The sequence below is a fragment of the Garra rufa genome, chromosome 15 (genome assembly GCF_049309525.1).
Source record: "Garra rufa chromosome 15, GarRuf1.0, whole genome shotgun sequence".
NCBI lineage: Eukaryota > Metazoa > Chordata > Actinopteri > Cypriniformes > Cyprinidae > Garra > Garra rufa.
The window spans coordinates 35767784-35839872 of NC_133375.1; the positions used below are offsets into that span (position 1 = coordinate 35767784).

Here is a 72089-nt window from a genome sequence, read left to right on the forward strand (position 1 = left end):
ATAACAATAAATACGCTTAATATCAGCGCTGATAATTGACCAGGCGGATAATCAGTTGACCTACAAACTAATCAAAGCATTTTTGGTTGTGTTGTGCTGTTTTTATAAATCTTTGATATTCTCCAACTGGATAGAAAAAAAAATCTAATTAATTTAGATGAATACTGATAATTATATAAAATAATTAGTGAAATGAATAAAAAGAAATTATTTTATAGACATATTATGAGGAATTTCATTAAACACATTGTTATAGAAGATCTGAATACATATTTAAATTTTTTGTAAAACAGTTTCTGTTTTTTGAAACTCTTTTCATTGACTGCAAACTAGGGGTCAACCAATATGTATTTCTCAGTACCAATGACGATACTGATTATTACAAATCAAGTACACCGTTAACCGATACTTTGAACTAATATACTGTATGTCTGACATTACAAAAATTAAAATTATTGTCAAAATTAAGAATCACAACAGCTCTGACAAAAACTTTCTTAAAATGCTTTTAAATTATTTTATCAGCAAATCAGTTTTGAGAATATTCGATACCGATAATTATAAAAATGTTTAATATCAGCACCAATAATCATCCAGGCCGAGAATCGACTAGGCCAATAATCGGTCGACCTACAAACTACTCAAAGCATTTTTTGATTGTGTTGTACTCTTCTTATAAATCTTTGATATCCTTTGATATTCCTACTGGATGGAATCATAGTCTGAAGCTAAAAAATCTAAAAAAAATAAAATAAAATTTAAATGAATACATATAAAAAAAAATTGTAAAACAGTTATTTCTGTTTTTCGAAACTCTTTTCATTGACTATAAACAAGGGGTCGACCAATATGTATTTTTCGGGGCAGATACCGATACCAGTTATTACAATATCGGTATCAGTGCAACCCTAGTTTTTAATGGTGCCGATAATCGACCAGGCTGATAATCAGTCGACCTACAAACTAATTGAAGCATTTTTTGGTTGTGTTGTGCTATTCTTATAAATCTTCGATATCTTCCAAAAACTTTCTTTAAATGCTTTTAAATTATTTAATCGGCAAATCAGTTTTGAAAATGACTGATACCGATAACCATAAAAATGCTAAATATCGACCAGGATGATAAAACTTATTTCAGACCTACAAACTAATTGAAGTATTTTGCTGTTTTTATAAATCTTTGATATCCTCCAACTGGATGGAATCATAGTCTGAATCTAAAAATATCTGAGTCTGTGACCATCATACACACGATTTTCTATGAACTGTCAACTCAAATCTCCAGACTGGCTCTGACTTTCAACAACTAGTGACAACTAGACAACTTCTCCAGACAGTAAACTGACGGAAAAGTGTGTAGTGTATTCCAGCCATAAGACTCTCATCATATGATTACAATGCAAGAACGATGGTAAACGTTCATGAGGTCAAGGCCACTGGGCACATATCTCAACCATAATCGCATGTGGTGATGGTATCGAAACCACCTCGTTCATTAGTGTCATATTCATCCGTCTTCACCACGCATTACAGTCCAACACGAAATCCAGCCAAAGCTCCGTATCAAAGAACGCTTGCCAGGGAGAGTAATTAGCCTGCAAGAATAGCACCTATTGAATCCACCGATTCTAAAAGTGTGCTCCACAGAGACCTCCTGCCCCCTAATTCATCACCAGAGAGGACAGACGGACAGACGCTCGCACACACATGCGCACGCAGAGGAGCGGCTGGCATCTGAAATGATATCTTACGAGGCTGTCTGCACCTTCTACATCGTTCTGGATCAAAACACATCTCCTCTAAAATAAACCTTCTTGTCCTAACCAACCCTTTAGGCTGGTCACACAATGAAAGAATTTACACTTGGACTGGTTTTAGGATTAAACATGATGTCTGGCATGCACTTTTATGTGTCTTAAGATGATTTAAAAAGTCACCGGTTGATTTAAAGCAATGCTACTTACAGTATATACTTAGTATAAGTGTAACCTCAAGGAATGTTTGGTTACCAACATTCTTCAAAATATCTTCTTTAGGGTCAATCAACAGCATTCATGGCATAATATTGATTAACACAATTTAAAAATACTAAATACTAAAATAAAATACTAAAAATAAAATAAAATGAAATTATGAAACTATGAAACCCTAAATGACCATTAAAATGGTCATGCGTTATTAAATTAAATTAAATTAAAATGAAAAACCTAAATTTAACATCATTTTTTTTAAATCCTCCAAATGCTTGCCCTATTAAACCATAAAAATATCATAAAGATCATTAAAACAAAAAAAAAAGAAAATTAGAATTTAAGCAGCTTTAAACATTTTTGAAAAAAAATAATGAAGGTGCTTTTATAAATTAAATTAATTAAATTAAATTAACGGAAAATCTAAGATTAGCATCTATTCTTTTAAATCCTCTAAATGCTTGTCCTATTAAACCATAAAAATACCATTAAGACCATTTAGAAAAGACCATAAAATTGAGGATTTAAACATTTTTGAAATTAAAAATAATGTAATTGCTTTTAATTTAATTTAATTTAATTTAATTTAATCATTAAAAATTAAAAAAACTAAGCTTAACACATATTATTATCCTTTATTTAATTTAATGTAATTTTCTTTATTTATATATATGTATTTATTTATTTATTTATTTATTTTATTTTATTAATTTATTTATTATTATTTTTTTTTTGTTAGTTAGTTTCAAGAAAAAGGGGGCAAGCAAGCTGAAATTATAATTTTTAAAAAAAACAGTGTTATCTTTGGTAATCAACATTATAATGTCACAAATGCTTTTGAAGGAACTTAATGTATTAAACCAAGAACATTCCTTTAAGTGTCTAAATACAATGAACATGTGCATCTACAAATGAACAGCATTTGTTGATCTTCAAAAGCAGAATACCTTTCTCAACTATGGTGGCTCAATTTACAATACAAATGTTAGTACAAATGCCAAATGAGTCACAAATCACAGTGGCATACAGTCAGAACTCGATATGTAATATGATTATAGTGTTCACGTAAATCTATTCTGTTACAGCAGGTGATAAGAAACCACTCAAATGACAGTACAAATAGGGATTTAAACAGCTTTAAACATTTTTGGTTGCTTTTTATTAAAAAATGAAAAAGCTAAACTTAACATCTATTCTTTTTAGGGCTGCTGTTAACCATTAGTCGACGAGAAGAGGCTTTTTAATTCCACAGGAAGTGGCGAAGTCATGCAGTCCATGATGGACAGATCGTTAATGGCTGGTCTATGTGGTAATATTGTACACTGGACAGGACATCCAAATGCTCACCTATCATTTGTCGACCTCAAATATGGCCTTTCATCTTAAAGATGTACAGTATGTAGTAGCAACTTTACACGGCCGCTCAATCTAATGTTAACCTAGAAAAATGCTATTGAAGTTTCTGTGTGGAGTGTGGAAGCTGAACAGTAGCGTGCTTACTGCATGACAGATGGAGGCGCTGGTGCAGTCACTTGCTCTTAAAATACTCCGTCATTTTTGATCATACAGATAAAACTAATAAATCTATTGACTCTATTGTAAAGGCTCTATGTTAGTGCACTTAGAATAACAACGAAACATTGTGCTTTTGTAAAATAATTAAAGCAAACAGGATGCACTTTCTGCCATCTCGGTCTCTGTGAACTTGAGCGCGAAACTTTGAAACTGTGTATACTTGCCTTACAGACATGAAAAATAAATCTATAGAGAGTGAAATGTACACTGTTAAATGAACCAATTCAAATAGAAAATAAATATTTAAAATAATCTGTATGAAATATGCATACAGGCACATCCACTACTGCAGAGGTGACTTGTCAGTGTCGCCGACTTCATCTCTTAAGCCGAAAACAAAGAAAGCACTAGTTTAACAATAAATTATTACAACGTTAATGCAGTCTTTTTGCTGTTTTTCCCTGACACATTCATAATTGTTATATCTGCCAGTGTGCTGTGGCAAGCTTTTGTTTGCATGCGCTTCAAAGCTTATCAGTCTATGTAGGCAATTAAAGGCTTGTTATGATTTATTTACTTTATTAATAGACGTGTGACTAATGATCGACTAATGCTTAAAATTAACAAGTTGACCAGAAAAATCTTTAGTCGAGGGCGACCCTAATTTTTTAAATCTTCCAAATATTTGGCGTATTAAGTGCTTCACCATTATTTCAATGAATTTTTAAAAAGTATTTTATTTACTTAATTAAAAGTTTTTGGGGGGGCTAGTTAGCTAGTTAGTTAGTTTTATAGTTTTAAAATGGGGCCAAGTTGAAATATATATTTTAATAATTGTTTTTTATTGTTTTTGGTAATCAACATTTTAATGCACAAATGCTTTTGAAGGAACTTAAATGTATTAAACCCAGAACATTCTTTTAGGTGTCTAAACATAATATAGAAATATGTGCTACAAATGAAGAGCATCTGATGATCTTCAGAAGCAGAATACCTTTCTAAACTATGGTGGTTCAATTTACAATACAAATGTGAGTACAAATGCCGAATGAGTCACACTAATCACAGTGGCATACAGTCAGCACTCGATATGTAATATGATTATAGTGTTCACATGAATCTATTCTCTGAGACCAGGTGCTAAGAAACATGTGATCCACTCACGTTTTTACATTTTAACAATATAAACTATTAAACCCCAAATGAAAAATATGGATTTAAACAGATTTAATCATTTTTGCCAGAAAAAAATAATGTAGTTGCTTTTATAAATTAAATTAAATTAAATCTTTTAAAATGAAAAAGCTAAGCTTAACATCTATTGTTTTAAATCCTCCAAATACTTGCCCTTTTATAAGTACCTCATCAGTAATTTATTTTATTGTCTATTTATTTATTGCTTAGCTAGTTGAAATTATTATTTTTTTATTGTTTTTAATTTTTTTAAAATGTTTTAATATTTTTGTAAATCAACATTATAGTCCCACGAATGCTTTTTAAGGAAATTAATATATTAAACCCAGATTTACATTTCTTTAAGTGTCCAAATACAATAAATGAAAATGTGCATCTACAAATGAACAGCATTTGTTGATCTTCAAAAGCAGAATACCTTAACTATGGTGGTTCAATTTACAATACAAATGTTAGTACAAATGCCGAATGAGTCACACTAATCACAGTGGCATACAGTCAGAACTCGATATGAAATATGATTATAGTGTCCACGTGAATCTATTTTGTTACAGCAGGTGGTAAGAAACCCATGATCCACTCACGTTTTTAAATGTTAACAATATAAACTATTAAATCCCAAATGAAAAATAGGGATTTGATCATTTTTGCCAGAAAAAAAGTTGCTTTTATTAAATTAAATTAAATTAAATTAAATTAAATTAAATTAAATTAAATTAAATTAAATTAAATTAAATTAAATCTTTTAAAATGAAAAAGCTAAGCTTAACATCTATTATTTTAAATCCTCCAAAAACCTCCAAAAAATCCTCCAAGGCCCTTTTTTAAGTGCCTCATCAGTAATTTATTTTATTGTCTATTTATTTATTGCTTAGTTAGCTAGTTGAAATTATTAAATATATATATATATATATATATATATATATATATATATATATATATATATATTGTTTTTAATTTTTTTAAAATGTTTTAATATTTTTGATAATTAAACATAGTGCCACAAATGCTTTTTAAGGAAATTATTGTATCAGGTGGTAAGAAACCCATGATCCACTTACATTTTTAAATTTCAACAATATAAACTATTAAACCCCAAATTACCATAAAATAGGGATTTAAACAGCTCTAATCATGTTTTCCAGAAAAAAAATAATGGAGCGGCTTTTAAAAAATAAATCAAATCTTAAAAAATGAAAAAGCTAAGCTCATTTCATCTATTCTTTAAATACTTGCCCTATTCATTACTTAAATTTATTTTGTTCCATTTAGTTTTATTATAATTTTATTTATTTATTTATTTTTTGTTACTTATTTAGCTAGTTAGATTTAAGAAAATGGGGAAGTTGATTTTTTTAAAATAACATTATAATAGCACAAATGCTTTTTAAGAAACTTAACGTATTAAACACAAAACATTCCTTTAAGTGTCCAAATAGAATAAAAGTGTATGTGCACCTACAAATGAACAGCATTTGATGATCTTCAAAAGCAGAATACCTTTGTAAACTATAGCAGTTTAATTTACAATACAAATGTTAGTACAAATGCCGAATGAGTCACATCACAGCGGCGTACAGTCAGAACTCGATATGAAATCTGATTATAGTGTTCAAGCGAATCTATTCTGTGAGAGCAGGTGGTAAGAAACCCATGATCCACTCACGTTATTTACACCGGTGGGAAACAAAATCACTCTAACTCACTCCCATACAGCAGTATGATCACTCTCAAATCCAGTCAGTGATTTTCACCCCAAATGAGCATTCCTGTGGTGATGAACTAAGATTATCTCACGGAAACCATTATAGTAATTTCACACATTGCTTTTGTTTTCCTTCTTAATTTGCTAATAGCATTCTAGGTCACTGAAGACGAGTAGCGTGTTGCGTGTGATGCATATTTTGGATAATATGAAATATGCAGCAGCAGGGTTTGGCTGAGCGTCTGTCTACACTGAACTGTAATTCCATTCCCACTGGCCTCATGGGGAAACACACTGGCGCCCTCAACGCTGTCCCAGTGTCTAAAAGATCTCAACCGCCATCACATAACTCAGTGTCAAAGTAGACGCTAATATGACTGATTAAGTAAGAACCAATGACATTCCCGCAGATGGTCTTGAATTGACGGTGAAATAGGACTGAAAGTCTGGATCTGGGAAATAACCGTTGAAAAAACAGCATATGCTGGTTTGAGCTGGTTTAAGATGGTCCTTAGTTGGTCCTGAGCTGGTTATGAGCTGTTCCTGTGCAGGAGCTAGTTGCTTAAAACCATCTTAGGACCACATGACCAGCTTAAACCAACTCAAACCAGCTGCCATGCTTCAAAACATCCTAACCAGCATATGTTGTTTTTTTCAAAGGGAGAAAAAACAAAAAAAAACAATGATATGCTGAAATGTTTCCAAGAGCATTTTCAAATTAATTGACATTTAAATCTAAATTTTAATTTAAAGTGCATTTTTACAAGACAATACAATTTTAGCAATTTTAACAAAAAGTAATGTTTAATGCATTGTGTTATTTGTTGTTTCTTTGCAATTGTGAAACTTTCTAACAATTTCTGAGTAAAAATAGTTTGTACACTGATTTTTTAGTGTATAGTAAAACAAAGTTAAGGCCTTTTTTTAAATAATTTAAATTAATTTAGTTGAATACTGATAATTGTAGAAAATAATTAGCAAAATTAATAAATTTGAAAATATTTTGTAGACATGAAGAATTAAATAAAAAAAATTTATTTGGGATTTGATAAAAAAAATTTAAAAAAAATGATAAAGTAATGATGAAGGTATGCTAAAATGTTTCTAAGAGCATTTTAAATGAATTAACAAAAAGAAAAAAATATATATTTTAAATAAAAATAAAACCCCTTTAACCTACAGCGTAAAAAAATATTTTTATACGTTATGAAGTTGTACATTTTTTTTGTGTAAAATATAAAAAATCGTTGAATTAAGGGAAATGTTTAGTTGAATACTGATAATTATAGAAAATTATTTATGAAATGAATAAAACTAAAATTATTTTATAGTCATACTATGAAGAATTGCTGTAGATTTGAATACATACTAATTTTTTGGAAAACAGTAATTTCTGTTCATTGAAACAAACTAGGGATAAACTGACATGTTTTTTAGAGCCAATATTGATTATTACAGATCAAGTAGACAATAACCGATATTTTGAACCGATATATACTGTATGTCAAACCGATATTTAATGAAAATGTCAAAATTAAGAATAACAAGGGCTCTGACAAAAACTTACTTAAAATGCTTTTAAATTATTCTTTCGGCAATCTGTTTTGAAAATAACCGATACCGATAACCATAGAAATGCTTAATATCGGCACTGATAATCGGCCATGCCAAACTAACAAACTCATCAAAGCATTTTTTGGTTGTGTTGTGCTGTTCTCATAAATAACACTGTGCCAATTTAATAAAAGCACTTTTGAATGGTGATAAAAATAGAATCTGATGATGCTGTGGGAGCATGTTACCTTCGATCAGAATGATAAACTGTTATTTAAAAAGATAGACACAGTGCATACGTGCATAAAAGCACACGTGCAACCATATTCCTAATACAAAAACATTTTTCAGGATTAATAACTACTCCATATCTAAAAAAAACAAGTTCTGAAATTATGAATCCAGCATTTTGCAGGAACTAGGCCAACTTAGTTTGTCTCTGAATGTACATAAACATATTTGGGGATATATAATATGTAATCTCAGCTTTATGTGTCTGAAATATGTGAGTGAACATGTGTTTACTGTACGTGTGCTGCCCATGCGGGTGGAGTCAACAGCACAGAAGCGTAACTCTTCCCAGAGTGGGTGCTTCATCCATATAAAGTGTTCCAGGAGCTCAAAGCCCTTAGAACAAGAGTCCTCACTCCCGATAACTCTACATCGGCTTTGGCTGCAGCACGGCTGCTATTGCTGCGCGTCTGGGCGCTCCGATCCTTTGCACAGCTGCAGAGAGGTGAGAGAAGGGCAGAGACAAAGAGAGAGACATTAATACACACCTAACAATGGCAGATTTGTCGATAAAGCTAAATCTTGTGCATTATTGTGCATGCATTTGTTTGTGCTAGTCAATTTTATCCATTCAGCAAAATAAAACATTTGCATTGCTTTGTAGGCAGAAACAGTGATTTGTAGAAATGAAGAAATGAAGAAATGTGGGTTTTATTTTAAGAAATGTGGATTTTAATTTGTTTCCCAAATTCACAATGCAATTGAAGACATTGATGATATTAATGAAAACCACATTTTTGTTGGTTGTAAATAGGACTTATTTTAAAATGTTTAAGTACAGTAATTAAAATGGTTTCTGCAAAAAGGTGCACAAACATTTTGTGCGATTAATTTGCTGTAGGTGTGTATTTATGACGTATAAATTATAGGTAATGAACAGAAGCAAAAAAAATGTATAGCATCCCACATGGAATCATGTTTTAAATGCAATATAACTTACAAAAAACTTGCTTGAATTAGAAAGTTGTAAAGGAAGGAAGAGCTCATAGCCGCACATACCACACTAATAATCTCTCATGCCACACATACATTGTGTTCATTTTCCTGACGCAGCTGATCTTGTACACACATTTTGTATGCACACAGAGTATCAGAGTACAGAAAGCGCAGGAGCTTTACAAGAGCAGGAATGTATGTAGTGAGTGTTTGGACGCTGAGGAGGAATGTGTTGATTGTTCTGTGATGAGTGAAGAGGACAAACAGAAACACTACGCTATCACAATGCCCATGTACAATACAATCATTTCAAAAGCTAATAATCAATTTGAAGTCTCTTAAAGATAATCAATAAGATAATAATTAAACATCCTCATTATTTTTTAATCAATTACTTACAAATGCTGTTTTGTAAAAAAAATAAATAAATAACGTTTTGGTACTAGGGTCAATTATATATGTGACTTTTTCACCAAGATGATGAAAGGAAAACTCTTAATGTTTTTTTTGTTTGTTTGTTTTTTTAAAAATATTGCTTTTGTTTTTATGCGATTGTGACTTTTTCTTCAAGATGATTCAAAGGAAAACTCTAAAAAAAAAAAATGTAAACGTAATTTTAAACCTCTTAAATTTTCTGTTTAAATTGTAAGTGCCAATTTATTTTATTTTTTTTAGAAATATTGTTTTTATGTTGGGCCTTTTGAAATTGGTTTACATTTCCAGTTTTATGGGTTTCTGATTTGCTAAACAATATATAGTGGTTTTAAATATGTCACATATGTGACCCTGGACCACAAAACCAGTCTTAAGTCGCTGGGGTATATTTGTAGCAATAGCCAAAAATACTTTGTATGGGTCAAAATTATTGATTTTTCTTTTATGCCAAAAATCATTAGGAAATTACGTAAAGATCATGTTCCATGAAGATTTTTTGTAAAATTCCTACTGTAAATACATCAAAATGTAATTTTTGATTAGTTATATGCATTGTTAAGAACTTAATTTGGAGAACTTTAAAAGATGATTTTCTCAGTATTTTGATTTTTTTTTTTGCAACCTCAGATTCCAGATTTTCAAATAGATGTATCTCGGCCAAATATTGTCCTATCCTAACAAACCATACATAAATAGAAAGCTTATTTATTGAGCTTTCAAATGATGTATACATCTCAGTTTTGTAAAATTTAACCTTATGACTGGTTTTGTAGTCCAGGGTCACATATATGTAATATTTTAATAAACTGTGTATGTAATAATTTGATATAAATATATTTATATAACATCATATATTTAAACTATTAATGACTACATATTTGATATGCAGCACAGATTTTGGAGATGCTTTAAAGTTATACTTATTTTACAATTATAGAACAATTATAAAAACACTATAATTCTTAAACTTAAATAAATACACTACCAGTCAAAAGTTTTTGAACAGTAAGATTTTTAATGTTTTTTAAAGAAGACTCTTCTGCTCACCAAATAAAATTAAAATAACTATTTTCTATTTTAATATATTTTTAAATGAAATTTGTTCCTGTGATCAAAGGTAAATTTTCAGCATTTATCATTTTGCATCATTTGCATCTAGCCTTTAGCGTCACATGATCCTTTAGAAATCATTTTAATATGCTGATTTGATGTTCAAGAAACATTTTTAATATTATTATCAATGTTTAAAACAGCTGAGTACATCTTTGATGAATAGAAAAATCTAAGATCAGCATTTATCTGAAATAAAACACTTTTGTAACATTATACACTATGCCATTCAAAAGCTTAAAAAAACTTTTTTTGGAAAGGAAATTAAATCAATACTTTTATTTAGCAAGGATGCTGTAAATTGATCAAAAGTGATGATAAAGACATTTATAATGCTGTTCCTCTGAACTTTCTATTCATCAAAGAAACCTATAAAAATTCTACTCAGCTGTTTTCAACATAATAATAATAAATGTAAATATTTGAGCAGCAAATCAGCATATTAGAATGATTTCTGAAGGATCATGTGACTGAAGTAAAGATGCTAAAAATTCAGCTTTGAAATCACAGGAATAAATTAAAATTTAAAATATATTCAAATAGAAAAGAGTTATTTTAAACAGTATAAATATTTCAACAATTTTATGTTTTTGCTGTACTTTGGATTAAAAAATGCAGGCTTGGTGAGCAGAAGAGTCTTCTTTAAAAAACATTAAAAATCTGTTCAAAAACTTTTGACTGGTAGTGCATATACACATTGTAACATGACAACATTAATGTAAGTGTCCTTTTTAAAGAAAGTAAGTTATTAATACTTCTACATTCCTAATCATATAAATAAAAGCAGGATGCCATTTTTATTGAAAGGCATTGTGTTGTGAACATTTACATGCTAAAGTGAACATAGTTTGCTGAATTTTTTTCCCCAGGACAGACAGTGCAATGATTGAACTGGGCTCAATGGAGGAGGGCAGCAGTCTGATAGACGAGCTGATGGAGTTGACATCTCAGAGCTTATGTCAGCTCGAGATTAAAGAGCACTTCAACATCATTAAAGAGATCGGTCGTGGCAAGTATGGCCGTGTGCTGCAGGTCACCCACCGCTGCAAGGGTACGTCAACCAGACAGATACACAAGCCCGGATTAACCATACGGGCAACTGGGCAATTGCCCAGGGGCCCACGACATCTAAAGGGCCCAGGACAGCAAGGGCACGAGCAAAATAAATTGCCTTATGTTATTTATCTTATTTACACGAAGGCATGTCATTTCTGTCTCTACATACTCGAAAACACGGACGGGATCGCGCACTCTATTCATAAAAACGGAATTTACTATAGCGCGGAATACTACGGAATTCGTCGATTTTTGGATTAATAAATCAAAATTTGGTCTGTCACTTAATTCAAATCGCGATATGGACTAGTGTCTGTGAAAACTGAAATGAAAAAGACCGTTTTAATATGAATGGTGGAGACGCGTTTTTTTTTTTACTACGCGCGTACTGAAGCACGCGTGACGCTCACGTTAATTTTTTGCATTTGCACCTCACATGAACAGATAAACTCAATCTCCAAAACTGCTGTGAGTGTCACTTTTACCGTTTCATTTAAGAAAACTAGCTTGTTTGCCAAAAATTAAAAGGGTTTATTTTTCATTTGATTAAAAATAAATAAATGTTTATGCTTTCATTTGATTATCAGAAAAATTAAAACACATAAGAATTTCTAAAAAAAAAAAAAAAAAAAAAAAAAGCAAAAGATTGTTCAAAATGTTACAATAGAGAGTTTTGGACTTATTTTTCACTGAAATAAATGTTTTCGTTGCTCAGGGGTGTCGGACAGGGGGTAATAGTGGAACAGAGTAACAGGGGCCCTTGGCGAGGGGGTGCCCATCACGACCCCCCCCCCCCCCAGCCCTCTTATAGCACCACCAAGTCATCAAACTTCACGATTTTTGTGTCCTGAGTTTGGCGAAGATATATCATTCTGTTTAGGAGTTATAGCCATTTTACTAAAAGTGGTGCTGCCCCTTTCGAACGTGTTGGCGTCCCTTTGCAACGGTGCTTTGAAAGTTAGACTTTTTTGATAATTATTGATATTCGCTCTCCAGAGAATCTTTCTGCACTGGTTTGGTTCTGATCGGGTGAAAAACCTAGGACTAGTCCGCAAAAGTAGGTTTTGCAAAAAATCCGAAATACCTGAAAATTTAGCCACGTTCTCGATCAAATCTGAGGCATGCGTGAGCCAAGGTTTTCAACGACATAAGACACTTCAGCTTGCAACGAATGGTTTAGGAGTTATTCGCAATTTCATACTTTTGTTCGCTGTAGTGCCACCATCAGGCCAATTGGGACGAGCCTTGGTGACGTTGTTGGCGGTGCAAGTACTACCATCCCTCCAAGTCTGTACGACTTACGGCAGGGTTCCTCAATAGGCGGCCCGCGGGCCAAATCCGGCCTGCGAGAGAAAAATGTTTGGCCCGCACTAATTTCAAATAGTGTTGTCAAGGTAACGTCAGCGTAAGCACGTCACTAGCGCGAAAAATCAAACGCAACATCATTAAAGCTTAGGCTGACAGCGAAAACATGGCGAGTGGAAAAACAAGAAAAGTGGACACGGAAAATAGGCGATTCAAATGCGAATGGACAGAACAATTTTGTTTTATTTTGCCTGACCACCACAACGCAAAGCCAACGTGTTTGTTATGCACGCAGACTGTGGCAGTCTGTAAAGCTAATAACATGAAACGCCATTTCATTGCATTGCACAGCAATTTTAACTGCAATTATCCAGAACATTCGGAGAGCCGCAAACAGAAGGTAACACAATTGGTGACATCTTACAAGCAATCAGTTGCTGTTATACACAAAACCACATCCAAACAGGAGAATGCATCCGCAGCTTCCTTACGTGTTGCTTGGAACCTGGGAAAAGCCAAAAAGCCATTCGCGGATGCCAAATTAATTAAAAACTGTGCAATTGACATGGTGGAGGAAGTTTTAAATCACGATGACAAAACAAAGAAAATAGTTGTGGAGCTATTACAGAAGGTGCCATTATCCGATTGCACAGCAACAAGAAGAGTAGAGACATTGGCGGGTGAGTGTCTGTCCAATCTTTTATCCGACATGAAGAAAGCTGAAGCCATGTCACTTGCAATAGATTCGTCTTGCGACCGAACTGACATTGAACAGTTGTCAGTGTTCGTCAGATTTTTTGATGGGAAGGTTTTCCGTGAAGAGCTGCTTTGTTTGCTGCCAATACATGGTCACGCAACCGGAGAAATCATTTTTAATGAACTGATGCAGTTCTTTGAAAAGAATGGATTGGATTTGAGCAAAGTTGTGTCAGTTGTCACTGACGGGGCTCCGTCAATGGTTGGACATCACAGAGGTTTGATTAGCAGACTAGCTGCTGTCAACCCAGCTCTCGTAGCATTTCACTGCATAATTCATAAATCGATATTGTGCGCAAAACTCTCTGGAAAAATGAAAGAGACTATGGATACTGTAATGAGGCTGGTAAACTTCATTCGCGTGAGTTCTGGTCTGCAACATCGCCTTTTCCGAGCCTTGCTGGAGGAAATGTCAGCAGAACGGCACGATCTTTTGCTGCACAATGATATCCGATGGCTGAGCAAGGGCCGTGTGCTGGAGAGAGTGTGTGAACTTCAAAATGAACTTTGTTCATTTTTAAGCAGCCTTCAAAGCCAAAAGGCAGAAACATTTCTGAGGTTTTTAAATGACAGCACAGAGATGGCATACGTGCGTTTTTTGTGTGATATCATGTCTCACCTAAATCAGCTTAATTTGCAATTGCAAGGCAAGAACCACACCATTGCAGACATGTATGAAGCAATTGAAGCTTTTCGTTTAAAGTTGACACTTTTTGAACGTGATCTTCAAGGGAGAAAACTACACTTTCCGCATTTGCAACAGCATTGCGTGAAACACCAGATGCGAGAGGACCCGCTAATGCGAGACTTCGTCACAAGACTGGCGAAGAATTTCGAGGAGCGATTTCAGAGCTTTAACCTGTCGAGTGAACTTCTTCTCTTCCTAAGACAGCCGTTTTCAGTCCCAGCAGATGGGCAATGGACTTCTGAGGCCAAACGCCTGGTTTCAACTTTGGATGAAGCATCTTTGCAGTTGGAGATTTTAGAAATGTCAAAGTCCGATTTGCTCAGAGAACAACACAAGGAGGCTAGTGTGAGCGACTTTTGGACAAAAGTGGTCTCTCAAGCTAAATTCAAGAACAGCAGAATCATTGCAATGTACCTACTTTCGATGTTCCCCTCCACTTACATATGCGAGTCATCATTTTCTATAATGAACATCATCAAGAACCAGGATAGAAACAGACTGTCCAGTGTGCATCTGGATCAGTGCCTCAGGATTGCTACAACAGAATATAGCCCCAACTTCAGAGGTATTGCTTCAGCCAGTCGCTGTCACTTCTCTCATTGAATGGTGAGTACATGTCAGTTAACACTGTTACAATTTGATTCCCATAAAATAAAATATATTAATTCTCATAGGTCTAATAATTGATTCTGCAATTAGGTAAGAATGAAGAGAAGGGATCCAGTCTGGAAGTAAGCAAGAACAGTTGACTTGGAGATTTTATTTTTTTTTCATTTGTTTATAGTACTCAACTGGCAACGTTCTGTAGTGTCTGAATACAAAATGTTCATAATTGTTTGAATAAAACAGACTACTAAGGAAAAAAGATTCACAGTATTTATATGTGCCACAACAACAATAATAAATAATAATAGAAGAGTTAACTTTGTGGTCATAAAATTGTGGCCCTTGGCTTTGTATTGTTGGCAGAATTTGGCCCTTGATGAAAACTAATTGAGGAACCCTGACTTACGGTTTGGTCTGTACAATCAGTTCTATGTGGAGATCGCTGATCCGTGACTATTCTAACAATTTTACAATAGTGTTTCAGCGCTACATGCTTGAACCCCTAATAAATAGCAAAATAAACTGGATGATCATATTAGTTCATTTGTGAATGTGTACCAAAAACCATCAAACCATCAAAAAGACACTATTAGTACGGTTCTTTGGCTATAATAATAGTACGATGTATGCTTTAAGAATGTAAATAGACCTACTGTAGCACATGAACGTGGATGAGTCATTCATTGCTGTGGTATGTGTGTCAGTATTGCAAGGAACATTTTGACCAGCTCAGAAATGAGATAATGCTATTTAAATGAAACACTACCTCCTCTTTTACACTCCCACACATCGTAATGCCAAGATATCATCCGAACAGCTGTGAAAATACTTTCCACTACAAACTCAAGACTGTACGTCATGTTATGTGTCTCTAGAGCACCTTTTAGGTAGGCTGAAAGTCCTCTGATCTTGTTTTTTCTCTGCTAATTCTGTCACAGGCACGCCAATGGCTCTCAAAGTGATGCCTAAGGCCTCAACCAAACTGCAGGGCTTCCTGAGAGAATACTGCATCTCCTTGCATCTGTCTTGCCATCCCTGCATTGTGGGATTGTTTGGAATAGCCTTCCAGTCCAATGAGCACTATGGATTCGCCCAGGAGCTTGTCACAGGACGGGACCTATTCGCCATCATCCAGCCACGGGTGGGTACTCCAACATCATGAGATCCTTCCTTCCTTTATTCACATAGAGACACTCACAGATGCAGTCTTACTTCAACTGTATGGGCATTAGGTTGGTTTTTATTAAAGGGATAGTTCACACAAAAATCAAAATTCTGTCATTAATTACTGACTCTTATGTCGTTCGAAACCTGGAAAACCTTTGAAAGAAATTTAATGAAATCCAAGAGCTTTCTGACCCTGCATAGACAGCAACACAACTGACACGTTCAAGGCCCAGAAAAGTAGTAAGGACATCGTTAAAATAGTCCATGTGACATCAGTGGTTCAACCATAATTTTATGAAGCTATGAGCCTACTCAATTTATTCTCTTTCATGTCAGTCATTGTCGTTGGACTATTTAACAATGTTTTTACCTTTCTGGGTCTTGCATGTGTCAGTTGCACTGCTGTCTATGCAGGGTCAGAAAGCTCTCGGATTTCATCAAAAAGATCTTAATTTCTGCTCTGAAGCTGAATGAAGGTCTTACGGGTTTGAAACGACATGAGGGTGAGTATTTAATGAAAGTGTCCAATCTCTTTTTTTTCTATTACTGAGCATCTACATTACTATTTCATACATGGGTCAAAGACAAGACATCGCATTTTAGTGTCTGCAAATTAAGTTTACAAAGGGAATTTTATATACATAGAAAGCACAATAACTGCAAGTGTCTACTTTAATGTTTCAAATAACATTTGTGAAAATAAAATGTGAAAATATGGGTGAAATAATCCATCAGCATTAAACAATATTTTGACCTGTACTTATAGAAATATATAAAAGAAAAAATGATCATACAAACTTTTTATTATATTTTAAATAATTAAAAACTTTTTGCCTGACATTGAAAAAAATATATATATTACAACCTTATTTCTCAGAATTGCGTGATGCAAACTTGGAATTCTGACCTTTTTTTCTCAGAATTGTGAAATATAAGCTTGCAATTATGAGTTATGAAGTCAGAATTGACATATAAACTTTCAGTTCTGAGAAATTAAGTCAGAATTGCGAATTTCTTGGAAATGCACGTTTGTATTTCTCGCAATTGTGATTTTTTAATCCCCCAATTCTGCCTTTTATTCCAAAATTATGAGATATAAACTTGCAATTGTTAGTTATAAAGTCAGAATTCTCGCAATTCTGAGAAATGAATTCAGAATTGTGAGATAAAAACTTGCTTTTCTCGCAAATGCGAGTTTATATCTTGCAATTCTTTTTTGTCACAGTTGCGAGTTTGTATCTCGCAATTCTGACTTTATAACTCGCAATTGCATGTTTATATCTCACAATTTTGAGAAAAAAGTCAGTGCGAGATTAAAAATCACAATCTGTTTATATTGCGAAATATAAATGGCAGTTCTTAGAAAAAAAGTCACAAATGTGATATAAACTTACAATTCTGAGAAAAAAAAGTTACAATTGCGAGATATAAACTTGCAATTCTGAGAAAAAAGTTAGAATTGTTTGATAAAAAGTCACATTTTTATTCACGAATGGAAACAAACTTCCATAGAATGACATATTAGTGGGTGTCTTCAATAAAGCATGGTAAAAAAAAGTCTTTTTTTTTTTTGCTTAGAAAAAATAAACAGGACATATTCTAATGTGGAAAAAGTCAATGCAATAATGCAATGATGTTGTCTTGAGAGAATTTTGTGCCTACACATAAACAGTGCCAGGATCATGCTGTTGGATGATTTTATACAGTTGAGACTTTTCATATACATATCACCATATTTATCTATTTATTTGTTTATTTATATACACAAAGCCAGACATACTTTAAAGCATGTCTTTCACTCTGTGCCTGTCATTGGCAGAGCACTTCTAAATCAGTGTCTGACACTTGAGAAGGTTACAACTTTATCGTCACATTCACTATAGTGACTCTAGATGTGGTACGGTATATTTTATCCTTAGGGACCGGGACGTCTGCATGCTTGCAGAATGATGTTTTGACAGATGCTGATTAAATGCATCGCAGAGAAATGATGAGTGATGTATAGTCTTAAAATAAAAATTTAAAATACATAGAAAAAAATAACAAACACAGCCTCTGAGAGCTTCCATACCTGAAGATACTACCATTGAAATAAGCTAAGGTTTCATTTTATTGCAAAATGTTTAAAATAATCCATAATTTGAGATGCTGAAATGGTAACCTTTGTAGGATCAGATACATGCTTATTTACTTTTGGGTATTATTAGTACAGTATTACTCTTAGGGCATTAAAAAAAACTAGTGAGAAAAATATGTTAAGGTTTATTTTATTATGTCTACAGTGTCAGTAGCTGAAGTAAATATTTGTACAGTGTGTGAGTAAATAAAGCTCCAGATCTTTCAAGTCACTTTGGGCCAGCCTTGCACTGCTATGTACTACAGGCCCGTTCACACGCTAGGCATGTTCACATGCTTTTTGTACTGAATAAGAAGCAGGACGTACGCTTGACATATTTCGGTAATGTTCACATGTCCTCTCAGGAAATCTTGGAGGGTGCACTGTGTGAGTAAAAGAGCAGAGCAGCTGTTTTTCTCTGTCACCACATGAGTCTCTGTTACTTCAGCATAACCAGTGAAACCTTAAGCCAGATGAACTGAAGCCTGGAAAGATTTAAAGCAGCAGTAACGCCGCAGGGGCTACTAAACTCATGCAACCATATATCGTAATTTATCATGCAACGATGCTGTCTTGAGAGAATTTTGTGCCTGTGCATAAGCAAAGTGTCAGTATCAAACAGTTGAGAATATTATTATTAAAATAAATTGCAGGGGCGCTAGTGCGCAGTGATGGAGTAAGACGTTCTTTTTTCGAGCTCCGTGTTGTGACCTCCGTTTAAAGTTAATATTTATTGCACACAAACTTTTTTTTCTGCAACCGCCTGTTGTCTAAGTTCTGTCTTAATCTAATTAACTCAGTTTTATGCCAAGATGCCCTCTAATAAGGAAAAAGAAGCACAAAGCGGGAGAGGCGCATCTTCCACTGCTGCTAGCAATGAAGCGATATTAGCTGCTATCACTAAACAAGGTGCGGAGCTAGCCAAAGTTTCTAAACAAGTGGATGGCCTTAAGAAATCGATGGAAGAGCGTCTTGACTCAATAGAATCGTGCTTGTCTACTCTTCAGAACAAACATCACGAAGTTGAACGTCGTATGGGTGATATTGATGAAGCTCTTTCGACTGCTGACAAACGCATCATGTCATTGGAGGCCACATGCAATGAGCTTCAGGTGGCTAACGGCCGCCTCAGTGCCAAGCTCAATGATTTAGAGGGTCGCTCTCGAAGGCTTAACATACGGATTGTTGGAATCAAAGAGGGAGAAGAGAAGAGTCGTCCTACTGAATTCATCTCCAAGTTGATCCCAGAGTTACTTGGTAAGGATAACTTCAGCAAACCGGTAAAGGTGGACAGAGCGCATCGCAGTTTGAAGCCCAAGCCAAAGGAGAATGAGCGGCCGAGACCCATCATCGCTAAGATCCATAACGACAGAGACGTGCGAGACATTTTGCGGCTAAGCCGTCAGCTTGCTCCGCTTCGCTACAACGGTGACAGAGTGTCGATTTTCCCCGACTATACGGCAGAGGTGGCAGCACAGCGACAGTCCTTCAATACCGTGAGGAACAGGCTCACCGAGGCTGGAGCCAAGTGCTCCCTTCGCTTTCCAGCCAGACTTCATGTGTTCTACGACAACACCGTGAATGTCTTTGAGACACCAGCAGCTGCAGAACGGTTTGCCAAGACTCTTGAAATTAAAGATTAAGTATAATTGCCTTTTATACCGGTTAGCGTTCTCAGGTAAATAAGTTGTTTAAATAATGTAAAACTTGGCACCTAAGTTTTTTTTTTATTTTTTATTTTTTTATGGGCAGCAGGTGCTAACATAAGTATCGGGACTTTTCATTCTACGTGCGACTTGCGGATCCTATCTTCCCGTTCTAAATTTTATTTTATTTTTTTTATTTTATTTTTCTTGCACGTTATGCATTATTCATGATTATGTTCATAATTAAAGCATAGAGTATTATCTGTGCAGTAATAAGTGAGTTTGTATTGGTATATCGGAGGTTCTCGCGGGGCTGTCGGCTTAGGCTAGCCTTTAGTGCACAATGGCTCTGTTACCCAGCAGTCTCCTATAGGAAGAATGACAAGCCGCATTGTTCTCTATGGCGGTTTGGGGTGTGTTCTCAGGGGGGGGGTGTTTGTTCTTTGTTAATCTGCCAAATATTGAGCTTTTGTATGTCAGTCTGCTTTGTCTGTTATGTTTTAACTTAGATGCAGGATAATTACTCAAATAGGTCAGATAGAGGTCCTATTACTTTCATATCTTGGAACTGTAGAGGCCTGGGTGGAGCATTAAAGCGGGGGAAAGTATTTTCACACCTTAAATTCTATCAGCAGATATAATTTTTCTGCAAGAGACCCATATTTGACCAACTGAGCAAGGGCGTTTGCGATCTTTGTGGATATCACACATTTACCAGTCCTCTTTTTCTTCTAAAGCAAGGGGTGTTGCTATTCTTATTCGTAGAACTATTCCATTTATTTTTAAGTCCATGCTAACTGATCCAGCTGGGAGATTTGTCCTTGTCACAGGTACAATTAACTCTGTCCCTTTAGCCCTCTTAAACATATATGCCCCTAACTTCGATAGCCCTGATTTCTTCTGCAAAATTTTTAATCTTGTGGCTAACCATAGCACACACAACATTATTATTGGTGGTGACTTCAACTGTTATCTAGACCCTCTGGTTGACAGGTCTTCTTCTAAACCGGCCCCACCTTCAAAATCTGTGCCTATTCTTAATAATCTGATAAAGTCGCTTGATTTAGTAGACATATGGAGACTCCAACACCCCTCTGACAGACAATATTATTTTTTCTCTCCAGTACATGGTAGTTTCTCTAGAATAGATTATTTTTTAGTTGACGCCAGACTAATATCAAAAGTAGACAATTCCACTTATCATAGTATTTTAGTCTCCGACCATGCTCCCCTCTCAATTAATGTAAACTTGAACTTGAATGCACGTCACTATAACTGGAAATTTAACCCCATTCTACTCTCAGATAAAAGCTTTTGTGAATATATATCCATTAAGATCTCAGAATTTCTGCAAAGCAATGACACAGGGGATGTCTCGGATTCAACATTGTGGGAGACTTTTAAAGTAGTTGTCAGGGGACAAGTCATATCATATCAGTCTTCTCGTAAAAAAGCTAGACTGAGACGTCTTTCCGAGATTGAGTCTGAGCTATCTGCTTTAGAGGATTCTTATAGAAACTCAAAATCTGAGGATACCCTAAATGCTATTTTGAAAATCAAATATGAGTACAATCAGATTCTTGGTGGGCAGGTGAGACATTATATCTGCAGGCTGAGACAAACACATTTTGAACTGGGTGAGAAAGCACATAAACTGCTTTCTAGACAGTTAAAAGGAGTGCAAGCAGATAGGGCAATACATAAAATCTATTCTTCTAATGGTCAGCTAATAACTGATCCTAAAAACATAAACAATAGATTTTTTGATTTTTACAGCCAATTATATACCTCAAAGTCTACAGCCACTGACATAGAGATAGCAAACTTCCTCAATGCACTGGAAATCCCATCCCTTGATGATGGTGCCAGGCAGGTTCTAGATGCGTGTTTCACATTGGAGGAAATTAAAACTGCCATACGCTCCTTCCCTAATGGCAAAGCTTGCGGTACCGATGGATTTGGTATAGAATTTTATAAAGCTCACATTGACACCATTGCACCCCTTTTACTTCGGATGATAAACTGTTCTTTAGAGGATGGAGTATTTCCTCAAACTCTCTATGACGCTCATGTCTGTTTGCTTCGGAAAAAGGACAGAGATGAAGCTGACGTGGCATCTTATCATCCTCTAAGCTTGCTGAATTCTGACCAAAAGATTATAGCCAAAGTTCTAACAAATCGGCTGAACAAATATATTGGCACCTTAATCCACCCTGATCAAACAGGGTTCATTTCTGATAGATTTTCTTTCTCTAACACCCGCCGTCTGTTGAATGTAATGTGCTCTACTAAGTTGCCCCATGCTGCTGCTATCTCTTTAGATGCACAGCAGGCTTTTGATCAAGTTGAATGGAGATACATGTTTGCTGCCCTGGAAAAATTTGGCTTTGGTGACAAATTTATGACTTTGTTAAGGATGCTATATGCATGTCCCAAGTCCTCTGTTCTGACAAACTTTGATAGATCTCCCCAGTTCATGTTAGGTTGTGGCACGAGACAGGGATGCTGTCTTTCCCCCTTGCTTTTTGCCTTGGCTCTTGAGCCCTTGGCGATAGCTATTAGAGCCAGCTCTCAAATTAGTGGGATAAGATGTGGTAGATCTGACTGTACCATTGGCCTGTATGCAGATGATGTGATTTTGACTCTGTCAGATGCAAAGACATCCATATCCCCCCTCCTTGATCTGATAAAGCAATTTGGGCAATTTTCTGGGTTCACTATCAACTGGGATAAAAGTCTGTTCATGCCTTTGTCGAATGACCTAGACCCCACTTTTCTTAATGGTTTGCCATTCAGGCTTGCAACGGATTACTTCAAATACTTAGGGATCAACATCACTAGAAATCCTAAACTTCTTTTTAAACACAATTATATGGATTTTATTGCTAAACTTAAAAGTATGATTGAAAAATGGAAACTTCTTCCTTTATCAATAATAGGGCGTGTTAATATTATTAAAATGATTGTGCTACCCAAATTCATCTACCTTTTTCAAAATGTACCCATCTTTCTTACATCTTCTTTTTTTAAGACAGTAGACTCAATCATCATGCCCTTCATATGGGCCTTCAAGACGCCACGCATAACCAAGGCGCATCTCCAGAAACCCTTAACTGAAGGCAGCCTTGGACTTCCTGTTTTGCGCCACTACTACTGGGCCTGTAACGCCAGAACATGGGTTTACTGGAACCACGCAGCAACTGCTGGTGGTCAAGAATGCAACCTCCACCCTAGCTGGCCTGCAATAGAATCTCATAAGGCAAATTCACTCAGAATACTTAAGCAAATTAAAAGTGTGTTGAAACTCTCTGTTCTGTCCTGTTATGCCCCTATATGGCAAAACCCTTCCTTTAAACCTGGTTTGATGGACTCTACATTTATTAACTGGGCTATGAAGGGTCTGTCTCTGGTGAGGGATTTCTATCTAAACAAATGCTTTGCATCTTTTGCTCAACTTCAGGAGAAATACCAAATTCCTACCGGGCATTTTTTTTTGATATCTACAAATTAGAAATTTTGTAAAACAGTCTCTACCACTTGATCAGATGCCAGATCAGCACAATTTTTACAATCTTTTGTCTACAAGCCCTATATCCAAAGGCCTAATTTCTTCTTTTGTTTCACTTTTCACAGTTAACATTTCTTCTCTTCACATCAGAGATGCCTGGATTAAGGACATAGGTGTAGAAATTTCCGATGGGCTCTGGGAAATGGGATTAGAAAGGGTTAATGCATGTTCCATCAATGCTAGGCTTCAGCTTATCCAGTATAAAATAATACATCGCTTACATTACTCCAAAACTAAACTTAATAAGATCTTCCCCTCTGTCTCTCCTACCTGTGACAGGTGCAAATCAAGTGCTGGGACCCTTGCGCATCTTTTTTGGGACTGTCCCAAACTTAGAGGTTTCTGGGATGACATTTTTCATTTATACAGTGATATATATAACAAGCCACTGCAACCAGATGGTATCTTTGCAATACTACATTGCTCTGACTATTCCATAACTCTTCCAGCGGCACTGCAAGAGGCACTTATGTTCGGTATGGTTATCGCAAAGAGGGTGATTTTGAGGGAATGGAAATCTAGCTCTCCACCATGTTTTAAACAATGGCTGAACGATATGGTGTCCTGTTTATATCTTGAAGAGTTGCGACATACCTTATCAGACAGTTGTACCAATTTTTTTAAGATTTGGGGTCCCTTTATTGATTATATTAATAGGGACAAGGATACAGTATCAAACTAGGCACACCTGGGTATTGTACCTTTTTGTATGTTTGTCTGCTTTCCTGCTACGCCCTTTGTGTGTATTCAAGCATCTGGGACATTACCTCTTGAACCTAGATTACCTCTTTTTTGGATCTCTCTGCTCTTCATTTTATGGACAATTCCTGTCACCTAAAGAACATTTTCACCATTTGATGGACTGACCTGCTGAGATGTAAATTTTGTTTGGACTGGCAGTATTTGTAGTTTGTCTTTGTGATGTCTTGTGTTGGTTTGTGTTCTGTCTGCGAGTTGTCAAATAAAAAAAAAAAAAAAAAAAAAAAAAAAAAAAATTGCAGAGCATATTGGTCTATCTCAGTTAATAATTGTTTGCTAACATTAACTTAAATAAATATAAATAATTGATTAAAAATGGCTATAATTTCAAAGAAATCATATATAACTAATAAAATATATTTTTATACATTATATAAAAAAGTATAGAACTAATATGTGACCCTGGACCACAAAACCAGTCTTAAGTAGCACGGATATATTTGTAGCAATATATATATTTTTTTCTTTTATGCCAAAAATCATTAGGATATTAAGTAAAGATCATGTTCCATGAATATGTTTTGTAAATTTCCTACCATAAATATATCAGAACGTAATTTTCGATTAGTAATATGCATTGCTAAGATTTCATTTGGACAACTTTAAAGGCGATTTTCTCAATATTTAGATTTTTTTTGCACCCTCAGATTCCAATATTATAATATTAATATTATCCTATTTTATTTTATAGAAAATATTTTAGATATTTATAAAGTAAAAAATGTTATATATAAAATGATACAAAGTCTAAACGTTTTAAGTTTATATATATATATATATATATATATATATATATATATATATATATATATATATATATATATAAAACTTATTTTGTTAATAGTTTATATGTTTTTTATCATATATTTGATTTTAATGTAATATTAATTTTTTTAATTTTTAAAATATTAACATGAACACCAACATATAAAAAGATATATATATATATATATTTTTTTTTTTTAATAAAAATTCTAATTAAATTATTAAATGTTATTAGTTTTAAAGTTCTATATTTTTATTATTTAAATATAACCAAAGTTTTATAATATATTATTGAATTTAATTTAATATATATATTTTTTTTATAAAATGGTATCCTTTACACTAGACAATATAGTTTTAAATGTGTTACTTTTTTCATAACGCTCCAAAGAACTTATGTTAACTTATGTACTTATGTTAAAAATCGAATAATAATTAATAATGAAAATAATAATAAAAACAAATACATGATACAAGAAAAAATGATAAAACATTCCACTGGCATTAATATGCAATATTTGTTTAAAACTATACTTACTATACTGCTTTTCTTTTCTTTTTTTTTCAGGTGGGCATCCCTGAATGTGCAGTGAAGCGTTGTGCCGTTCAGATCTCTTGCGCTCTAGAGTTCATCCACCAGCGTGGTCTGGTCCACCGTGACATCAAGCCTGAGAACGTACTGCTGTTGGACACCCAATGCCGGTGGGTCAAACTGGCCGACTTCGGCCTCACCCAGAGACAAGGAACCTTCATCCGCTATATATCAGGCACACTGCCGTACATGGCTCCAGAGCTGTGCGCCATGGTCTTGGAGGAAGGTCAGAAGGAGGTGAAAGTCCCTCCACTCTGTGTGGAGTCCACTCTAGACACCTGGGCCTTTGGTGTGCTTCTTTTCTGTATCCTCACTGGCTTCTTCCCCTGGGAGCGCTGCAATAACACTGACGATTTCTACGAGGAGTTTGCAGACTGGCGCAGATCACCAAAGAAAAACCCTGTGCCATCTCAGTGGAAAAGATTTACGCCCTTGTGCATGCAGATGTTTAGGAGGATGTTAGCACTGGATCCCAGCGAGAGATGCTCCATAGGGGAGGTCAAAGGTTACGTGGGTAAGGACTGGGTGCGAGCCAAAGACGCCAATGGATGGGTGGGAGTAAATGGGGAGGTCAGATCTACACCAAGTCCCTGCAAAAGCAGCTACAGTGATGAACAGTGATGATGGTGTTATATGACAAATGAGCAGAATGTGGTGCCAAATGCAATGCTGAGAGCTGCTTGGTGGAAAGAATTTAGATCATTAGAGGTGTTGATCTCTTATAAAGTAATAAGGAAGACACTCATTTGCAGGTCAATGTTATCAGTTAAATACAATTTATACTTCATCAACAGCAATTCTGGCATGCTGTAATTAACTTTTTTTTATTAAATGTGTTGCACTTACACTTTTAAAATATGTATTTAGTTTCCACTGAATAAAAAAAGGTTATTGCAACTTCAGATTTTTTTCAGAATTGCTAATACAAACCTGCAATTCTGACTTTTTTTCTCAGAATTGTGATATAAACTTGCAAGTGCGTGACATAAACTCGCAATTGTGAGTTTAGAATTCGGTACTATTTTTATAACTCGCAATTGCGAGTTTATATCCCGTAATTCTGACCTTATATCTCGCAGTTCTGACTTTATATCTCTCAATTCTGACTTCTTGTAATTCTGACTTTATATCTCACAATTGTGAGTTTATACCTCACAATTCTGAAAAAAAGTCAGAATTGCGAGATACAAACTTGCAATTGCAAGAAAAAGTCCACTGAATAAAAAAAGTTATTGCAACTTGTTATATCACAATTCAGATTTTTTTCAGAATTGCGTTATACAAACTTGCAATTTTGACTTTTTTCTCAGAATTGAGATTATAAACTCACAATTGGGAGTTATAAATTCAGAGAAATTGCAAGAAAAAGTCTGAATTGCGAGTTTATATCTCACAATTCTGACGTTATTTCTCGAATTTATATCCCGCAATTCTGACTTTATTTCTCGCAATTGTGAGTTTATATCCTGCAATTCTGATTTTATATCTAGTAATTCTGCCTTTATAACTTGCAATTGTGCATTTATATGTCACAATTCTGAGAAAAATGCAGAACTGTGAGATGCTTTTATCGACAATTACATGACATTTATGCAAAGAGTCAGTATTTGCAGTGTTGGCCCTTCTTTTTCAGGACCTCTGCAATTCGACTGGGCATGCTCTCAATCAACTTCTGGGCCAAATCCTGACTGATAGCAACCCATTCTTTCATAATCACTTCTTGGAGTTTGTCAGAATTAGTGGGTTTTTGTTTGTCCACCCGCCTCTTGAGGATTGACCACAAGTTCTCAATGGGATTAAGATCTGGGGAGTTTGCAGGCCATGGACCCAAAATTTCAACGTTTCGGTCCCCGAGCCACTTAGTTATCACTTTTGACTTATGGCACGGTGCTCCATTGTGCTGGAAAATGCATTGTTCTTCACCAAACTGTTGTTGGATTGTTGGAAGAAGTTGCTGTTGGAGGGTGTTTTGGCACCATTCTTTATTCATGGCTGTGTTTTTGGGCAAAATTGTGAGTGAGCCCACTCCCTTGGATGAGAAGCAACCCCACACATGAATGGTCTTAGGATGCTTTACTGTTGGCATGACACAGGACTGATGGTAGCGCTCACCTTTTCTTCTCCGGACAAGCCTTTTTCCAGATGCCCCAAACAATCGGAAAGAGGCTTCATCGGAGAATATGACTTTGCCCCAGTCCTCAGCAGTCCATTCGCCATACTTTTTTGCAGAAGATCAATCTGTCCCTGATGTTTTTTTTGGAGAGAAGTGGCTTCTTTGCTGCCCTTCTTGACACCAGGCCATCTCCCAAAAGTCTTGGCCTCACTGTGCGTGCAGATGCGCTCACACCTGCCTGTTGCCATTCCTGAGCAAGCTCTGCACTGGTGGCACTCCGATCCCGCAGCTGAATCCTCTTTAGGAGACGATCCTGGCGCTTTCTGGACTTTCTTGGATGCCCTGAAGCCTTCTTAACAAGAATTGAACCTCTTTCCTTGAAGTTCTTGATGATCCTATAAATTGTTGATTTAGGTGCAATCTTAGTAGCCACAATATCCTCAATCCACAATAGCCTGTGAAGCCATTTTTATGCAATGCAATGATGACTGCACGCGTTTCTTTGCAGGTCACCATGGTTAACAATGGAAGAACAATGATTTCAAGCATGACCCTCCTTTTAACATGTCAAGTCTGCCATTCTAACCCAATCAGCCTGACATAATGATCTCCAGCCTTGTGCTCGTCAACATTCTCACCTGAGTTAACAAGACGATTACTGAAATGATCTCAGCAGGTCCTTTAATGACAGCAGTGAAATGCAGTGGAAAGATTTTTTTCGGGATTAAGTTCATTTTCATGGCAAAGAAGGACTATGCAATTCATCTGATCACTCTTCATAACATTCTGGAGTATATGCAAATTGCTATTATAAAAACTTAAGCAGCAACTTTTCCAATTTCCAATATTTATGTAAATCTCAAAACTTTTGGCCACGACTGTACATTCAATCAGTTTTTTGTTTATAAAATATATGAATAAAAAATATCTTATTAAATACGGAAATTACAAAAAATATATATAAAAAGCTAATATTAACAAATATTAAATATTTTTATTATTACCACATTAACATGATGATTCAGCTTTAAACTATATCATAATACGTGTAATTAATACTGTATGTTTGCTTGAACATAGAAAGCCTATCTGACGCACACGTGGTTAGCTCTTGTGATTTATGTGAAATTTCAGTAAAATGTTTTTGTATTGTTTTAAGTAGGGGCAGAGGACACAGATATCATATTGACCAAAATCTACAAAACTTTTTGTCAATATTATATATTTAATTAATATCAGGGACAAAATCTGACAAAACATTTCATATAAGTGACAAAATTTGGCAATAATGGTATCATAAATTATGCTTCTTTAGCTCGAAGTGCTTTATTGTTTTAGGCTGGACCATACATAAAAAACAGGCCGTGCCTCTTTAGGCTCTTTTAACTGCAGGACTACAGTTGTTATACTGAGCGGTACAATTTTCTCATTTATTTTTATATGAGTGGACCGTCTCCTTTACTTGTCTCTGATACTGTCAAAGATATCAAATACTGTGTGTACGCGCACAATTCAATCCTCTACCTCCACCCAAAATAACAGACAATTTTAAGATTTGCCTTAAGATCACTTTTGTTTCTAGCAGAAATGAGGGTCCAGTGCATGAAAATACACAGAAGACAGCCAGATATACATTTCCTATAACTGTTATGTAGATGAAGGGTACATTTTAAACTACTGTTGTATTTTGTTAATGTTTATATACAAGTTTACTGAAATATGTTTTGTAGATTTGTATTAAATGTGTATATTTTCCTTATGTCTTGTTTGCTGTGCTTATGACATGACCATTTCACTATTAAAGCTACATTATCTAAGTATAAATCTATTGCTTGAAAATTTAATGTTATTGTCAAAAATGGCTGAGACAAATTTTCAAACCCTTAAATGTGACATATCATGAAAATCTGACATGATTTAAGTGCTAATCGGGTCCCTAGTGCATCTTCCCAAAACCTTGAAAAAGACAACCCAGTAAATTTGTTTTGGTAAGCATGTGAAAAAATGAGCTTGTCTGATTTTGACAGAGTAAGATTATAGTATTACCGCTCTTTAATCTGCAAGTTTTCACCTACGACGCCACCATCAAGCAAAGCATGCTAATTCTGTTATTGGCTGCACAGGTGAGCACAGAATTGGCTGCAGGTGAGCTCAGTTTAGTATTTGCATGCCATGTGACAGCTGCTTTCTGTGCACGTGCTTCGGATGTGTGCGCTCAGAAAATCCTAAATCAGAAGTTTAAACAAATATGGTTCAAAACACATGATTTCAGCGCGATAGACTTGATAAACAAAACCAAAATGATGTATCTGAGGTACAAGCTGAGGTACAGCCCATATGCATTTAAAAAGACATGCACGAAAACAGCGTGTTTCTTTCACTGAAAATAGGCAAATTCAAAATTAAACAATAAATGATCCGTGGGGTATTTTAAGCTGAAACTACACATATTCTTGGTACACCTGAGACTTATATACATATTGGGGCACAAAAGGGGCACAACAGGTCTCCTTTAACCCTTGTGCGTTCAAAAAAAAAGTTACACATAGGTGCAAACACTTCATAATGGACAAAAATGTCCATGTCAAAAAACTGTCATTGAAATGTTATGTAAGGAATAATTGACGACGGGCCGTAGAATTCTTAGAAAATAATGCACACCCGAGGTGGTGATGCGGTCACGATGCGAAGCGGAGTGGCCGTTCCACCTCGGGTGTGCATTATTTTCGCATAATTCTATGGCCCGAAGTCAATTATTCCGCTTATACTACAGTTACCACACCTCAAGACCCTTAACCCTTAAATGCATGAATTATTATTACACATTCAGGTCTTTAGTGACCCGGACCTATATATCCAGCACGGGTGGATCTGTAACTTCTGCAATGGCAAAAAACTCTCTTGATATTTTATGAACAATTACAGAAGAATAAATTTAAGCATATTTTGTTAACTTTTGATCTCAGCCATATTCTCAAAGCTATAGTTTTCAATGACTTCAAAGTCAATATTTTGATTGCTAGAAGCTTATTTACCACATCTACCTTCAAATGAAAGTGACATTCATATTTTATTGCGTACAGTAATTGTCACAGCACAGAGGGAGGCAGAGACGGAGGTGAGTGTATAAGATAAAAGGTAAGTTTATTAACAGGTTTGGTAAGTATATTGAAGCAGGTATTGAGGTGATAGTTCTTATCTGAGATGTCCAGCGTTCAGGTAAGTAAATCCAACTGTGGAACCAGGAAACCATAGTCTCCACGGGAAGAGCATGCAGGGGTGTGATCGGTAGATCAGACAACGAGGAATGATTCAGTCCGGGTATATATAGGGGAGCTGATTGGATCCAGGTGAGTAATCAGTAATCAGGTGACAGTGAACGTGTGTGTGTCTTCAGGGGGCGTGGCTGGTGGATCTTGCTGTGGTAGAACTCTGACATTACCCCCTCCTCCAGGGGCGGCTCCCGACGCCCCTCTTCGACGTCGAGGACGACCTCGACCGCGAGGGGCAGGACGTTCTGGGTGGCTCTGGTGGAAGTCCGTCAGAAGTTGTGGATTGAGGATATCGTCTCTGGCCACCCATGATCTTTCCTCCGGTCCGTACCCCTCCCAGTCGACCAGATATTCCAGGCGGTTGCCCCGACGTCGGGAATCCAGGATCTCATTCACGGTGTAGATGGAAGGTTGATCCAGGATCTCTGGAGGAGGGGTATCAGCTTCAGCTCCAGGATTATCTGTGGCAGAGGGAAAGTAGGGTTTAAGGAGTGACACATGAAAGGTAGGATGGATTCTGTACCTGGGTGGGAGCTGAAGCTGATATGTCACTTCATTGATCTGCCTCAGGACCTCGAATGGACCGATGTAGCGGGGACTCAGCTTCTTGCACGGTAACCTCAGCCTGATGTCTCTCGTAGATAACCACACCTTGTCTCCAGGTTGGTATAATGGGGTGGGTCTTCTACGAACATCGGCGAATTCCTTGTGGCGTCTGATGGCTTGTTGTAGATGTTGATGAGCTGAGTCCCACACTCTCTCGCTCTCTCGGAACCAGTAGTCGACAGCTGGAACATTTGTGGGTTCCTCCGTCCAGGGAAACAGCGGTGGCTGAAAACCGAGTATGCACTGGAAGGGGGTTAGTCCGGTGGTCTCTTGGTGTAGTGAGTTCTGTGCATACTCGGCCCACGGGAGGAACCTGCTCCAACTGTGTTGGTCAGCAGAACAGTATGACCGGAGGTAACGTCCAAGCTCCTGGATCTTCCTCTCAGTCTGGCCGTTAGTCTGTGGTTGGTATCCTGATGAGAGATTAACAGAAACACCAAGTGACTTGAAAAATGATTTCCATACATGAGAAATGAATTGTGGACCCCGGTCCGACACGATCTCCTCGGGGAGACCAAAGTGACGGAATACGTGCTGGAAGAGTAACACTGCGATGTTCATAGCCGTAGGTAGGCCCGCCAAGGGGATGAATTTGCAGGCCTTGGAGAAACTGTCCACTACAACCAGCACGCAGGTGTTACCTTCGGATTCTGGGAGGTCCGTCACAAAGTCAACCCCGAGGTGGGACCAGGGTCTCTGCGGGATGGGTAGTGGCACCAGTTTTCCTGTGGGCAGATGACGAGGTGTGTTAGAGGTGGCACAGACTGAGCAGCTTTGGACGTACCTGATGACATCCCGGGTCATACTGGACCACCAGTACCGAGATTGGATGAGCGAGAGGGTCCGTCTGCTACCTGGGTGTCCAGAGCCCGGAGACTAGTGAACTGTGTCCAGAAGGTGTTGACGCTGGGAGCTGGGTACGTAGATTTTACCTTCTGGATATTCTGGCGGAGCAGGCTCTTGGAGAGTGGCTTCGTGGATCCAGGTGTCAATGTCCCACTGGATGGGGCTAACAATGAGGTCAGTGGGAATGATGTTTTCTGGCTCGATAGCAGCATCGTAGGAGAATTGTCTGGATAAAGCATCAGCAGGAATGTTCTTGGATCCGGGACGGTAGGTGATCTTGAACTGGAAACGTGTGAAGAACAATGCCCATCTTGCTTGACGGGGGTTGAGTCGTTTGGCTTCTCGAAGGTATTGAAGGTTTTTATGGTCCGTGATGATGGTAAACGGATGGTTAGCCCCTTCCAGCCAATGACGCCACTCTTCCAAGGCGAGTTTGATGGCAAGTAACTCACGATTGCCTACATCGTAATTTTGCTCCGCCGGAGACAGTTTCTTGGAGTAATAGGCACAGGGATGGAGGAGAGTGGACTCACCAGCTGCTTGAGACAGCACTGCTCCGATCTACCTCAACTACGAACGGAAGATCGGGGTTGGGATGGTGTAGGAGGGGAGCAGTGCTGAAAATCTTCTTAAGTTGTTGGAAGGCTTCGTGGGCAGAGTTGGTCCAGACCAGATGTTTGGGTCGACCACGTAGGAGGGAGGTCAGAGGTGCAGTGATGATGCTGTAATCCTTTATGAATCAGCGGTAGAAGTTGGAAAACCCCAGGAAGCGTTGAAGTTCCTTAACTGTACTGGGTTTGGGCCATTTCAGGATGAACTGCACCTTCTCCAGGTTCATTTGCACACCCTCGGGACTGATGTTGTAACCCAGGAACTGAATCTTAGTCTGGTGGAACTCACACTTCTCAAGCTTGAGGTATAGCTGATGTTGGCGCAAGACTTGAAGGACCTGACGGACGTGCTGGCGATGTTCGGCCTGGTTCCGGGAATAAATCAAAATGTCGTCAATATAGACGACCACAAACTTATGCAGAAATTCCCGGAACACCTCGTCCATAAACGTTTGGAAGACAGAGGGACTGATGGACAAACCGTAGGGCATAACCAAATATTCATAGTGGCCAGCAGGTGTTATGAATGCTGTTTTCCACTCGTCTCCCTCACGAATACGAACGAGGTTATAAGCACTCCGCAGGTCCAGCTTGGAGAAGATGTGAGCCCCACGGAGTTCCTCGAGGGTGGCAGGAACGAGTGGAAGAGGGTATGGTTGTTGGAGTATGTTGGCATTAAGTTGACGGTAATCAATGTGCAGGGATGGAGACCTCCATCCTTCTTACCCACGAAGAAGAAGCTTGAGGCAGCTGGTGAGGTGGACGGTCTAATGAATCCTTGCTTCAAAGCTTCCTGGATGTACTCCTCCATCGCCTGGCGCTCCGGGTTGGACAAAGGGTAGACGCGTCCTTTGGGTAATTGTGCTCCAGGTAGCAGGTCGATGGAACAGTCCCATGGCTGGTGAGGAGGAAGTTGGGTGGCAGCTTGCTTGCTGAAGACGTCCTCGTAATCCTCATACTCCACTGGGATCTCCACATTGCTGTCAGTCTCAGGACTTTCAATCTTGGTTGATGCGACGGTCAGGGGAGCAGAAACTGGAGAGGGTAACCGGGTAAAACAGTTCTTCAGGCAATGTTTACTCCACCCGATGATATCACATGGTTCTGGATGATGGCGATGGAGCCAAGGACGTCCCAGAATGATGTCAACCGTGGAGTTCTCCAGTACCAGAAACTTGATTTGTTCTTGATGAAATAATCCTACTTGCAGAGTGATGTATGGTGAAGAATACCGGATCCGCCCACGTCCGAGTGGTTTTCCTTGGATGGTCTTGACGGAAAGTGCAGGACTATGGCGGTGACGTGGTAAGCGTAAGAGATCTATGCATTCTTGTGAGATGAAGTTTCCCGATGAGCCTGAGTCAAGGAGAGCAGAAACACAAAGATCTTGTTCAGCAGTACGCAGTGTCACAGGTATAAGAGTCAGGTGAGCAGTTTCAATGTCTGATTGAATAGTACTCACCACCGGACGAGGGGGTCTGACAGGACAGGTTCGTAGGAGACGTGTAGGAATCGATTTGCATTGGTTCTGGTACTGGAGAGCAAGCTGCCACCATAGCGGGCTGAGGAGCGATTTCAGACGGCTGGCAGGCGGCTAGGTGCTGAGATACCCTCTTAGCTCGCTGTAGAAAGGTCTCCAACCCGATGTTGTCGTCGTAGATGGCCATAGCGGCGCGAATGTCCGGGTGGAGACCGTGACGATAGGCACCCAGCAGCGATGTCTCATTCCAACCGCTAGCCGCCGCCAGCGTCCGGAAATGGAGGGTGTACTCGTGGATGGAAGAAGAACCTTGTTGCAGTCGGAAGAGCTGATCAGAAACGGTGAGTACGTCTGTGTTTGAACTGAAAACCTCAGAAAAATGACAGGTGAATTGCTCAATAGACTGAATTATTGGAGTTTTAGCTTGCCATATTGACTTCGCCCATTGTAGAGCTTTTCCGGTGAGTAGAGAAATGAGAAACGCTACCTTAGATTCGTCCGTAGAAAATTGCTGTGGTTGCATCTTGATAAATAGTTGGACTTGCAGTAGGAAACCGCTACACTCAGCCGCTTCTCCCGAATATGTGTTTGGCAAAGCCATGGGACTTCCTGAGGCAGATGGCGGCGCGGGAGATGGTGTTAGCGCCGCTTTGAAGGCTTTGATGAGTTCGGTGAGTTGATCTGGTGCAGGTGTTTCCTCGTTGTCCATTATGTTGTTGGTCTGATCTTCTGTCACAGCACAGAGAGAGGCAGAGACGGAGGTGAGTGTATAAGATAAAAGGTAAGTTTATTAACAGTTTTGGTAAGTATATTGAAGCAGGTATTGAGGTGATAGTTCTTATCTGAGATGTCCAGCATTCAGGTAAGTAAATCCAACTGTGGAACCAGGAAACCATAGAGTCCACGGGAAGAGCATGCAGGGGTGTGATCGGTAGATCAGACAACGAGGAATGATTCAGTCCGGGTATATATAGGGGAGCTGATTGGATCCAGGTGAGTAATCAGTAATCAGGTGACAGTGAACGTGTGTGTGTCTCTCTCTTCAGGGGGCGTGGCTGGTGGATCTTGCTGTGGTAGAACTCTGACAGTAATTGCTCTGCAGTGAAGCCATTCAAACCAGTTAAATTTTTGCTGATGATATTCGTTTGTTTTATGCCTGCGATACAGTGTTGTTTTCATCAACGATGACGATGACGAAATCATTTCGTTGACGCCACTTTTTTCCATGACGATAACGAGACGTTGACGAGATAAAATTGGCTCGTTGATGACTAAAACATGAGACTTGTGTGAGTTTTCGTTGACGAGACGAGAATAGACGAAAATGTTAGTGGGTGGTCCGTCAGACGTTTAAAATGCATGACATTTCTGCTTATTGTGCATGCCAATTAAAACCGAAAAATATCTGCCGCTATGGCAAGCCTTTTTAGCATTAAATACTCTTTGCCATACTACTATGGCAAGCCGTTTTAGCATTCCATCCTTGTTTGTCTTTTATGTTTTAAAACATTCCTTCATTATTGTAATTATTGGTGAAAATAGTCGATCCAGAAGCTCACATTGTGTTGAACTATAGATCTGCTATTTTCAGAACTTACAAGTGACACTACCCAACAGCAAAATACTTACTGACCTACATTAATTTCTTAAAAGACTACTTTTTCCCCTTTTTTTGACTAAAACTAGACTAAAACCTTTTTGACGTTTCGTCGACTAAAACTAGACTAAAACCTTCTTGACTTTTCGTCGACTAAAATTGGACTAAAACTATCACATATAGAAGTGACTAAAATTTGACTAAAACTAATAACCATTTTAGTCCAAAAGACTAAGACTAAATCTAAGATGGTTGTCAAAAACAACACTGCTGCGATAGTTATCAGTGAAACATCACGTCATTATTGTCTATTAAACAGTGCCAGCTCGAAGAATAAAGTTGAATTGCATGTATTCAGCCATCAGATGTTTACATATTTCTGCACACGAAAAATATACTTATACTATTCCACATCTCGTCTGTATAGGTCTCTAGCGACCCTATACACTTTTTACAAAAAATAATTTGAAAACAGACATTCTTTCATATTTTGTTTTATTTTCTTGTTATATTGTTTATACTGAATAGATTAAGGACTACTAAGAAAGTTGATGTCAAACTTGAAAAAATAGAGGGAGAGGGTAGCAAATAACGTCCAGGGTCGCTAAAGACCCGAGGTATGCATTTAAGGGTTAACATACATAGCTACTGTGTCAAAACATGCTTTGAAACTGCTTCCAAGTCACTGATGGCCTTCTCGTAAGCCCAGTAATTTATTACATACAACCACTGAAAGCACTACAACCTTTTCTGTTGAACATCCAGAGATTTCCAGGCATCTGTTGCAGCTGGTGCGGTATTGATGGATTCTGGGCCGGTGTTTGTTTAGGCCCAGCTCTAGAGAAACTGTCCCTGTGGGGTGTCGTCATGCTGGTGATTCGACAGCAGTTCAGAGCCTAGCGGCTCCCTTCGCTTTGCAGCATATTTAGAGTGTTACACTAACCGGGATAATGTTACAGCAGACCCTATGAGCAGCTCCAATCAAAACCCTCATTACTAAATCCTCTAAGGCAGCCAAAAGCCCACCATGGGGTAAAGGGTTTAACAGCTCTCACTGAAGCTTGACTCCTCAGCAATGACTCATAATCTGTTTCGGTTGTTACTTTAAGCCAGATTGTTCTTACAAAGTGTACGACAATAACAGCCCTTTCACTGGACACTTTATGGTTAGGTTGCCAGTCAATGTAATGACCTAAACTTGTGAACTCAAGTTGAACTGCCTTCATACTTTCACTTAAAGTCGAAAAAAATAGGTAAGATTGAAGAAAAGTTAGTCAAGAGTGTATTCGGTTTCATATTTTCAAATAATGCTATCACATTCTGACATTTTAAGCATCTGAATATATTTTTGGGGGCCATCAGAGCAACAACTAAACATGTTGGTACAGTGTCAGTACTTTGACACCTGCTGGAACGGATATAAAGTCATCACGTTGTACCACACGAATATGAGGCTCTAACTGCCTGATATATCCAATAAATGCCACACAGATCATTTCTGCAACATGTAGTGCAGCACAGCTGAACTCGCTTTAGTGCTTTAAACTAACCGTCATGCAACGTATGCTGAAAATGCTCTTTGAGCTTCCGGAGTTCGTTGACAGACTCGACAACTTGACTTTTATGTGTTTTACGACAACACTAAAATACACCGCGGAGGCTACAGTAAAAGCAGTCACAACTATGCTTTACAGCTATATTTTTCTCTCATAAATGCAACAGACAGTATATGATATACTTATTGCTGTAATATTGCTTTAGGGAATTGCCAAAGTTTCTAATTTGTTTACATTTGAAATAGTTTTACAAGAACAATTGTTACTGCATTTCTGAAGTAGATGTTTTTCCATTAATTAAATAAGTTTTATTTGACTAAAAATAAAGACAAAGTAGTAATATTGTGAAATATTATTGTAATAGATATACTTCAAAATAGAATTTATTCCTGTGATGCAAAGCTGAATTTTCAGAATCATTACTCCAGTCTTCAGTGTCACATGATCCTTCAGAAATCATTCTAATATTTTGTTTTATTATCAATGATGGAAACAGTTGTGCTGCTTATTAATATTATTTTTTGGATCTGTGATACTTTTTCAGGATTCTATGATGAATAAAATGTTAAAAATGACAGCATTTATTTGAAATAGAAATCTTTTGTAACAATACTCTTCAAAAACAGCATTCTTCCATCTTAGAAATATTGCTAAGCTACGGAACATGTTACTTGTTTCTGATGCAGAAAAGTTAGTTCATGCATTCATGACGTCTAGACTGGACTATTGTAATGCACTACTAGGTGGTTGTCCCGCTTCTTCAATAAATAAGTTACAGGTAGTCCAAAATGCAGCTGCTAGACTCCTTACCAGATCAAGAAAATATGATCATATTACCCCAATTTTACGGTCTCTACACTGGCTGCCTATTAGGTTCCGTATCACTTACAAAATATTACTTCTTACCTATAAGGCCCTTAATGGTTTAGCTCCTGCATACCTAACTAGTCTCCTACCACGCTACAATCCCTCACGCTCCCTAAGGTCGCGAAACTCTCAACTTTTAGTAGTACCTAGGATAGCAAAGTCCACTAAAGGAGGGAGAGCCTTTTCACATTTGGCTCCCAAACTCTGGAAAATCTTCCTGATAACATTCGGGGTTCAGACACACTCTATGTTTAAATCTAGATTAAAGACTCATCTCTTTAGCCAAGCATTCACATAATTTATCTCATAACATTGTACTTCAGTTACATCTGATCACATACAGATCAACATTCTTCAGCTTTGGCTAAACACATAAATTTTGCTTGGTTGGAACAGCAGCTACGCTAATTATTTCTCTATTTGTTTCTCTGTTTCTAGGAATTACACACGATTCAGCCTGGATTCAGAATACCCAAGAAGAGATGATGACAACCCCTAAGAGGACCGCCGATGATGCCAGCCTTGAAACAACATACATCACTACAAGTTTAATTGCAACACATAATCACTACACCATTATTATTTTTAATATTTATACCATATGTACATCGACTTAACATACAGTAGTCACCACTAACAAGCTACTAAATATATTATAGTAGCCTACATTTTTGTACAGCTGCTTTGCAACGATTTGTATTGTGAAAAGCGCTATACAAATAAACTTGAATTGAACTGAATTGAAAATGTTGGGGTCAGTAATTTATTTATTTTCTTCTTTTTGAAAGAAATTAATACTTTTATTCAGCAAGAATGTGTTAAATAATAGTAATAAAAATAATAGCAAAGACTTATATCATTAAAAAAGATTTATATTTTGACTTTTTAACTTTTTATTCAACAAAGAATCCTAAAAAAGTGTCACAGTTTCCAAAAAAAAAAAGAAATAATAATTAAGCAGCACAACTGTTTCCAACATTAATAATAAGTAATGGCTGATGAAAATTCAGCTTTGCATCACAAAAATAAATTATATTTTAAAGTATATTAAAATAGAAAACTGTTATTTTAAACTGCAATAATATTTTATAATTTTACTTTATTTCCTGTATTTTTGATCAAATAAATGCAACTTTGATGAGCATATAGACACTTCTCTAAAAAATATTCGAAATCATACAAACATCCCAAACTTTTGAACAGCATTTGCCATCTTACAAAATATTTGCTGTAAAATTCAAGAGGTCCAGCAAATCAAAATTTGTCATAAAATGGACAAATCTAAATCGATAATGACTTGTAACCCCTCCACATGAAATCACTCTGTCCAGTATCCCATAAAGCTTTGAGGATCAGATGCCATGAACGGAGGGCTGAGGAACCAATGCTCTCTGAGTTCCTGTCAGCGGCTTATCCAGCAATACTGCTAATAAATCTTTGCTGTTATGGAAAACCACAATCTCACAGCCAGGAACTTCTTATATCACCAATCCACAGGCATGTTTGTGAAGGTTATTTCTGCTCTCAGAGTACAGCACAGTTGTGTGTCTAGACTCATGGAAAGATTGAGCAAAGCATCATATTAGATGACAGCTTGATAAGACTGTGACATTTCACTTGCTCATGATGTTATTCATGAAGGCTGTTTATGATGTTGAGAAAATACTTCTAATATGCAGCAATTAATCAAAGAGCTAAATATAAATCTTTAAAGGATTATAAAGATTATTATTTAAGACTGGCAGAGAGATTCGGTGTTCATGATTACAAATAGCCTATGTGCATTTGCAAATTTAAATATGAAATTACATTAAAGTATATTTTAGCAGGGCTAAGTTAAAAAAAATCGATTTTTTTATTTTAATCGATTCATTCGGAGCCCCTTACGTCACCTGTAGAAGAAAAATAATTAATCCGTGGGGACGGTTTTGCAATTCGTTCCCTCAGTTTATAAACCGTACTCACGAATTCTTAAACTGTTCCCTCGGTTTAACAAACCGTGCCCACGAATTTCCAATCCGTGCGCTCAGATTTTGTAAACCGTACCCTCGGATTTTGAATCCGTACCCACAAATTCATAATCCGTGCGCACGCTTTCGCAATCCGTTCCCACAGTTTGTAAACTGCTCTCATGGATTTGTGGCCCCGCCCCCAAATTCAACCAGGACACCTGTTTAAGTGCTGGATGCATTGTTTTGCATTTATTAAACTTTATTTCTCGTAGTAGGCTATATGAGACTATGCAACACTGACAAAACAGAGTTTTTAGCTTTATTTTATATTAATCACCAATAGATTAGCTGCCAAAACACCATGTGTTTTATCCTATTGGTTATTAATGTAAAATAAACGCTAAAAAGAAGCCTGTTTTGTAAGTGCGGTCATGGTACCAAAACAAAATAATAAGCGAAGAGCGCTGTTCAAACGGCTTTGTTTTATTTAATAATATTTTTCAAAACATAAAATTACCTGAATTAAAAAACAAAACAAAAAAAACGAGTTTTGGAGAGGAGAAGGTAAAAAGCAATACAAAACAAATAATGTACAGGTTATGTTTGCTCTCAAACTAAATGCAATGTAATAATAGGCCTTATTTAATAATAACATTAATACACCGCGTTCCAAATTATTATGCAAACGGTATCTTTCCCTGATTTTTATAATTAGTCAATGTAAATGACAGTCAGTATCATTTTCAAGTAATCAACCATTCGGGTATAATTCGAATTTTATTGAACAAACCTCCTAATGATCACAGTATTTATTTCAAAAATAAAAAACTGAAAATGCACTGTTCCAAATTATTATGCACAACACAGTTAAAACATTTTATAGGTTGTAAAGAACTGAAAACAAACATTTGCTGAATTTGCAGCATTGGGTGGTCATATTTACTGAAATCAAAAGCTATTTCAATCAAAAACATCCTAACAGGGCAAGTTACAACTTAACATAGGACCCCTTCTTTGATATCACTATCACAATTCTTGCATCCATTGAACTTGTGAGTTTTTGGAGAGTTTCTGCTTTAATTTGTTTGCAGGCTGTCAGAATAGCCTCCCAGAGCTGCTGTTTTGATACAAACTGCCTCCCACCCTCATAGATCTTTTGCTTGAGGATCCTCCAAAGGTTCTCAATCTGGTTGAGGTCAGGGGAGGATGGTGGCCACACAATGAGTTTCTCATCTTTAATGCCCATAGCAGCCAATGACACAGATGTATTCTTTGCAGCATGAGGTGGTGCGTTGTCATGCGTGAAGATGATTTTGCTATGGAAGGCATGGTTCTTTTTTTGTACCATGGAAGAAAACGGTCAGTCAAAAAATCTACATACTTTGCCGAGGTCATTTTCACACCTTCAGGGACCCTAAAGCTCTCTCCCTATGATTCCGCCCAAAACATGACTCCACCACCTCCTTGTTGAAGTAGCAGCCTTGTTGGGACATGGATCATCCACTACTCCATCCATTAGGAACATTCAGGGATGCACGACACTCATCAGTAAACAAGACTGTTTGAAAATTAGTCTTGATGTATGTCTGGGCCCACTGCAACCATTTCTGCTTGTGAGCATTGGTTAGGGGTGGCCGAATAGTAGGTTTATGCACAACTGCAAGCCTCTGGAGGATCCTACACCTTGAGGTTCGTGGGACTCCAGAGGCACCAGCAGCTTCAAATACCTGTTTGCTGCTTTGTAATGGCATTTTAGCATTTGCTCTCTTAATCCGATGAATTTGTCTGGGAGAAACCTTTCTCATTCTGCCTTTACCTGCACAAACCTGTCTGTGCTCTGAATCAGACAAATCTCTTCACAGAACAATGATCACGCTTAAGTTTTTGTGAAATATTGAATGTTTTCATACCTTGTCCAAGGCATTGCACTATTTGACGCTTTTCGGCAGCAGAGAGATCCATTTTCTTTCCCATATTGCTTGAAACCTGTCGCCTGCTTAATAATGTGGAACGTCCTTTTTAAGTACTTTTCCTTTAATAGGGCTCATCTTGCAAATTATTTATCATAGGTGTCTGAGATTTATTTCAGTGGTCCAAAGAGCCATTAGACACAATACCATCCATGAGTTTAATTGAAAAACTAAAAAATGTATTTTTATGATACTTACATCCAATTTGCATAATAATTTGGAACGCGGTGTAGTGCAGCATGCATCTAACTCTGGGTGAAAAGCTTATCATAAAATCGCCAAAATGAGTCTTGTTAAGAATGAATAGTACTCAAACACATTTGTGCACTCATTTATTTAGCCTATAAATTAAAAAAATTATATTTTAAGTATTATGACGTAAACAGCTTATACTACTGTTTCAGCTATTAAAATAGTTCAGTTTTGCATGTAATGACAAAAAGATTGTATTTCGTTTCGTTTTTTTATTAAGTTAATTTAGAAAAACGTTTGGAGTATTTTTTGTTCGTTCAATATAAGTTTTTGTTTTTTAAAATAACGATCAGGTGGCCAGCGGCAGACAGTGAGTTCATCATTGCCTGTGTTTGATCAGTTTTGCCTTCTCAAATCATCACGACTTGCCGACAATTTATGGCCAAGTATAAAACAATGTTAATTTCAACAATAAACTAATATAAATGTGTATATATTTACCGCGTTTTATCATATTGCCAATTAATGTAAAATAAACGCTAAAAAAAGACTATTTTGTGTTTTCTGAGTCAGTGTTGAAAGGATAAAGTTGTTGATCCTGACTGGCCATTTCCTATTTGGACGCGCCTTTTAGAGAGAAATTAATCTTTACAGACTGTTTCTGTTTTCGAGTTGTTTTATTATTTCCTTAAGTAATAATAGCATTCTATATATACATGTAATTGTCTGTGAGGTATGTATTCGCTAAGAAACGCTCCTGTTGAGATGACAGAAAATGCATCATGATTGTTTTTTTTGTTTGTTTTGTTGATATTGTGATGCACACAAATAAAAGTAGACCCTTTACAGCTCCGCCAGCCTTTATGTCCTGCAAAGCAGCTTAGCTTCCACTCTCCACCAGCGATTGTATATGTGCCTAATAACGCACATTTATATTATTTTAACGATAAAATTACATTGTTTTATACTTTAACTTTTTTAAGACTATATCTATATTTATTTTAGGCAAATCATGATTATCTGAGAAGGCAAAATTGATCCAATACTGTCAGCCGCTGGCCGCCTGATCATTACTTTAAAAATCAAAAACTTATATTTAAAGAAAAAAAAAATGCTCCAAACCTTTTTTCTAAATTAACTTGAAATATAGAAACGAAATATAGTCACTTTGCCATTACAAAACAGAACTATTTTAATAGCTGAAACAGTATGCGCTGTTTTGGGGGGAAGGCTTTCTGTGACAATGCTCACGTTAATAATCCTGATAATAGTAATTATTATAATTATTATTTTAATTTGTAGACTAAATAAATGAGTGCACTTAAGACAGTAAACTGTTTATCATAATGAATGCTTTATTTTATAATAACCTTTTACAGTTTTGGAAATGTGTTTGTGTACTATTCATTCTTAACAAGACTCATTTTGGCGATTTTATGATAAGCTTTTCACCCAGAGTTAGATGCATGCTGCACTATTAATGTTATTATTAAATAAGGCCTATTATTACATTGCATTTAGTTTGAGAGCAAAGGAATGGCAACATAACCTGTACATTATTTGTTTTGTATTGCTTTTTTTTACCTTCTCCTCTCCAAAACTCTTTTTTTTTTTCTTTTCAGGTAATTTTATATTTTGAAAATTATTATTAAATAAAACAAAGCCGTTTGAACAGCGCTCTTCACTTATTATTTTATTTTGGTACCATGACCGCACTTACAAAACAGGCTTCTTTTTAGCGTTTATTTTACATTAATAACCAATAGGATAAAACACATGGTGTTTTGGCAGCTAATCTATTGGTGATTAATATAAAATAAAGCTAAAAACTCTGTTTTGTCAGTGTTGCATAGTCTCATATAGCCTACTACGAGAAATAAAGTTTAATAAATGCAAAACAATGCATCCAGCACTTAAACAGGTGTCCTGGTTGAATTTGGGGGCGGGGCCACAAATCCGTGAGAGCAGTTTACAAACTGTGGGAACGGATTGCAAAAGCGTGCGCACGGATTATGAATTTGTGGGTACGGATTCAAAATCCGAGGGTACGGTTTACAAAATCTGAGCGCACGGATTGGAAATTCGTGGGCACGGTTTGTTAATCCGAGGGAACAGTTTAAGAATTTGTGAGTACATTTTAATAAACTGAGGGAACGAATTGCAAAACCGTCCCCACGGATTAATTATTTTTCTTCTACAGGTGACGTAAGGGGCTCCGTAGTTTCACATTTTGGAAAAAAAAAAAAAAAAAACAATATCCCAATATCCCAAAAATTGATTAGTCCATCCAATAAATCGCAATAAGCTTTGTGCTTTATTACTTTTGATATAAAACAAAGTGACAGATTTCCAATTCTGTCACTTTTATTACAATTTTCAAACAATAAATATAGGGTTTGCACTTATGTCACGGTTTGGTCAGTTTTTCCGGATGCACATCCATACTGGAGATACTCGGATGTAAACAACAGCATGGATTGCATGGTTCTTCTAATTTGTGTATAAACCACAAAAAAAAGTGTGGAAGCTGCTAAATCATATAGAGAAGGGCTTAGTAAGCAGGAAAGGGCATGATATTTCGACAAACTAAAGTAATAGGTGGTGAAGATAAATATAAGCGTATTAATTAAGATATTAGCCTAATATGTGACCCTGGCCCACAAAACCAGTCTTAAGTCGCTGGGGTATATTTGTAGAAATAGCCAAAAATACATAGTATGGGTCAAAATTATAGAATTTTCTTTTATGCCAAAAATCGTTAGGAAATTAAGTAAAGATCATGTTCCATGAAGATTTTTTGTAAAATTTCTTTTATAAATATATCAAAATGTAATTTTTGATTAGTAATATGCATTGTTAAGAACTTAATTTGGAGAACTTTAAAGGTGATTTTCTCAGTATTTTGATTTTTTGCACCCTCAGATTCCAGATTTTCAAATAGATGTATCTCGGCCAAATATTGTCCTATCCTAACAAACCATATATCAATAGAAAGCTTATTTATTGAACTTTCATATGATGTATATGATCTCAGTTTTGTAAAATTTAACCTTATGACTGGTTTTGTGGTCCAGGGTCATATATTTCACCTACCTTACTGGAAATAATAAAAACTAACACAAATGTTGTCAAGATTCTTGCCCTGGAAATCCTGGTTTAGTTTGGCCAACCACTAACGCCTTTTCCTCGTTTTTTACAGTATTTTTCTTGATTTGTTATAACTTTTGGCAATCTATAGTACTCCAAATGTTTTTCCTGGTTCGACTGATTAGTACAGCCCTAAATATGACAATAATTTATCATTTTCGGTAGTAATGATCAGCAAAATATGCGAGTTACATTGTTCAGTGGCATTGGTTACGTTCAATATAACCGACTGATGACGCCTTGTGAAAACACTCGCCGTTTTGGCGCCGTTTATTGTTGAGTCACAAAAGAACTAATCATCTCATCCGCTTTGACACCAGTTTCAGCACGAAATACATATGAATGAACATCCCTAGGTATGTTAAAAGTAGGAATATAACTTACCAAAATCCGTCCCATGTAATAGCTCAATCAGCGATTCAACCGCGGAAAGACTTGTAAACAATGTGTCACGTAACGTCATATTTACCTCCGACAAAAAACATTCGGTGATCATAAACTGGTCAGAGCGACACTTCCGGTTCATTGGCTGAAACGGAAAAACTGTTTTCACTACAAACCAGTGTGTTCATAATTAAGATAATACATAAAAAAATATGGCAAGACCCATAAAACTGACAAAAGGCCACGCCATAGAAGCAGTTAGCTAAATTAATAAATCCATTTTTAAGCTTTTATGACAGCCACCCTTTATATTTATATAAAAAACGAATTTAAGTAGAAATATAATTATGTAATTGTGGAATTATCTAACGTTATTATTATAAAAACTGAGTGTAATGTGTTTGTACAAATCAGTTAATTTTAACTTTCAATATTAATGTAGTACCAACTGACTTTAATATATAGCTATTTTACAGTATTAGTTGTGATTTTTTTCCCTTGAGATAATTTGCCATATACTGTACCTGATATATATCAATTAGTACAGCCTTAAACATGACAATTTATCATTTTCAGTAGCAATTATCTGCAATATACAAGTATATGGCACATTTTCTCAACTATATATAAATAACCAATATCAAATCAAATCAGAGTCAAATCGCTAGCTTGTGAATTGAAACCCAATTGAATTGCGAAAACTGTCAATATCCAACCGTGCATTTTAGTACCATAAATGTTTGTCAGCACATTCAAATCTCATATACCTAATTATGAAATTACTTATAAACATGTACTACTTAAATGGTTAAAAAGCACTTTTTAAGATAAACTAATTGCATTTAATATAAATTTGAACTATATACATTTTGATTTAATTGCTGATTTATATATAAATATACACTCCAAGGGTTTTAGACAGTAAGATTTTTAATGTTTTTTAAAGTCTCATCTGCTTACCAAGCCTGCATTTATTTGATCCAAAACACAGCAAAAGCAGTAATATTGTGTGTATTTTTACATTAAAATAATTCAGAAATCATTCTAATTTCCTGCCTAAGAAACATTTATTATTATTATTATTATTATTACTACTACTACTATTATTATTATTATTACCATTATTATTATTATTATTATTATTATTATCATCATCATCAACATTTAAAACTGTTGAGTATCTTTTTTTAGATTTTTTTGATGAATAGAAAGATCCAAAGATCAGCATTATATCACATAGATCACACAAATAAATATATGAAATGATAGAAATTTAAACTTTTATTTAGCAAGGTTATGACATTTATTACAAAAGATTTCTATTTTAGATAAATGCTGTTCTTCTGAGCTTTCTATTAATCAAAGGATTATACTACATTATAAAATATATTCAAAACAGTTCTTTTAAATAGTAAAAAATATTTCAAAATTGTAGTTTTTGCTGTACTTTGGATCAAAGAAATGCAGGCTTGGTGAGAAGAGAAAAGAAAAACAGTACAAATCTAGTAGTGTGTGTGTGTGTGTGTGTGTGTGTGTGTGTGTGTGTGTGTGTGTGTGTACCTGGTATTCATCACGTTGTGGGGACCAAATGTCCCCACAAGGATTGGAATACCAGTAGATTTTGACCTTGTGGGGACATTTCTCAGGTCCCCATGAGGAAACAGGCTTATAAATCATGCACAATGAGTTTTTTTGATGAAGTAAAAGTGTGCACAATCTCCTGTGAGGGCTAGGTTTAGGTGTAGGGTAGGTGTAGGGCGATAGAAAGTACAAATACAAGTACAGTATAAAAACCATTACGCCAATGGAATGTCCCCATAAAACATGTAAACCCAACATGTGTGTGTGTGTGTGTGTGTGTGTGTGTGTGTGTGTGTGTGTGTGTGTGTGTGTGTGTGTGTTTAGACCTGATACAAAAGATTGCAACTGAGATGCATTGCCCACAACCAAGCTCTCAGAACATACCTGCAAGCTGATGAATTTGCTAGTTTTGTGAGCATGTTTGTGTCATTACCTGAATTACTTTAACACACCAGCTGCTAGAATGTTTAAAATGTGTGTGTGTGTGTGTGTGTGTGTGTGTGTGTGTGTGTGTGTGTGTGTGTGTGTGTGTGTGTGTGTGTGTGTGTGTGTGTGTGTGTGTGTGTGTGTGTTTTTAAATGGTCAAAACAATACAATTTCCACCCATTTTTTTAAATTGGGGAATGGGGCATCACACTCATTAGTTAAAATCAGCACAGACGTGATTAAACAGGCTGTGTTTAAAAAGCTCTTTGCGGAACTGTGGAGAATTTTAAATAAATCCCAGACAATCCTCATTTGAATTTCGGAATGTTCTATTTAGAGATTCCGGCCCCTAAAGACACACGGTCAGGTCTCTTCAAAAGAAACATGTTTTGTTTACACAAACCACTTACAGTACAAATGAGTTCCCTCTGGGTAAAGCAGATGACATGTGAACTTTACCGGCCACTGGAAGACGTCACCAAAATACAGTAACACTAGTATTACTAGTTATAGTACACGGCAGCTGTTACTTTGTGTAAACGTGGGCATGTGTGAGCAGAAGCCAAATGTAATCAGACATATTTGCAATTAGAAGGAGAATTCCTGATGAAGCACAGAGAGGAAACTCTTGTGCTGTGAATCAAACTACAGGTGTTATAGAACAATACAGTTTAACACACAGCACCAGAGCACGTCTCCACTGAAGTTTCACCTCCCAGCTCTTTCCGACATTTACTGAGATGAATAAAACTAAAATCTTTACATTTCAAAACTGTACAAAAGAGTCAGAACTATCACTTATTTTAATGTGAAATAAATCAGAATATGAAAAAAAAATCAATAAAAAGCTATTTTAATAAAAAAAAAGGCAGATCAGACAATAGCTGCAAAATTTTAACAATGGATTTTTTGAGTTGAGTTTTATTCTTTCAAAATATATACAAAAGCAGAAAATGTATAAAACTATAATTCCTTTTAAAATAAGCAACGTCTCTTAAAAAAATGTGATGGTTCAGAAAAATAAATGCACATGCTCGTGCTCAGGCCATTCAAGATGTAGATGAGTTTACTTCTTCATAACAACAGATTTTGAGAAATTTACAGTACATCACTTGCTCAGCAATGGATCCTCTGCAGTGAATGGGTGCCGTCAAAATGAGAGTCCAAACAGCTGATAAAAAAAAATCACAATAATCCACAAGCAATCCACATTCAGACATCCACATCCATAAACAAATCAAACTGTTGCTTTAAGCTAAAACACGTCTTCTATCCATAATATTGCTTTTTTTTCACTGAAAAAGTCATTTTGTCTGAATCAGGAGAGAAAGATGCACAGATCAAGCACCACTTACAAAAAAAAAAAAAAAACAGAATCAAAAACAGCTCAAATACTGTATGTTAGTAAATGATGGACTTGTATTTTAGTCTGAAGTCGTGTGGATTTCTTATGAATTATTGTGATGTTTGGGCTCTCATTCTGATGGCACCCATTTACTACAGAGGATCCATAGGTGAGCAAGTCAAGCTACATTTCTCCAAATTTGTACCGAACAAACTTGAAATTTTTAGCAAATTTTGTGAACCATTCCAGTAAGTCAACTTCTAAACATTTATGCAAACATTGTGTTACCTGGTCTTGAAAATTTAAAAGCATTGATCAAATCAAATGAACAGGATGGCCTATATTACATTTTAATTTCAAGGTTTTCTGCTGAGTTCATGTGGGCCTGCTCATGAGCTTTAATAGACTAAAAACAAATGGCTCAAAACAGAAGCAAAACAAGTACAAAACAACTACACATCAAAACTAAATTACATCAAATTTGACTTGTTGGCACAAAAACCAGCTCTATCAAGTCATACTCTGTTGTGAAGATAATTAAAGATTTTGTTTCTCCAAATCTGTTTTGCCTATAGAGGGTTTGAACTAGTGTCACGATTTTGTCAGTTACCCGGATGTGTAGACATACTGGCGATACTCAGATGTAAACAACAGCATTGATTGCACGGTTAATGTAGTACTAAATACATTGTTCTGCTAATTTATGCTGTCTAAACCACGGAAAAAAACATGTGGAAGCTGCTAAATCATATTAAGAGGGACTTTGTAAGCAGGAAAGGCCACAATATTTTGACAAACTAAAGTTAATAGGTGGTAAAGATACGTACAAGCAGTATTAATTAAAATATTAGCCTAATATTTCAGCTACCTGACTGGAAATGATAAGAACAAACACAAATGTTGTCAAGATTTCCTGGAAATCCTGATTCAGTTTGGCCTACCTCAAATGCCTTTTGTTCCTAAGTTTTTTGCACTTTTCTCCTTATTTTTTTATTTTTATTTTTTACTTTTGGCAGTCTACTCTGTTTTTCCCGATCTGACCAATAAGTACAGCCCAAAACATCACAATAATTGACCATTTTCAGCAGCAATTATCAGCAAAATATGCAAGCTTCCTTTGTTTCGCATTGTTTACATTCAGTGCCACCAATATGGCCGATTAATGAAAACACTATATATTAAGTGTGACTTTTTTTTTAAATTAAAGCATTTAAAGGCAAACTTCCTGATTAATCATTAAAGCACACTAGTGTGAGAAACAGTGCAAATTTTAATAATGTTTTATCTCATATTGTGAAAATTATTCATAAAAGAAAATGTTTTTTTTTTTACTAAAAAATGAGGTGCCTACTTTCGGATAAATGAGGCTACGATTAATCAGATGCAAATAGAAACACAAAAACAGTCCTAAATAAAAGAAAACAAGTTGACAAAAAGATTGAATCGTGATAATATAGCATAATGAGAGATTTATAAGCAATTGTTCGGAGTCCGGTCATTTTTGACCGGGAACACCACAAGTGTGACTTTTTGCAATTTTGTACAAAATTAAAGCATTTAAAAGCAAACTTCCTGATTAAACATTAAAGCACACTAGTGTGATAAACCGTGAAAAAAAATTTAATATCCTGTTTAATATTGTGAAAATTATTCTAAAAATGATTTTTTCACTCAAAAAACGAGTTACCTACTTTCGGATAAATGAGGCTACAATTAATCAGATGCAAATAGAAGCACAAAACCAGTCCTAAATGAAAGAAAACTAGTTGGCAAAAAGATTGAATCCAATATTTGATGATAATATAGCATAATAAGAGATTTATAAGCAGTTGTTTGGAGTCCGGTTATTTTTGACCGGGAATGTGTGACAGTAATCTGAACACAATCAGAGGGTTAAGATATACATTACAATAATATAGTAAGACCCCAATTTGCAATATCAAGCAGCAAACATGAGACCGGAAGCCAGACCCATATAATTTACAAATGGCCACTCTTATAGGAAGAGAGTGGATACTGATATGAATAAGAACATGTTAATTTCTTATTAATATTAACCTGGCTACTTCATTACTCTTGTTGAGCGTGAACTTCTACCTCTGCGGTCACCAACACCACATCTGCATTTGTTCCTGGACCTGCATCTGAATCTACATCTACATGTGCTTGTGTGCCTGTCATCTGTGCATTTTCATTGGCTCCATCCTCGACAGGTATAACATCATCATAGTCCTCCTGTTTCTCTATCTCTACTTCATAGGTGTCCTGATCTGATGAGAACACAAAAGAAAAGGTCAGCACCATTTCCATAAGTGTACACACACACACACACACACACACACACACACACACACACACACACACACACACACACACACACACACAAGCTGAGGTATGAATTTGAGTGCCTTACCAAGAATGTTCTCTGGTCTCTTGGGAAGAAGAGGAAGGTTGAGGTCATCATCATTATAGTGGGTTTGGGAAAAAGAGATGTCATTGGCTTGTCCCTCAATATCATCATATTCTGTACCAGAAGAACCTCTCTTTTCATTATCATCATCCTCCTCTCCTGTTGGAAAAGCCGAATATGATTTATTTGCACACATATAAATAAATATACTATTTAAATAATATAAATATATATTTATATTAATTTATTTATATGTTATGCGTGACCCTGGACCGCAAAAACAGTCATTAGGCTCAATAGTTTGAAAGATTTATACATCATCTGAAAACTGAAAAAATATTTTAATGGATAAATATTTCCATTTATGTATGGTTTGTTAGGATAGAACAATATTTGGCTGAGATACAACTACTTAAAAATCTGGAATCTCAGGGTGCAAAAAAAAAAAAAAAATCGAAATATTGATAAAGTTGTCCAAATGAAGTTCTTAGCCATGCATATTACTAATCAAAAATTAAGTTTTGATATACAATTACGATAGAAAATGTACAAAATATCTTTGTGGAACATGATCTTTACTTAATATCCTAATGAATGGCATAAAATATTTATTTTGCAATTTTAACCCATACAGTGTATGTTTGGCTATTGCTACAAATATACCCATGCTACTTACAAGTGCTTTTGTGGTCCAAGGTCACATATATTACTTTTTACAGTTTATTTTTCTTTTAGAGTCTGAATGTGCCTGAATGAGTCTTTAAATTTAGCCAATGTCACTAATATTTATTTTAATAAACTGAAATGGCATATTTTTTTAAGTTAACCAATATAACAAAAATAAATAGGTAATTTTGTTGAAAAAAAATTCTTGAGACTTATTTTATAGTTTATTTAGTGTAGTGTAGTTTATTTATTTATTAAATATAGTTACAGAACATCTGGATAGACAAATAAATCTGTAGGCAGACTGGCGGGCAACAAACTAACTAACCAAATAAATAAAATTGAACAGACTAAGCAAAAGATTGTTTGATTGACATACATTGTGTTTAAATAAATGAAACTGTCAATTAAAAATGACCTGCTATTATAAGCCTAATATTTGAATATCTCACCTGACTTTTCCATGAGAGAATCCACATCCTCATAGTCATCATGATCTAAAAATGATGCCTTATGTTCAGACAAATCTGAAAAAATAAAATTAATATCTTTGCTTAAATGTATGTTTTATAAAAAATAATAATAATACTTTAAAGCATAATATACACATATAATTAATATATAGTTTATTGACTTTCTATAGTTGAGGTCAAAAGAATCTGCAAAATGTTCATTATTTTACCAAAATTAGAGGGATCATTCTAAATGCAAGTTATTGTTTATTTAGTACTGACCTGAATAAGATATTTCACATAAAAGACGTTTACATAAAGTCCACAAGAGAAAATAATAGTTCAATTAAAAAAAAAAAAATGCGAAACCCCGTTCAAAAGTTTTTCTACACTTGATTCTTGTGTTGTTACCTGAATGATTCACAACTCTGTTTTTTTGTTTAGTAGTTGTTCATGAGTCCCTTGTTTGTCCTGAACAGTTAAACTGCTTGCTGTTCTTTAGAAAAATAATTTAGTGCCCACAAATTCTTTGGTTTTTAGCAAATTTTGTGTATTTAAATGCTTTCCAACAATGATTGTATGATTTTGAGATCCATCTTTTCACACTAAGGACAACTGAGGGACTCATATGCAACTATTACAACATTAAGAGCCGGGGGTGAAAACTTTTGAACAGAATGAAGATGTGTATATTTTTCTTATTTTGCCTAAATATCATATTTTTTTTCAGAAGCTACAGAAGATACTGGCTTATAATGCCTTGAAGCATCAGTGAGCATTTGAATCTTTTGTAATAGTTGCATATGAGTCTCTTAGTTGTCCTCAGTGTAAAAAGATGGATCTCAAAATTGTACAGTCTTTGTTGGAAAGGGTTCACAAAAATGCTAAACAAATAAAGAATTTGAGAGACCTGAAGGATTTTTCTGAAGAACAGCGAGCTGTTTAATTGTTTAGGACAAACAAGGGACTTATGAACAACAAACACTAAACAAATAAAAAAAACAAACAGCAAAAAAAATTACATGCATTTTGTATGATCCCTCTTATTTTGGTAAAAAAATAAACATTTTGCAGATTCTGCAAGGTGTATGAAAACTTTTGACCTAAACTATAGGTGTGTGTGTGTGTGTGTATTAATGATTTTGTTATTTGTCCTAATGGTTAGAAAAGTAAAAAAAAAAAAAATTATATTAATAATAATCAATTAAGGAAAACGTCGGCTTATGTCTCAATTATGTCTATTTTTCAAAGTAATAATAATGAAGTGACACATTATACCTCCATCCTCTGTATCCATCTTATCCATTTCATTAACCTCAGTGTTGATGTCTTTGCCATTCTTATTTCTGTAATGTCTTACTGCAAAAAAAGTTAGTAAATTATGCTTTTTGAGCTCAGGGATGATAAACAGAAAAAGTTGTTATATGCTAAAGTTATATCGTTTTAGATTTTTATGTGAGTGGAGTGGTTTCTATTGGATATTGTTGGATCTGTAGTGAGACAAGGAGTGGGAAACACTGCCACCAACAGGTTAAAAAGATGAAGGCCCTTCAAATATCAATATGTAACTCCATCATGTAAAAATAATGTGTTTGTTAGCAAATCAGAAGGATGCCTTTATGCATGGTGCAAGTGATACTCACAGGCTAAAAGTAGGCGTTTCCGATTGATCCACATTAGGAACAAAACCAGCAACCCCAGCAAGCCTCCTAATAGACCCAATATCACACTCACTAAGGGAATATTTTTAGGTGGAACATAACCTGCAGTTTTAATGAAACAGTTTCACAGGTTAGAATGTTTATTAAACTTTATTTGAGTAAACTTACAGCTATTTAACATTATGCAAGAAAGCTTTTCATATTTGAAGTGCATGACATGTATTTTTTTTTTTACCTTCACATTTGATTTTAGCAGGTTCATTTCTGCATTCATCTTTTTTGAGATGCTGCACACACTGAGAAAACTTGTAGTGTGTTTGGGGGCATTTAATGGACACCTTTATTTCCTTTGCCATTTTCTGTTCATCCAGCAGTTTTTGACTATCGTTGCACTTGAGCACACCACAAACCTTGTTAGCATCAGCTTCAGTTAATTCTCCACAGACATATTCCCATTTCTCTTTATACATGATCCCGAGCTTTCCGCCACACTTCTCAGTGGAGCTGAGTTCAACGCCATCTGCGATACAAATATAACTTGTGTCACTGGAAGCATAACACAGCTTGGATATATCCTATGCATACAACTAATCTTTTTAATATTTCATAACCCGTGGATATCTGTAAATGTGAATTAGGACAGCCACAAAACTTGTTTAAAAATGTTTAAAAGATGAATTGGGCTACATTTCAACATCAGTTTATTTTTTTAATTACAGTAACAGTCCTAATTACAGTCCAGCATCATGTATATGACGTACCTTGACAGGCCACAGAGAGGATTTTCTTACACTTGTCCTTCTTAGAGCCACACTGCCACACCAATGTCTCCTGGCCAGTACAGCTGAAATGCCAGCCATTTTTATCAGAGACTGTGCTCCAGTGGTCGATGGCCTTACCACAGTTGAGGCTGTCACATAAATTGTTGGACATCTGATCATCCCACTGAGATGCACAAACATGCTCGTTATCTATGAGCACCTTGCCTGTGCATTTGTTTGAGAGCGTAATGTTTGAAGGTTTACCTGTAGAGGAGTGAAACCAGACAATCAGACATTTCGGTACTGTTAATCAAGTATTACTCTTTGAGCAGGGCTGAGAAAAATCCAGCATTTAAGACCCACTCGTTTTAGTTGAATTTAGCATGCCTACAGAATCTTCAACTGGAATGACTAAAATAGACAAAATGCTGCCATGTTGTTAGGGTCCATTTTAGACACTTTGAGAAATGTTGTCTTGCCAAATAGCTGAAATAAAAAAGTTTAGGTTTTATTTTATATTTAATTTTATTTCAATGAACAGTTTTTACGGTTTTAGTTTTAGTTAACAGAAAATATCCAATTAAAAAATAATTCAAACTAACTTTAAGTTGGCTTAAAAAAGCCTAGCCAGAAAGTTTAAAGTAGTTTTGAAGGCAAGTTTGAGAATTTTCAGTTTATAATAGTTAGGTTTTAATTTAGTCGTTTTAAAAGCCAGATGGATAGATAGTTAACTAGTGTTTTGCTAGCATGATTTTGCATGTTGCTTGCATGATTTAACACATTGTTTATGGTGCTTGCATGTTACAGTTAAAACCAGCTAAAACCAGATGATTTAGCAAAAGAAAATAACCAAAAAAAACAAAAAAACAGCTAAAACCAGTTGATTTAGCTAAGAAAAAAAAAAACAGTTAATTTACGAAAATCAGCTAAAACCAGTTAAAAGTAGCTAAAACGTATTTAAAAAATAGGTAAACCAACTGATTTAGCAGAAAAAAGGAGGTAAAAACCAGCTAAAACCAGTTCATCTAGCGAAAAACAAAGAAAAAATTAAAACCAGCTTATTATAAAAAAAAGGTAAAAATCAACTAAAACCACCTGATTTAGCAAAACTGTTCATTTAGCGAAAAACCAGTTAATTTAATGAAAACCAGCTATAACCAGCTTACTTTCAAAATTGTAAAAAACAACTGAAAACCAGCTGATTTAGCAAAAAAACAAAACAAAAAAAAAACAGTCAATTTGGCAAAAAAACAGCTGTTTTGACAAAGAAAAACTAAAACCAAATGATTTAGAAAAAACAGCTAAAAACCAACTAAAAACACCTTAAACCAGTTAATCTAGCAAAAAACAGCTACAAACCAGTTCATTTAGAAAAAAAAGCTAAAAAAAACAGCTAAAACCAGCAGATTTAGCTAAAAAAAGAAGCTAAAACTGGTTGATTTGGCAAAAAAAGTTAAAACCAGTTAATTTAATCAAAACCAGCTAAAACCAGCTTACTTTAAAAAAGGTAAAAACCAACTAAAAACCAGCTGATTTAGCAAAAAACAAACAAAAAAAAAACAGTCAATTTAGCAAAAAACAGCTGTTTTAACAAAGAAAAAAACTAAACATTTACATTACAACAAAAAACTAAAACCAAATGATTTAGAAAAACATCTAAAAACTAACTAAAAACACCTTAAACCAGTTAATCTAGCAAAAAACTGCTACAAACCAGTTCATTTAGAAAAAAAAGCTAAAAAACAGCTAAAACCAGCTGATTTAGCAAAAAAAACAGTTGATGTGACAAAAAAAGTATAAAATCTGTTAATTTAATGAAAACTAGTTTATTTTTAAAAAGGTTCAAATCAACTAAAAAACAGCTGATTTAGCAAAAATAAAAGCTAAAAAATAGCTAAAACCAGTTAATTTAGCGAAAAACAGCTAAAAGACAGTTTTAACAAAAAACCTAAAACCAATCGATTTAGAAAAAAACAGCTAAAACCAGTTAAGACCAGCCGATTTAACAAAAAATAAACAAAAAAATTAGCTAAAACCAGTTCAATTTGTGAAAAACCAGATGTTTTAACAAATAAAAATAACTTATTTCAACAAAAAACAGCTAAAACAAAACTAAAGCCCATTTAATTTGAAAACAAAACAGCTAAAGCCCATTTGATTTAGAAAACAAAAAACAGCTAAAAGCCAACTTTTCAAACCAACTTCAAATATTAATAAAAACTGTAATGGTGTTTCAATGATTCAGAATTAAATTCACAATGCCTTTTTAAATCTATATATCTATTGCTTTCGTCTTCTTTAATTAGAGTTGACAGTGTTAGGGATGCTAAGCAAAGTAAGAAAGAGATGATCCCTACGGTCACATTTGATGTTTAGCTGCTGTTTAAGCTGGATGGGCTGGTCATTCCTCTCGCAATCCCAAATATTATTCTTCCCAGAGCAATTATAGGTCTTCTTCCACCACTCTTCCGTGTCTTTGGATATGGTTGAGTGTGATGTGTAATTTCCACACCCTAGATACTCGCACAGTTTTTTTCCTTCCTCTCGGGTCCATCCTTTCCCGCTGACGTGATATGTTTTTCCTTCTCTCAGACCATATACTGGACCACTGCATTCGCCTTCCTTATTATAGAGGAGCAACCGTCCCCAATCTGTTACATGAAGAACAGAAATATCAAAGATCTTCAAAATTCAGAGGAGTTGCAGAACTACACATTTCACCTAGAAAGTGTGGTAAAAAAAATAGCGTTGACCAAGATCAAAATTTCCTTACACACCTGGCTTAAGTTTAAAGTAAAATTATTCTTAGGTGACTTATCTGACTGGATCTGATTGGAGAACTAGGCCATCGTAGCAAAGATGACATTATTAGATTGATTTATCTCTTATACAATCTGTCCTTCAAGTTCCAATTATTATTATTATTATTTATTATAGACGTCAAGTCGCCTTCTCTATATACATCTGTTAATTTAACACACTTTGGCTAAAGTGTTGGTACTTTATGTTTTCAAAAGAAAACAAATGCTAAGTCTGCAAGAAAAAGAAATCTTAGTTATGACTACAAAACTTTCCTTTACAAGAGAAATGTCTGCACATCTGCACAAAAATTAAAAAAAAGGTAAATACCTGTGCATTTCAGATAGCCGACAGTACATTCTTTCTGTGAAACCTTACTCAAGTCACATTTGGAAACCGAGTTGGCACTATCCGGACATTTAATTCCTGATAGTCCTTGTATTTTTGACCCTTCATTCAAAGTCATGCTCATCCCACAAACTAGTTCCTTGCAGATTGCATTATTAAGATATGTATCAAGACTGTCTTGACAGACGGGTGTCCACTTCCCAGCGTAAAACAGTGACACATTTCCAGCACATTTGTCTCTTGGATCATCCAGTCTAGCTTTGACACTCTCTGTGAAAAGTGTATCAAATAAATGTTTATTGAATGCCATTTCACATTGTGCTTTAAGAAATATTTCACCCCAAAATGAAAATTTGCTGAGAATGTACTCACCCTCAGGCCAGATGGCGATGAGTTTGTTTCTTTGGAGAAAATTCAGCATTACATCATTTGCTCACAGATGTAGTGAATGGGTGCTGTCAGAATGAGAGTTCAAACTGATGATAAAAACGTCACATTAATCCACAAAAATCTCCTGTTGTTCTCTCACATCATAATCCATCAATCGTATTTATTCACTTGTAAACGATGCTTGATCTGTTAGTATTTCTCTCCCGATTCAGGCAAGATGACTTTTTTCACAGGAGAAAGCAATATTATGGAAAGTCTGAAAAATTATTTTTTGCAAAAGCAAAGCTCTTTACTTCAGAAGACATTAATTGATGGACTGAAGTGGTGTGGATTACTTGTGGATTGTTTTCATCAGCTGTTTGGACCCTAATTCTGATGGTACCCATTCACTGCAGAGGATACATTGGTGAGCAATTGACAAAATAATGGTAAATTTCTCCAAACATGAAGAACCAAACTCATCTACATCTTGAATTTTCACACAGGTTGCATGTTCACAATGTTCTGTGTTTGTCAAGTCACCATTTTAATATTTTAAATATGCAAATAATAACACAAGTACAGTCAAGCCTGAAATTATTCATACCCCTGGCAAATTCTGACTTTTACTTGTTACTTTTATTAAATTTTTTTTGACCGGAAATGACACAGGCTTCTCCCAAAAGATAATAAGACGAAGTACAAGAGGCATCATTGTGAAAAAAAAATAAAAAATTCTCAGCTTTTATTTACATTTGAACAAAAAGTGGCATGTCCAAAATTATTCATACCCTTTGTAAACTGTCACAGTCTATGGGAAAATCCAAAGTTCTGTACCATTCCAAATAGTCCAAGCTGTTCTAAAGCATCCTAATTACCCGGATTCATTGGGAACAGTTGTTTTAATCAACTCAACAGGTGAAAAACAGAAGCTCTCTACTGTTGGTTTGTGGACAGTCATGGCTAAGACAAAGGAGCTCACTGAGGACCTGCGGCTGCGCATTGTGGCTGCTCAAAAGTCAGGAAAGGGCTATAAGACCATTTCTAAATGATTTTAAAGTTCCAGTGGCTACAGTGCAAAGTATTATTAAAAAATACAAGACGTTCCGCACTGTGAAAAATCTCAGAGGACGTGGTTGGAAGCCAAAAGTGACACCTGTGCTGGCCAGGAGGATAGTGAGAGAGGTAAAAAAGAATCCAAGGATCACCACCAAGGCCATCCTGACCAGAGAACCTAATCACAGTAAACAGCACCATGAAAAAGGAGCAATACATCAAAATTCTCAACAACAACATCAGGCAGTCTGCAGAGAAACTTGGCCTTGGGCACCAGTGGACATTTCAGCACGACAAAGACCAAAAACACACAGCAAAAGTGGTAAAGAAATGGTTAACAGACAAAACATTAACGTTTTGCAGTGGCCCAGCCAGAGCCCCGACTTAAATCCTATTGAGAATCTGTGGAGGGAGCTAAAGATTAGGGTGATGGCAAGGAAACCCTCCAACCTGAAAGAGTTGGAGCTCATCGCTAAAGATGAATGGGCAAAAATACCAGTGGAGACATGCAAAAAGCTGGTCAGCAATTATAGGAAGCGTTTGATTGCTGTAATAGCCAAAAAAGGCTTTTTTTATTGATTATTGAGAAGGGTATGAATAATTTTGGACATGCCACTTTTTTTTCAAATGTAAATAAAAGATGAATAATATTTTTTTCCACAATGATGTCTCTTGTACATCGTCTTATTATCTTTTGGGAGAAGCCTGTGTCAAAATTGCTGGTTGAATAAAAGTAACTTTAAGTCAGAATTTGCGACTGTATACATTACCTGTGCATATCACTTTGGCTTGATTTTTGCAGGAGTCTTCGTTGGGAATAAACTTGCACATGTTCAAATTTTGCATTTTCTCTGAGCAGTACACACTATAGTAGCTCACAGGTGGATCATTTTTCTCATGTGTTAACTGGGCCTGAATTGGATGCCCACAGCCCAGATTCTCACAGATCATTTTGGAGTCTTCACTTGTTCTCCAAGTATTCCTGCAAACCCCTCCACACATGCCATTTCTGCAGACCTTTACCGTTCCCCAGCATTTTCCTGCAAGCGGGTTCCAAAGTTCCACACTCACTGACCCTACAAGTGGCATCAGAAAGAATACATGCATTTTACATACAGCACTGTCAAGGCACTTGTAACTTTGTAACCTTTAGCCTTCCAAAAAAAAAATAAAAAATAAAAATGCATGCATGTTGCACAAGATAATACGTTTTGAGGAAATTGCAGTTATATACACTGTTAAAAAGAATTCATTACCATTAATGTAATTGAAGAACGTTTATACACACAATTCAAGTAAGGTAAAATAAATCTATTTAGTTGTGTCAACACAATTTAGTTGGATTAGGTCAAGTTAATTTAATCTAGTATGCTCAATGCTTTTTTTTAAATTAATTTTCTTATGTTTAAACAAGCAATTGCATTTATCATTATACACAATGCATATAACAAAAAAGATTAGACTAGAATGCGACACTCTTCTGCAAAGTGGTAACCAAACAATTTAAAAACAACAAAAAAAAAATCCTCTAAATGTCCAACATAACTGGACATTAAACACCAACATGTCTTTCCCTTTACTGAAAAACACATAAAATAACACTTAATTTATTAATTTAATCTCCTAATGCAGTCCCTTGCAAAAGCATGCTGGAAACTAAAGATCCACTGTCCAGCTATTGTTATATCAAATTATTTTAACACAGATGAATTATGTAAACATCAATTTTAAATATATTAGGAAGAGTGAACACAATAAAATTAAGTTGCCACAAAATGTTCAAAAATCATTTTTTCTTTTTTTTTTCATAGCAGGTTAAAAACTATGTACTGTACCTGAACATGTGACATTGTCTTGCTCTAATTTAGACAAGACAAGTGATCCACATTCCATTGCGCTGCATATGTCATGGGTTTCTGTCTTATTCCAGTTGGTCTCACTCTCACCATCAAATGACTCGATGCGTACTCTTCCCTTGCATGGCGAACCACCTTCAAAGAACATAAGTTCTTCCTCTGAGAACAAATAACAAGGATTTGTGGTTACTTTGCTTGCATTGCCTGTAGAACATGCATAGCTGAGTAGCACCTTTGACTTATTTACTTAAACAAAACTAAAAACTAATGGGATCATGCAAATATTATGTAAACAACAAAAAAGTTTAATGTAATAACAAAATAAAATCTTTTAGAAAGAAGTTTCTTATGCTCACCAAAGATGTGTTATTCTAAAATAAAATAATGTAAGACAATAATATTGTGAAATATTTATTTTATAGCTTTTCTATTTTAATTTATTTTAAAATGTAAGTTATTCCTAAAATGTAAGCATCTACTTTAGGATCACATAATCATATGTGACCCTGGACCACAAAACCAGTCTTAAGTCGCTGGGGTATATTTGTAGCAATAGCCAAAAATACATAGTATGGGTCAAAATTATTGATTTTTCTTTTATGCCAAGAATCATTAGGAAATTAAGTAAAGATCATGTTCCATGAAGATTTTTTTTTTGTAAAATTCCTACTGTAAACATATCAAAATGTAATTTTTGATTAGTAATATGCATTGTTAAGAACTTAATTTGGACAACTTTAAAGGTGATTTTCTCAGTATTTTGATTTTTTTGCACCCTCAGATTCCAGATTTTCAAATAGATGTATCTCAGCCAAATATTGTCCTATCCTAACAAACCATACATCAATGGAAAGCTTATTTATTGTGCTTTCATATGATGTATACATCTCAGTTTTGTAAAATTTAACCTTATGACTGGTTTTGTGGTCCAGGGTCACATATATCATTCAAAAATGCTGAACTGGTGCTCAAAATATCATACATTTTAAGTGTTGCTCAATTATTAATAATGGTTCTTATTATCAGTGTTGAAAACGTTATTTATTTAGCTTCAGAATCCTCTGTTTTTAGGATTTTTTGATGAATACAAAGTAAAATTAACATTTAAATATAAATCTTTTGTGAGATTATAAATGTCCTTACCGTCACAATTCAGTGTGTCCTTGATTAATAATAACATTCATTTTAAAATGATACATTCTTTTCTTTTTTGAATGGTAGTGTATCAGTTTCCAGAAGAAAAAAAAGCAACACAAGTGTTATCAAGATTAATAAGAAGAAGAAAAAGAAAAAAATGTTTCTTGAGCAGCAAATCAGCATATTAGAATGATTTCTGAAGTCATGTGACACTGAAGACTGGAGCAATGATGCTGAAAACTCATTTTCACATCACAGAAATAAATTACATTTTCAAATCTATTCAAACAGAAAACAGCTATTTTAAATTGTTATTATATTTCACAATAGTACTGTATTTTTGATCAATTAAACACAATCTTTATATAAAATTATATTATAGCACATGCAATCTTACTTTTGCAAATGATTTCAATGCTTTTCTCATTTTGATTTGGTCGCCTCAAATGAATCTTGTCGAAACACTCGTGGAGCTTTGCTGAAGAGTCTTTACACCTGACATTCCATAGCCATTCAGATTGCTGCTGTTTTCCTTCGATGAAAAGTTCTCTGGTTATTTGAGTAGATGTACCACAATTGAGATGTTGACACACCACGTCTAAAGTCCCAGGAGTCCTTTCAGAGCCAATGGACTGCCACGAGCCCCCCCATAGCACTTCCAAACGTCCAGAACAGCGCCCAGCACCCAGACCGTCACTCAAACGTACATTCAAGCTGGCTGTCATTTACATATAAAAAAGCATATATATATATATATATATTAGTATGACATACGTTGTATCCGTTATGGTTGATTCTGATGTTTTCCTGGAGATCATTATAATTACGTGCAAAGCCATTTTAGTTACCTGAACATATAACTTTGGTTCCCTGGCATTTTTGTTTCTCACGATTTGCCAGGCAATGCCACAGTGACTCCTCATCGCCTTGACACTCAACATTGTGCAGCAAACCATTAGAAGAGGAGCCATATTTCACATCCAACACCTTGCCACAGCCAAGTTCTCGACAGACCACTGCCCCCATTTTACGGGACAGACTCGGATCACTGTAGCACACTCCATAGTTAGTGCCATTCACCTCAATGGAAACATCTCCATAACACGTTTCTGTGAAGTTGCGTAGTTTCACACTGCCTGTGAACACAGCAAATTTAATTGTTACAGTGCCTATTACAAATATATATTATATACTATTAATAAATTCTAATAAAATATTTGTAGTTATTAATAAAAGTTGTATAGGATAAGAGAGAAGCTGACATTTGAGACTTGAGCTGACATTTACAATGTGTTGAAACAAATAAAATTCTGTGACAGTATCTAAACAGTTTGAAAACAATAAATATTATTATTATTATTTTCATCAGTGTTGGGAAAAGTTACTTTTAAAAATGTGCTGCATTACAATATTGTGTTACTCCCTAAAAAAGTAACTAATTACGTTATGTAGTTACTTTTTATGGAAAGTAATGCTTTATGTTACTTTTGCGTTACCTTTTAAATCTGGGCAGGGCTTGCTTGTTTGTTTTTAATATTAAAAAAGTTGTATTTTTGGCTAACTTAAAAGCCCTTTCACATTAAAAACCTCAGGCTAAAGAAAAGGAAAATTTACGTCTCACGTCTCAAAAGAAAAAAGTTCGGCACTCTATAGCAAAAAAAAAAAAAGTAGAATGAATGTTAGTTTAGAAGTTAGTAATTTTTTGCTTATAGGTATGCTTAAATTGATCTACGAAGATCAGTAGCAAAGTAACTGGTTAATAAAATGGGATTAAATATATAAAGAATATTTGTATTATTTATCATATTTAATTATAGCAGTTTTGCATCATATTCTGCATTTTACTGTTTTTTTGTGAGATGAATTGATGCATGTTCACATTTATTCTAGAACTAAAGTAGCATCTTACTCCAAATTTCTCTCAATAGGAGAGGAAAGCTTTTAATTTTTTTTTTTTATTTAGAAGTAAACTTGTCTTTATTACCTATCTATGCATAATAAATATTTAATTTTGCTCATGTGATGTATTATTAAAAAGTTATATATTTTTAAATAAGATTTGTTAAATAGCCTACAGTATTCATGGTCTATACCACAATATACGTACATATTTATAATATATAATATATCAGAATTATATTCATGAGTTTCACTTTGACATTGTAACATGAATTCACAATGTCAACCCTATTATTCTATAATAATAACATTACTATAATAATAATAATAATCCTACATTTCAACTCACATTAACTCTTTCCCTGCACCACCAGCATTTTTAATAATTGCTTTTTAATGTCATGGCCCCCAGAATATTTTGTTGTATAAATATCTGTACATGCAATACATCAATATCAACAGGAATCAAGTAGAGGAGCAAAGGCTCTACTTTACTTTTAGCTTCAAGCATTCATTTGTATCAACATTTGAATGTAGGTACATTTCATAAAAGGCAACATTTTGAGCAAAAAGCTGAGAAAATTGTGTTTTATCAAATACTATATGGATCATATGTGACCCTGGACCACGCACCCTCAGATTCCAGATTTTCAAATAGTTGTTTCTCTGCCAAATATTGTCCTATCCTAACAAATCATACATCAATTCAATGGAAAGCTTTTTTATTCAGGTTTAAAAAAATATTCAGTACAACGGTCAAAGCAAAGATGCATTAGATCGCTTCTATCAGCACCCCCAAAGCTTTACAGTCTTTTACCACTTCCTGGATCGTCATTTAAAGAGTTAAAATTTATTCATTTAACTTGAGATGAAACGCTATAATTTATTAAAACTCAACCATTGTACAGAAACTGTGCTTTTAAATTTGTAATAATTCAACACGCTTAATAACAATGACATATTATTAATCAATGAAATCTGTTAATAAATGATTAATACTTATATTTACTGATGTAATATTATTGAAAGCAAAAATTTCCTGAGCATCACCTGAGCACTTCAGACTGTTATTTCCTTTAACGTTTGTAAAATTTCCCGTGGAACCACAGTTCAGTTGTGTACAGAGGACTTCAGGACTCATCTCATCTGTCTGCTTACGATCCCATGACTTTTTTACGAAACTGTACTCTTCCACCAACCCAGAGCAAACATTGCTGCCTTCCCGTAGCCGGAACTTCCTGTAATCTGTTTAATACAAGTATTCATGTGTAATTGTGAATTTTATCTCTCAAACAAACCATATATACAAAAAAAAAAAAAAAATATTGGGAAATTTAATAGAACATCTAAAGCATTTACAGAAGTATTGTATGACCCATTTCATTTACCTTACTAAGCTGCATTATAGACTGATATACAATTTAAGTCAAAAGATTACACACTGCTTGCAGAATCTGCGAAGTGAGTTTGTCCTGAACAGTGAAACTGCTCACTGTTCTTCAGAAGAATCCTTCAGGTTCCACAAATTCTTTGGTTTTTCAGCATATTTGTGTATTTGAACTGTTTCCAACATTGACTGTATGATTTTGAGATTCATCCTTTCACAATGAGGACAACTGAGGGACTCATATGCAACAGTTACAGAAGGTTCAAATGCCTACTGATGCTTCAGAAGGAAACACGGTGCATTAAGAGTCGGCGGGTTATTTTGTCTTCTGGTAAACATGTACATATCTTCTGTAGCTTCTGAAGGGCAGTACGAAATGAAAAAAATATTATATTTAGGCAAAACAAGAAAAATGTACACATCTTCATTCTGTTCGGCACTTAATGCATCGCTTTTCCCTCTGAAGCATCAGTGCGCGTTTAAACCTTCTGTAATATTTGCATATGAGTCTCTCAGTTGTCCTTGGTGTGAAAAGAGGGATCTCAAAATCATACAGTCAGTGTTGGAAAGGGTTCAAATGCACGAAAATGATGAAAATATACGTGGGACCTGAAGGATTTTTCTGAAGAAGAGCAGTCAGTTTAATTGTTCAGGACAAACAAGTGACTCATGAACAACTATCACTGAACAAAAGAAAAAAACAGCTGTGGATCAATCAGGTAAAAACACAGTATTAATAATCAAGTGTATATAAACTTGTTGTTTTTATAAATTCATCTCTTATTTTCTCTTGTGGACTATATGTTTACGTCTTATATGTGAAATATCTTATTCAGCACCAAATAAAATAATTAGCATTTTGCAGATGCTGCAGGGGGTATGTAAACTTTTGACTTCAACTGTATAATGTTTATAAAGACAATGGTGAATATTAAAATGCTGCAACTGACCAATCAAAGTGAAGTACTCCATAGAGATGTTTCATAATAGTAAACACTTACTGGTGCAGATCACACTAGCTCGCTGCTGGCAGTCTGACCTTTTTGACCACTCCATACATTGCCAAGCATACTCCTCATTGCCAACACAATTAAGCAATACATTTTGCTTGCTTTGTTGTCCTTTGAACAGTCCAGGCTTAGGGGTGTAATTATGATCTCCACAACCAAGCTCCTGACATATCTGGTTTGCTATGTTCATATCTGGTGAAGATTAAAAATAAATAGATAACAACAATGACAATTCTTCCTTTAATCCTGAATTATGAATTATGAACATGAAGCCAAGAACTAACTTCAATCCACTAAATAACTAGTTGATTAACAGTCATTGCATTTTCGAATCGAAAGTCATTCAAAAATGCAAAAGAAGAGCTGTTGTTTCTAAAGCATCATTTGCTTTGAGATATTATGAGAAATTATGACAAAATACCAAATAAAATACCAATTCTTATTTTTGTCTACTCACCCCATTTATCATTACAGACCCCAATGGTGCCACTGGGCGTTAAGAACTCCACCACGCCAGCACATTTATCACGGTGTCCATTCAGATTCAAACTCAGTGTGACGTTTCCTATGTTGAAAAGCTTGGCATCAACAATCTGTACTGATTCACATCTGGACACTATCCAAGATTATCTTAAATTATCTACATTAATTTTAAAGTTGAAGGAATACAACTTACCAGAGCATTCAACAGCAATAAAACTTCCTTCATCGCAGTTTTTAGTATTTGGGTTAACATATGGGCAATCCCAAATGCTCTCTTCTTTAGATGTGCATTCCACTTGATCCATCCAATATTGTTGGGGTAGAGGTGGATCTTTGTAGCGGGTCCTTTCTATACCAGAGTCCATATGATTCCCACATCCTAATGATCTACACACAACCTCTCCGTTTACTTTTTTCCACCCATAATGACACACCAAGCCCCATTGCTTATTATTGCCATGATACACCTCCAGCCGGCCTTTACAAGGGCTGCCAGATCCGCGTAAAGCCACATTGAGACCTGCAAAAAAAGTGTACAATAATTAAATTAAATGTAAAAATTCAATTTGATTAAATTCAAGTTTTAATAGTAATTAACAATCTTTTTCCACCAATTTTTTTTTTAAATAGCTACACTTCTTTTGCAATATAAGCAGTACATCATCATCTTGAATTTATGTTTTCATAAACACAAAACAAACATTCATCATATATTTATACACAGTGCCTTGTGAAATTATTCAAACCCTTTTTTTTCACATTTTGTTATGTTGCTGCCTTATGTTGAACTACTTTAAATTACTTTTTTACCCACATCAATCTACACTCCCTACTCCATAATGTCAAAGCAAAAAAAATAGTTTTTTAACATTTGTGCAAATTTATTAACAATAAAAAACTGAAAAGATCCCATTGCATAAGTATTCATACCCTTTTCTGGGACACTCGAAATTTAGCTCAGGAGCATTCATATTGCTTCTAGATGTTACTACACTTCGAGTGGAGTTAAACTGTGGCAAATTCATTTGAATGAGTATGATTTAGAAAGGCACACACCTCTCAGAAAAGGTCTAACAGCTGAAAATGCATATCAGAGCAAAAACCAAGTCCTGAGGTCAAGATAACTGCCTGTAGAGCTCAGTGACAGACTTGCGTTAAGGCAATGATCTAGGGAAGAGTTCAGAAAAAAAAAATCTGCTGCATTGAAGGTTCTCAGAAGCATGTAGCCTCCATTATCCATAATGGAAGACAATTGGAACAACTAGGACTCTATAAAATGTCTGCCAGCCCCCATCCAAGCTGACAGAGCTTGAGAGGTGAAAAGGTGAAGAATGGCAGATACTCGCCAAATGCAGATGTCCAAAGCTTGTCACATCATATCCAAAAAGACTTGAGGCTGTAAAGGTGCTTCAATTATGTACTGAGTTAAGGGTATGAATACTTATGCAATGTACTTATTTCAGTGTTTTATTTTCAATACATTTGTAAAATCTGCTTTTTGCTTTGTCATTGTTATGGTGTATGGAGTGTAAATTGATGTGGGGAAAAACTAATTTAAAGCAGTTTAACATAATGCTGCAACAAAACAAAATGTGAAAAAAATGAAGGGGTATGAATACTTTTGCAAGGCACTGTATAACATGACATATAAAGAGTACAGAAATTATATTTATAAATGAAAAAGATATAATATTATCAGGGTCAAGGTGTCTCTTTTAACCTTATATGGTCATTGGAAAAATGTGGCTCTGAGTTCTGAGAACAGCTGAGCCACATACTCTGCAGAAACTGCTGTGGTCTCCTATCTGCCTGTGGTTTTTAGCTCTGAAACTCTGGCAAGTTGCATGCTTATGCAGATTCTGAGATAAACCCGCTTCACATAAGCATCAGTAAGTTAACCACAGGTAAACCGTGTCTTTCCACACAGGGTTATGAAGAACATACGCTTGACACACAAACCACAGCGTGATCTTGGTTTTGGTCTCTTCATGTCTAGAACGTTAATTAAAAAATATTGCATTGAGCATCTACATTGGACATGGACTCATAACTCATGTAATTTGCTTTTAATATGCATATGTATTTATGTTTTCCAACAATGTTCCTTTGACTAAGTCGATTAACTAAATAAATAAATAATATATTTTATATCACAAAGATGCATTATCATGTACAAATACATATTAATCACTGTAGCTGATTTTAATTTAGATTGAATGCAAGTGGTTTTGATTTTGCAGTATTAAATTTGTTAATTTTGAAGTATTAAATTTGTTCAATTGATCAATTATCGATAAGCTTAACTAATTTATTCTTAGATGAGACAAAGAAAAAAGGATGAAGGAAGCTATATGCTATAACCAAAACAAGTTAGTTTTGACCAGTTTCTTATTTTTTAACTTATTAGCAAATAAATCATAAATTAAAATTTTATAACATACAGTTAAACCAATATTTATTCAGACACCTTCAACATTTCTCACATTATCACAGTTTATTCACTATAGTTTCGAAAAATGGTAATAAAATATGACTAGAACTCAAGAGTTAAACTGTATGAGGACAAATTTATCTTGATAATGTAAGATAACTTTGATAGAAAAGTATGGATTACAGTCAACCAAAAATTTAGACAACCTGGTATTATGACAATATTTACACAACCATCAATACTTTGTTGACCAATTACCATGCAATGATTAATTTAGTTCAATCTGTGGTGTAAAAAGGTTGCAATTAAAGCAATTAAGGGGAGACACTGCAGGCAAAAACACAGTTTTTCATGCACCTGTCAAGTTTGAGATTTTGAGCTTTTTGGTTTTTCAGACTAGTGGAAAGAAAACATCCAAAAGACACTGTTAAGTGTTTCTTTTATAGAACTTCATCTTCGTGTGTCAATAGATTTCAGTTACAATACATATTTTTAAAGCCCGTTTTCTCAAAATGAGTTTTTTCTCCTACACTGAGCCATAAATCTCCACTTCGATAGCACTTACACACACCAAACTTTACATTTTTATTTCTGTCTATATCCTGAAGGTATTTACAGATAGATTTGTTCATTTATAATTTGCTTGATTTTATACAACATTTTATTCTCCAAAAAAATGTAAAAAAAAAAAATAGTGTTTTCTGCCTGTTCTAAGTATTTTCTGAACTATGGAGTAACAAAATTAGATACCAAAAATTCCTTCTGTAAAAATATTTGACACTAATATGTCAAAAAAAATGAAACAAGAATTTTGAAACTGACTTCATCCAGTGTTTACATTTTTGTGCTAGATATGTATGCAAATTAGTGCATATTTCATTAAATAATGCCTCATTTGCATATTAAAACCTAACATTTTACAAAACATGTAATACAATTTTTTTTTTGCAATTATCAATGCAATCAATCGACTGAGTAAGTAAGGTGAGAACTATTAGTTAATTTTATTTACCCTATTCACCTGCAGTGTCTCGCCTTAAAGAAAAAACACTTAAGCAAAACATGGTCAGGTCAAAGTCTTAAGAATATTTTTTGGTCCCAAATTTTGATCAATTTTACTGGTAGTCCACTGTATGAAGAATTTTTGGGTATAATAATATGTCACAGTTTACTTTATTTTGCTATCCTCACTTTCATAACTGAACTATAGTGTCTACTGTATATATATATATATACAGTAGTAAAGTAAAGTATATATGGTGTCTGAAATGTTTTTGGTGTGACTGTATTTTAAGATACTTGAAATGAAGTTTTTTATGTATTTACTTTGTCATTATAACTTTTTTCCCCCCATTTTTTAAAATTTCTTTTCGAATGTAACACATTCATTTTGTTCTCAGGTACTTGATAGCAGAAGCGCTCTAGTTGGATAATCAAATAGCTAAATAAATATTGCACTAAAGCTGCATTCTTAAACAGTACCTGAGGATTATTTGTTATCACTTTTTAAAAAAAAATCATAATTAATAATCAAATAATTAATATATTTACAAAACAGTGTTTTTATATTGTTAATGCATACATACATACAATATCTAAGTATATTTTTTGGAAAAATGTGGTTATTAATTTCAAATAAATGTACGGTATTTGAAATGAATAATAAATATACGCATACAAATTCA

The 72089-nt window shown here is 35.2% G+C and overlaps 1 protein-coding gene across 1 annotated transcript; it reads left to right on the forward strand.

Moving 5' to 3' along the window:
• Positions 1 to 11592: 11592 nt before the first annotated feature.
• Positions 11593 to 26614, forward strand: LOC141287545 (serine/threonine-protein kinase SBK1). The gene is made up of 3 exons (XM_073819708.1): positions 11593 to 11761; positions 16060 to 16262; positions 25711 to 26614. Exons 1-3 carry the CDS (start codon positions 11593 to 11595, stop codon positions 26353 to 26355), a joined length of 1017 nt encoding a protein of 338 aa, XP_073675809.1. The 3' UTR covers positions 26356 to 26614.
• Positions 26615 to 72089: the final 45475 nt, after the last annotated feature.

Coding starts and splice junctions, on each gene's coding strand:
- LOC141287545 (XM_073819708.1), top strand. CDS start 11,593: ATGATTGAACTGGGCTCAATGGAGGAGGGCAGCAGTCTGATAGACGAG. Junction 11,762..16,059: donor GGTCACCCACCGCTGCAAGG/GTACGTCAACCA, acceptor ATTCTGTCACAG/GCACGCCAATGGCTCTCAAA. Junction 16,263..25,710: donor TCGCCATCATCCAGCCACGG/GTGGGTACTCCA, acceptor TTTTTTTTTCAG/GTGGGCATCCCTGAATGTGC.